This window comes from Amborella trichopoda, chromosome 1 (genome assembly GCF_054954075.1).
Source record: "Amborella trichopoda isolate Santa Cruz 75 chromosome 1, AtrichopodaSantaCruz75HAP2 v2.0, whole genome shotgun sequence".
Taxonomy (NCBI): domain Eukaryota; kingdom Viridiplantae; phylum Streptophyta; class Magnoliopsida; order Amborellales; family Amborellaceae; genus Amborella; species Amborella trichopoda.
This window is the reverse complement of record NC_142336.1, coordinates 33979937-34052025: the sequence shown is the minus strand read 5'-3', so window position 1 is coordinate 34052025 and position 72089 is coordinate 33979937. Positions and strand designations below refer to the sequence as shown.

Here is a 72089-nt window from a genome sequence, read left to right as displayed (position 1 = left end):
ACTGAGACGAGAAAAGATGTCATGCCGACAATCAACAGGAGGTATTTGAAGAAATACTATCCTTGACAGATCAAGGTATAGTCCGTGATGTACAACTCTAAACTACCTATCATATTGTCCGAGCTGCTGCAAGACTGTAAGCTATCCAGCACATAGAAGGTCTCTTTTAAAGACATCCACCACATAGTCCGTACTCATGACCATAAACTAAGTCAAGGTCCGAGATGCATGACCCTAAAAGGCCTATCCATAGGTCCACGGTGTATGACTCAAAACATCACCAGATAGTCCTTCTTGTATGACTCTAAACTATAGTACTCCTTGGAGTCTTAAGACTCTAAGTATTGGACACCCATGCCTTTTTAATAAAGGTTTAAGAAGGATTTTCCAGATAGTCCTCCCTATACGACTCTAAACTACAATACCCCTTGGAGTGTTAGGACTTTAGGTATTGGCCACCCATGCCCTTTTTTATAAGGGTTAGGAAGGTTTTTCTAGATAGTGCTTCCTGTATAACTCTAAACTACAGTACTCCTTGGAGTCTTTGAACTCTAAGTATAGGCCACCTATGCCCTTTTTATAGAGGGTTAGGAACGATTTTCCAGATAGTCCTCCCTTTATGACTCTAAACTAGGTTACTCCTTGGAGTCTTAGGACTCTAAGTACTGGCCACCCATACCCTTTTTATAAAGGGTTAGGAAGGCTTTTCCAGATTGTCCTTCCTGTATGATTCTAAGCTATAGTACCCCTTGGAGTCTTATGACTCTAAGCATTGGCCACCCATGCCCTTTCTATAAAGGATTATGAAGGCTTTTCATATGGTCTTCCTGAATGACATTAAACTACGGTGTTCCTCTGAAGGTTCCCAGAGTTGCAGGATACTAGGCCACCCTTATCTCTTCACAAAAATGGGATATGAGAAACTTGGGCACGCCTTCTCAAAGCCTATGTTTGAAGTATGCAAGAATGCGTGCTAGTTGACAGGATGTTGTGAAAATTCATTTGAAATATTAAAAGCATCAGATATGTTTGTTGAGTCTAAAAGTTAAAGAGAAAGGAAATAAGCACCATAAGAAGAGGCATAGTTCTTTTACAACATTCCTAAACAACCACAAAAAAGGTTCAAGAAAAGGAAAAGATCAAAGATGATTAAAAAGTTCTTGAAGTAGTGCATAAGTTTCTCCAGCCTGAGGTCTTCTCTTCCGTGCGTTATTTGGTTGTTTCCATGTTGGTCTTCATCGGTGCAAGGCCCTCTTGAGCTGCAAGGGCTACGAATGTCACCGCATCTGATCGACAAAACTGGTTGTCGAGCTCATGGAAGGAGACCACCCTTTCAGAAAGATGGCATGAATGGCCCACGACTCTCTTAAGTTCCCTTAGCAGGGTCTCGATCTTTTTGATGAAATTCAAAATTATGGTCTTACGAGCCTCCGCTCGATCATATTAGTCAGAGAGAACCTCCTCCAGGCCCTGAACAACCTCCAAGCCCTGCTTCGCTATCACAGCTGCTTTCTCGAGCTTAACATAGGGTTCTACCCCTTCACTTATCATGATGGGAAATGTATGAGCAAGACTCTCTTAGTTCGAAGCTATGACTTAGGCAACTTGAATGACTCGGTCGATTAGCTGCCATTGACCAAGCCCATGATATCATTTGGGAGATCGTCGATGAAATCCCTTGGAGGTCGGACAGAGAGTTGTTCCCAATCTCCCTAACGATCGTCCTTATCATATCAGTGCTCATCTGCCTCTAAATTTTACCAATAAAAGAAGGATATTTGAGCACCGACTCTATAAGGCCCTCGGGATCCTCTGCATGTGCAACCAAGTCCTATAGAGGATCATGCTCTAGCACCTTAGGGACTTTGGTAGTGTTTGATACCTTGAGAACCTCAGTCCCAACTCTTCCAAACCCAATATCCAAGAGGCAAGGTGCAGAGGCCACAACTGTAGTACTTGCCACAGTCACAACATCATCGTCCTTTTGATCTCCTTGCAGCACCATAATATCAGGAGAGGCTCGAGTAGCCCGAACGTTGATCATAGCTCCGTTTGTGTCCTGAGTAAAGACTAGACCTAAAATCACGTGGAAAATGAGGAAAAAAAACTAGACCCATTATGTCCCTCTCAAAGAACAAGAAGAGTTTCGAATACCTGAAAATTTGGTCCTGTAATCACGACTGGTGGAGGTGAAAGTCCGGACTCTGGCGGTTCAGCATAGGAGAACTTACCTCCATCTAATATATTGTGAACAATGGTAAGCCTTGTGTCCACCTCGGCCAAGGTGAGGGATGACTCAACTCATGAGCCCACTACCAACACAGCGACTACGGTAGATGAGTCAACCGCTTGAGGATCTTTCTCCATGATGCGGGCTTTGCCTTTTGCTTTCCTTAACTTATTCACTGTAGGTTCAACCTCTGGAGCAAAAATTTTTGTTCTCCGATGATTAGAAGAAGAGTCTTCACTTGGCCTTAGGGAAGGGTCCAGTCCCTTCAAGGCATCGATGAGCCCCTATTCTCGATCGACTGAAGTCTCCATTCTCCCACCAACTGGAGAGTTTTCTTCAGGCACTTCTGAGTCAAGAGCCGAAACGTCTGGAGAGGAGAAAGAGTCTATCTCAATAACCTATGGTTTTATGGATTTCCTGGCCATCACCTTTTAATGAAGCCCCGGCCTAGAAGGAGCCGCTTTAGCCACAGAACTCTGCTTGATTCTACTGGGAATGGTCAAGGTCAAAGCAGTCAATGGTAGAGGAGTAGTGGATGTTTCCCTAACTTCTTCATGAAGGCCAGAACTTTTTTCCTTCTTGGAAGACCTCTTCAAAGGAGAAGAATCATTTGGTTTCCTGTTCCCTTGAGAGTCTAGATTAGCAGACAACAGTGACTCCCACATGATTATATCCGATATAGAGGCCTTTTTGGTTGAAAGGGCAATATCACGAGCCATAATCGACCCATGATCTTTTGTTTTTCGGATCGCATCACAAGCCCAACTGGTTGTTTTCAAACTGGTGAGAGAGGGAGAATGTGCTTTCCCCACTTTTCTTGCCACCAAGTTTCCCTTTCCAAGTGTCACCCCCCTTGTGGCCAATCACCCCCTTTTACTTGCCACTTGGAGGGGGCTTATTGCCACCTCTCCTTCCATCCTCTCACTAGCAATTTAACCCCCAACCCTCATCTCTCTCTCCTCTCCCTCTCATTCTCATGCCATATCTCTCTCTCACAAATCCTCCCCCTTAGAACTTCTATGAAACACTTTGTGGCTTGAGGAATTGGTTAGAGCTTGGAGAAGGAGATTGTGTAAGGAAAGATTCGAGGGCAATTTGTTTGTTAAGGTAAGTGGATTACTACCCCTTTTCCATTAAGTTATATGAGTATGAACGGAAAGTATGGAATTGAAGTATGAATTTCCATGAGCAAAGTTTGAAGTGAAGCATGTATGTTTGTGTTATGTTTTCCAGCAATTAGGTCTTATTTGTATGATATGTTGGGCACTGTTACCACTTTTGTGGATCTTGAAATTATGTGGAATGATTCTTGTGTGAAACTAGTTTAGGATAGAAAATGGTCCATTTCGTTAGTTTGTATGGATTTGAAGTTATGGAATATTCCTTGGAATGTGTCATGCTTGTATTGTGATTTTCTAGGAAATTTACCTGCTTTTGTGATGAGGTTTTGACTGAGTAAATAATATCCGATTGGCATCAAATTACCACAATTGGAAAGGTAGATAAGTCTATTTTGAGTTTGGTGTTCATGAATAGTTTAGATTCTCGATAATTTGGAAGATATGCTTTGCTATATGCATATATATCACTATTAGCAGACTATGATTATTTTTAGGAATATTACTTATATTTTACTACGAGTTTGACTAAGAAATTGATGTCCAAATGACTCAAATCCACCACCATTGGAAATATTCATGAGTCTATTTTAATTTTCATAGTTACATCTTTCTCTGATTCTTTATGTTTGTAAAGTTATATCTCGAAAAATGCTAGTAGGTCATAGTGGACAGTTTTAGTAAAAACACAGATTTGATGTTTCAGTTGCCACATATTTTTGACTGACCAAATGGGATCTATTTTCTTTTAAACTACCATCATTTGAAGGATTTATGTGTTTTTTTAAAATCACATGTTAACCATATTTCTAAATTACTTCTTGATTGTGAGTTATGGAGTAAATTTTAAAGACATGTCACTTCCTCCACTGCGCAGCAGATTTCAGGTTAAATGTGTCCATTCTTTTTTACTTTAGAGGGGACAAACAAAGTCCAATTACTTTGAAACCACACATATTTGAAATATAGTTGTGTCTATCATAAAATGGATTTTGGAACCATCTTTAAATTCCAAATGAATTGAAAGTTATCACTACCTGAAATTTCAGAAAATATGACATCGACAATGAGATTATGTGACTCTGATAATGTATGATGCTTATACTATTACTCTTCGATATAGATACAGATAATATGTGATATTAATAAAGTTATCATGTACTAGTGATACTGTCACTCTGTGATTGTGATATTGGGATTCTGTTATATGAATAGTGAGTACTGTAAAATGTGATATGAACACTACGCAATGGGTCCTCCATTGGTAGTGGATACTGTAATTTATGTTATACTGACACTGTTATGCATGCCATGACCGTTACGTAATGGTTCCTCTATTGGTAGTGGATACTATAATTTCTGTTATACTGATACTATTATTCATGTCATGACCGCTACGTAATGGGTCCTCCATTTGTAGTGGATACTGTAATTTCTGTTATACTGATACTGTTATGCATGTTATGACCACTACACGATAGGTCCTCCATTAGTAGATGGATATATCATACCTCGACTCCTATGTTAGGACTTTAGTCAAGATGTGACTGTAAAGAACTGTGAGGGTCGCACCCCCCAAATTGTCATGGGCACCACGCATTCAAACCCCCAATGGTAGTGTAACACTCTCTCATCTAAGAGCACAAGAGAGAGTCATGTCTTGCAAGGCCTCTGCCTATCGAAAACCCCAAAGCATGTTGGGAATATGTGCGCGAGTGACGATATTATGAAGTGGGACCTCTACTTGTCATTATCCTCCCTCTTGAATGAGGGTAGAAGTCCCAAGTTTCTGGATTGGCTTAGCTTGATCGATGTGGCTTCTACTTCGGGAGTAACTTAATTTTCTGCTTGTCTAAATTTTGTATTCTGTAAGAACATCTGACTGTAACTGTAATATGCGTAAAGGTTGATGTCATCTTGAGAACAAGTAATGCTCTATTAACTGAGTCATACCCTCTTTATACTGCATTCTTATGTACTAAGATATGTAATCATACTCTTTGAGACAAATGCGATTTATGATGAACTATGGGCATGTTATTATGCATATACTGACAGTCAGGAATGCAAGGGCAGTTATCTACTTACTGGGCTTATTTCTCACTCCGCTTATTTCATCTATGTAGAGTGATGGTGCTTGATAGTGTGTGACGAGCAGCTGACTGGTGATAGCAGGCGTTCATAGTTCAAACCGGTACAGGATTCTTTTTTTTTGTCATTGTAGGTGTCTGGTGGCGTTGCCACGTGTTGCTTTGTTTGATGTAATGTTTTGAGATGAATGTTAAGCTCGTAAGCCTTAAAATTTATTGTAAAGACTCTTGGAATTGAATGAAAATTAGTTGGTCTAATTTATTCAGTTTTTTGTGTTTGGTGGATGAGTTTTTATTTTCTCGTGGCTTGCTTTCCGTGCTTTTAACATGCGTTGATGCCACTCCCAACTGACTGACATACGCGATCTCTAGTCACGATCCTGCACTCTGTCACCCTTCGGTATGGACGGTAGGGGTCAGGGGGCAGGGTCATAACAATTATGGTATTAGAGCAGCCAAGATATGATTCTTGGCTTAGAAAATTTAGAAGTGTCTTTAGAATAGTGTTGGATAGATTAGTAACTAAGTACTTGTGTCATAAGATAAAGATGCCAATGACACGAGCCAATAATGCAAGCTCTAGTAACGAAAGCACTGAGGCCCTCGGAGAGTTTGTCAGGACTTTAGGGGCCATGACACAGATACCCCTGCCCCTGACTCAAACGATAGTAGCTTAATAGAGAAGTTTAGGAGGTTGGCTCCTCCGGCCTTCTTAGGGCTTGGGAAAGCAGAGAAAGTTGAGAGATGGAGAAGATAGGTGGAGAAGATATTCAGAGTTTTAAACTGTACTGATGAGCAGAAAGTGAGGCTAGGCACCTACATGCTTGAAGGGGACACTGAGCACTGTTGGGGCTCAGTGAAGCAGTCCTGGGAGGAGTCTAAGATAGAAGCAAGCTGGGAAAAGTTTCTAGAAGCCTTCAATGAGAAGTGCTTTCCTGATTTAGTAAGGGAAAGAAAAGAAGTAGTCATCGAGCTACAACAGGGAAATCTAACTGTGGAGCAGTATGCAGCCAAAATTATGGAACTGTCAAGGTATGCGCCACACATCATCAATATTGAGGAGCAAAAAGCGAATAAGAGTGAGAGGGGCCTTAGGTCAGAAATAAGGGGGAAGGTGATATCAGCGAATCTGAAGGTTTTTTCCCTTTTAGTGGACTTAGCCATGAAAATCGAGAGGGACTGCGAATAGTCCCGAGTTGGGGGAAACTGGAAGATGAGACCAGCCCAGTTTGGAGACTTGGGGAGAAAAGATCAACCACCACCGAAGAGGAACCTCAGGGGAAGAAATAGCCAGAGGTACGAAGATTCAAAAGACATTGTCGGGCGACATAAGAGAGAACCGACGTCCGAAATGCCCACATTGCGGGAAAGATAATCACTCAATGGTTGATTGCCAAAGACAGGGGCGTGCTTCAAATGTGGCAAGCGGGGCCACCAGATTAGAGATTGCCTAGTAAGGGGACCTGAGAACCGACCAAAGACTCAAGGTCAGGTGCTTGCTCTTATCGAGCAGGAAGCTAAGGTATCGACTTCAGTTATCCGAGGTACACTCTCCGTATGTGGCATTAAAGCAAAATTCTGGTTGATCCTGGATCTTCACACTCTTTTGTGTCACCTCACTTTGCATGCCATATGAATGCTAGACCTTCACTTCTTGACTGAACATTGGTAATATGCACACCTATGGGGGAATCCATAGAAACTGATACTGTTTATAAACACTATGGCGTTTCACTTGAAGGGTGTGTGTTACTTATTGATTTAATATTGTTAGACATCCAAGACTTTGATGTTATTGTAGGCATGGACTGGTTGTCCACACATCATGCTACAGTAAATTGTCGGGATAAAATTGTAACCCTTAAACGCATAAACCAATCTGAGTTGAACTTTATTTGTGTTAAGGATGTCTCCCCTCTGAAATTCATTTCGACTCTTCGGGCTTCCCGGTTGCTGGCTAAAATATGTTGTGGGTGCCTAGCTTATGTAGTTGAAAATCGGGATGTCTGGTACAAGTTAGAAGATATACCAGTGGTGAGAGAGTATCCGAAGGTCTTTCCTGAAGAGTAAACATCTCTACCTCCAGTCAAGGATATATAATTTGAGATAAATGTGATTTTTGGTACTGTCCCCATCTCCAAAGTCCCTTATAGGATGGCCCCAACTAAACTGAAGGAGTTAAAAGAACAATTATAAGAGTTACTGAAGAAGGGTTTCATTCGACCTAGTGTGTCACCCTGGGGTGCACCTGTCTTATTTGTGAAAAATAAAGAGGGAACTTTGAGGCTATGTATAGACTAGCAACAACTAAACTAGGTCACTATAAAGAATAAGTACACCTTGCTAAGAATTGATGATCTCATTGACGAACTCCAAGGGGCCCAAGTATTTTCCAAGATTGACCTTCGGTCGGGGTATCATCAACTGCGAGTCAAGGAAGAAGATATCTCTAAGACCGCATTCAGGACTCGTTATGGCCATTACAAGTTTTTAGTAATGTCGTTAAGGTTAACTAATGCCCCGGCCTTTTTTATGGATCTGATGAATAATTTTTTTAAGCCCTTTCTGGATGATTTTGTAGTGGTCTTTATAAATGATATTCTAGTATACTCAAGGAATCTAGCAGAACATGAACGGCATTTAAGAATGGTCCTCCAGACTCTAAAGATAGAGAAGTTATATGCTAAGTTGGGGAAGAGCGAGTTTTGGCTTCCAAACATGGCCTTCCTTGGACACAGTATTTTTAAGGATGGGGTCGCAGTTGACCCTTGTATGATTGAGGCCATGCTTAAATGGGGAAGACTGACAAATGTGACAGAAGTCTGTAGTTTTCTAGGTCTGGCAGGATACTATAGGTGTTTTGCAGAAGGTTTTTCAAAGATAGCACTTCTCTTGACTCGCCTGACCCAGAAAGAAGTAAAATTTATATGGTTAGACAATTGTGAGAAAAGTTTCAAGAATTAAAGAAGAGATTGACTACAACCACAATATTAAATTTGCCCAAAGGAAATGAAGGCTTTGTAATCTACATTGATGCTTCCCATAAGGGACTAGGGTGTGTATTAATGCAGCAAGTGAAAGTTATAGCTTATGCCTCCAAACAGTTAAGCCGCATGAGCAAAATTACCCAATTCATGACTTAGAGCTCGCGGTTGTGGTTTTTGCCGTGAAGGTTTGGAGACATTATCTCTATGGGGCCCAGTTCAAGATATTTACAGATCATAAGAGCCTCAAGTATTTATTTTCTCAAAAGGAGTTGATCATGAGGCAAAAAAGATGGATAGATCTATTGAACGAGTATGATTGCACCATCAATTACCAACCGGGCAAGACCACTATAGTAGCTGACGCTTTCAAAAACCCTTAATATCAGTTGAACATCTGATGACCCGAGAAATGAAACAAATAGAAGATGCGGTAGAATGGCGCCCGACACTACCCCCTAGTTATGAGGTAGGGATAACTGCGAGTATAAGGGTGGAACCTCAACTCTTTCAGCAGATCCGGGCAGCACAAAAGGTAGACCCCCAGCTTATGAAAATTGTAGAAGACTTAAAGTTGGAAAGAAAAGATGATTTCTCCATCAGTAATGATGGTTTGTTGCGATTTAAATATCGAACATGTGTTCCGAGAGATGAGGATGTAAAAAGAACTATTTTAAAAGAGGCACACCACTCCCATTATAATGTACACCCAGGAAGCACAAAGATGTATCAGGATTTGAAGAAAACTTTCTGGTGGAATAACATGAAGAGGGATGTGGCACAATTTTTTTCCAAATATCTAACCTGTCAGCAAGTAATGGCTGAACGTTAGAGACCTGCCAGGTTGTATTGGAAGTGGGAATACATCACTATGGACTTTGTGTCCGGTTTGCCAAGATCAGGCACGGGACATGACAATGTTTGGGTCATTGTGGACCGATTAACTAAGGCTGCACATTTCTTACCGGTTCACAGTACCGATAACCTAGATAAACAGGCCCAACTGTATGTCAAGGAGATTGTAAGGTGGAATGGAGTTCCTGTTAGTGTTGTGTCTGACAGGTACTCTAGATTTACTTCAAGATTTTTTAATAGTCTACAATTAGCTTTGAGGACAAGACTCACCTTTAGTACTGCTTTTCACCCCTAGATCGAGGGACAATCAGAAAGGATCATTCAGACCTTAGAAGATATGTTGAGTGCCTGTGTTACAGACATTAAAGGAAACTGAGATGATCACCTACCTTTAATAGAATTTGCATATAACAATAGTTTTCAAGCTAATATTCAAATGGTACCTTTTGAGGCCCTGTATGAGAGGAAATGCAAAACGCCAGTGTTTTGGGAAGAAGTTAGCAAAAGGAGACTGTTAGGGCTGAAAAATATACAAGTAACATCATAAAAGATCGCCCTAATTCGAAAGAGGCTTAAAACGACTCAGAGTCGACATAAGAGTTATGTCGATAATCGCCGAAGGGACCTCGAATTCAAAGTCGGTGATCGGGTCTTTTTGAAGGTATCACCAACAGAGGGCACTATGAGGTTTGGCAAGAAAGGAAAACTAAGCCCATGATTCATCAGACCCTTTGAAATATTAGAAAGAATCAGGGTCGCAGCATATCGACAGGCTTTACCGCCCGAGTTGGCTAATATTCATGATGTCTTCCATGTTTCACTGTTGAGAAAGTATCAGCCTGATCCATCCCATGTCTTGAAGTATGAATCGATTCTGATCAGGGAAGAATTGACGTATGTAGAACAGCCAATTGAAATACTAAATAGGAGGGTTCAGGTATTGCGCAACAAAGAGATTCCTCTGGTCCAAGTTCTATGGCAGTATCATTCATGAGAAGAATCAACATGGGAGCGAGAGGATGAAATCCGGGATAAGTACCCCCATTTATTTGAGTAACTGGCGATTTTGGGGACAAAATATTTTTAAGAGGGGGACGATGTAAGGACCCATAAGATGCAGGCAGCAGTAGAAGTCAGATGGAAAAGGAATGCAAGAGGAGTGCGTAGGCACCATGGGTGTAGCCCTCGCGGGTGTAGCCACCGCGAGAGTAACCGCCGCGGGCATGGCCACCACCAGGATGGGTGGTGTAGGTTGGTCCTTGAGGGACTACCTCTTTTCCCTCTTTTTCCCCTTTTTCTTTCCCTCTCCAAGTGTCACCCCCCTTATTGCCACATCACCCCCTTTACTTGCCACTTGGAGGTGGCTTGTTGCCACCTCTCCTTCCATCCTCTCACTAACATTTAACCCCCAGCCCTCATCTCTCTCTCCTCTCCCTCTCATTCTCATGCCATCTCTCTCTCTCATAGAGCCTCCCCCTTAGAACTTCTATGAAACACTTTGTGGCTTGAGGAATTGGTTAGAGTTGGAGAAGGAGACTGTGAAAGGAAAGATTAGAAGGCACTTTTGTTGTTAAGGTAAGTGGATTACTACCCTTTTTGAATTATGTTGTATGAGAATGAAACTGAAAGTATGGAATTTAAGTATGAATTTCCATGAACAAAGTGTTAAGTAAAGCACGTATGTTTGTGTTCTATTTTTCAGAAATTAGGTCTTCTTTGTATGATAAGTTGGGCACTGTTACCACTTTTGTGGATCTTGAAATTATGTGGAATGATGCTTGTGTGAAACTAGTTTAGGATAAAAAAGGGTCTTTGGAATGTGCCATGCTTGTATGTTAATTTTTCAGGAAATTTACCTGCTTTTGTGATGAGGTTTTGACTAAGTAAATGATATCCGAGTGGCCTCAAATTACTACCATTGGAAAGGTATATGAGTCTATTTTTAGTTTGGTGTTTATGATCAGTTGTGATTCATGATAATTTGGAAGCTATGCTTTGTTTTATGCATATATATCATTGTTAGCAGACTGTGATAATTTCCAAGAACATTACTTATGTTGTACTGCAAGTTTGACTAAGAAATTTAAGTCCAAATGAAGCAAAAACACCTCCATTGGAAATATTTCTGATTTTATTTCAATTTTTATGTTTACATCTTGCTTTGATTCTTCTTGTATGTAAATTTATATCTAAAAAATGCTAGTAGGTCACAGTAGACAGTTTTAGTAAAAGCACAGTTCTGATGTCTCAGTTTTCATGGATTTTTTATTGACCAAAGGGATCCATTTCCTTTCAAACTACCACAATTTTAAGGATATCTATGTGTGATTTCAATCACATGTTAACCATATTTCAAAATTCCTTCTTGATTGTGAGTTGTGGAGTAAATTTTAAAGACATGACACTGCCTCCACTGCACATCAGATTTCAGGTTAAATGTCTCCATTGTTTTGTACTTTTGAGGGACTAAACAAGGTCCATATGCTTTCAGACCACCTCTATTTGAAATATTGATGTGTCTAACATAAAATTTATTTTGGAACCATCTCTAAATTCCAAATGAATTGAAAGTTATGACCATGTACTTGATCAAATGTCACTGCCTGAAATTTCAGAAAATGTGACATCGACACTGAGATTCTGTGACTTGATAATGTATGATGTTGATACTATTAGTTTATGATACTGATACAAATATTCTATGATATTAATAAGGTTATCATGTGTTACTGATACCGTCACCCTCTGATTGTGATACTGAAATTCTGATATATGAATAATGAACAATGTAAAATGTGATATGAACACTATACAATGGGTCCTCCATTGGTAGTGGATACTGTAATTTCAGTTATACTAATACTGTTATGCATGCCATGACCACTACGCAATGGGTCCTCCAATGGTAGTGGATACTGTAATTTCTGTTATACTGATATTGTTATGCATGCCATGACCGCTACACAATGGATCTTCCATTGGTAATGTCTGTTATATTGATACTGTTATGCATGTTATGACTACTACGCAATGGGTCCTCCATTGGTAGATGGATATACTTTAACTCAACTCCTACAATAGGAGTGGAGTCGAGATGTGACTGTAAAGAATTGGGAGGGTCGCACCCCCCAAATTGTCATGGGCACTTTGCATTGGGACCCCCAATGGTAGTGTAACACTCTCTCGCCTAAGGATACAAGAGAGAGTCGTGTCTTGCAAGGCCTCAGCTTATCGAAAATCCCAAAGCATGATGGGGATGTGTGCGTGAGTGAAGATATTACGAAGTGGGACATTCACTTGTCAGTATCCTCCCTCTTGAATGAGGGTAGAAGTCTCAAGTCTCAGGATTGGCTTAGCCTGATCGATGTGGCTTCTACTTCGGGAGTAACTTAATATGTTCTGCTTGTCTGAATTCTATAATCTGTAAGAATATCTGACTGTAGCTGTAATATGCATAAAGGTTGATGTCATCTTGAGAACAAGTAATGCTCTGTTAACTGAGTCATACTCTCTTTATACAACATTCATATGTACTTTGATATGTGACCATACTCTGTGAGACAAATATGATTTCTGATGAACTATGGGCATGTTATTATGTATATATTGATAGTCAGGAAGGCAAGGGCAGTGATCTACTTACTAGGCTTATTGCTTACTCCACTTATTTCATATGTGTAGAGTGATAGGCTTGACCGCGTATGATAATCAGCTAACCGGTGATAACAGGTGTTCAGAGTTCAGACCAGTTTAGGATTCCTTTTTTTGCCATTGTAGGTGTCTGGTGGCATTGCCACGTGTTTCTTTATTTAATGAAATGTTTTGAGATGAATGTTAGGCTTGTAAGCCTTAAACGTTTTTGTAAAGACTTTGTAATTGAATGAAAGTTAATGGTTTTAATTTATTCAGTTGTTTGTTCTTGGTGGATGAGTTTTTATTTTCTCATGGCTTGCTTTGATTCCACGATTTTAACACGTGTTGATGCCACTCCCACCTGAGTGACGTACGCGACCTTCGGTCGCGATTCCACACTCTGTCACCCTCCGATATGGAAAGGTAGGGGTCAGGGGGCGGGGTCGTGATAAGAGGTTCGCTTGATGAAGCTGCTTGACCTTTGCATGGTTCAACTATTAAAATAGGGGCTTGACGAGGCTTGCCAGATCCTCTTTTCTTCTCATAATCTGGGGATTGATGAGAATTCCCTGAGGTCTTTGACTTAGGAACCAGCAAATCATCAAGATGGTGATAGAATGAGGCTCGAGTCTCCCCAAGCACCCCTTCTGGGACAATCTCACCATGTGGATCGTTAACACCTATCACATTCCAGCCTTCAACGAAGAGCAACCGGGTGACCAACTTGGCGAAACTCTATCGAATCTCTTCTTGAAGGGAGTTCAAGAGGTTACGTCTTCTCAAAATTCAGGCATGTCGTCAATAGGGCCCTGAAAGAAGCCTCATTGATGTTCCTGATACCAAGCGCAGTAGCTGTGGGACATGAAGAGTTCTCGATGGCTGTTGAGGATGATAAACTTGCAAGACTGACCCAACAATGTGCAGGAGTCCCATGCCAACTACACATGAATATTTGATCAGGACCCATGCCTGGTAAAGTTGTCAAAGACATGACAACCTCGGTCCTTCTGATGCTGCCTTGCGAAGCGATGAGGGTTATAGAGCTCGATCATCCTATGGTTGCCCACCCTCAAAGGAAGTAGAAACCCTGCGATGTTCGTGAGGGGCATGATCTCCCAAGCAGTAGTTGGGATCCTCATATTAATCCCAAGAGGATATTCATTTGTAAAGAGCACCTCTTGGGTGCCCCCAATGGGAAAGGGTCTGAACCAAAAGAAGTTATCCTCCCAAAACAATCATCGTGCTTGGACATGCAAGTGAAAGAATGCCTTGGATCCCATTAAGCAGAGCAAGAAGGGGAAGGTTACATTGGAGGTCAAGGAATATTTATAGGTGCTCTAAAAATAGGCACCAAGCCACCCATAAAGGTAGTGGATGGGGAATGGAGTTCTAGAGGCCCCTAGAACTTTCTCAGGATTTGTTGCAGATGTTAGCCCATTGTAGGTGCAACACAGCACGGGCTGGGCTAGAGCACATTTATGGCCTTTGGCCATATTATAGGTAGCATATAAGCACTTTGACCGCCTTTGGAGTCCAGAAGTATAAAGTGGCACAAGAACAAAGAGATGTAGGATGCCAAATAGGTTGGTCGTTCCCAAACATCAAGACGACTGTGCATCGTCATAGTTAGAGGGGGAGGAGTTTTAGAGCCATTAAAGAGCACATTCTTTGGCTCCTCTTTAGCCTTCTCCATGTCGAAGAAATGGTTGATCCAAATTGGAAAAGGGATATCTTTGCTCTTGCTCACAGCAGTCAGTTTTATGTATTATTTGAATACGCTTCTTAAACAACTAGTCCTTCGAAGCCCAGAGTAAGAACCATTCCCAAAGATGATCTCATTTTCAGGGGTGAATTCCTCATAGAGCTCTCCTATGAGGGAAAGGCTACCAATGAACTGTAACTCCAAGAGGGACATGCCGCTCTCACCATAGCCAAAGAAATTGGTGTTAGTTTCGGCACACCAAGTCTCCTAAAAGCTCACATGACATTTGAACAACGCTCATATGGAAAGGCCCTGTGCGCACAGGCACTAAGAAGGCATGTTCTTTCAAGAGCAGCAGAAAATTGCTCGCATACATCCCGGGTCCAAGAATAGTAAGCCCAGATGAATCCGCTCTCACCTTCGCATCTGAAGCCCGATTCTGACCAGACATCTCTATAATCCCAGATTTCTGACCCCCAAGATTAGAAAGGCTTTGGGCTCAGCAATATTCACATCAGTGAAATGAAGAAGGATATTCTGTCGGGGGAGGCCATGTAAGGAGTTAGGTGTGAATTCCCTGCACTCAACCTGATTCACCAGAAAATTGATATCTTCAGGCCATAAAAGATGAGTTGGAAACTTGCCATCGAATCGGCATACGGGGGAGTTTTGTGATACTGAGATGTTGATGCATTTTTTCTTCCATCTTTCATCTTCCATTGGAAAAGGAATGGAGCGCATGATGCCTGAAGCAAGGAAGAAAGAAAAAAAAAAAAAAAAATGTAATATGACCAAAAGATTAAAACATATGACTCAAAAGTTTCAAGCCCGCAGTTGATTCCTTTAGGGCTCAGATCGAGGTTCGACCTTATCTTACACCGGGTTCGAGATTTTCAAACCTACGCTCAATGCCTTCATGGCTCAGAATGAGGACTGAACTCTTGAACTTAGAAGACAACCAACAATCCTATCAGACCAATGAGCAGAGGTAACCAAAATCATCACCGGCATATATCTAAGTCTTGATGGCTAGATGTGTTAAAACATTTGGCCTTAGTGCCAGAGTCTATCAAAGGGACTCAATGGAAGTCTTTGACTCCCAGATCAACACCTTAAGGAAGGTTCAGACCGACTCTGAAATAACACCGAATGGAGTTGAACAGAGTCTGGTGAAATATTTTTAAAGAAGTATTGTGAACCAAGGAGATAGTCCCCTGAGACCAGGATATCGAAGGCCAAATCATGCTCTTAGAAGCATCAAGCCCCAAATCATTAATCATGGAGATACTGAGTCTTCTTTTCGGCATAACCATGTGCTTAGGGAAAAGGATTACAGGCAGGATAGACGAAGAAAACAGGGGAGAAAAGGAAATGTAAAAGAAAGGAAGAATCACCGTAAATGATTTGAAGGTCGGAAGTTTGTTTAAAATAGAAGCTGAAAACTTCTCAAAATATTAGAGAGGAAAGCCTAGGAACTCTCTGGAAGTCGAAGAAGATGCATGAGGCTCTCTTCGAAGAAGATGTAGAAGGCTCTCTTCGAAGAAGATTCAAAGGAAGAAGCTTCTTGTTGAAGAAGGTGCAGGAGGTTTGTCTGATGAAGAAGATCTGTCGAAAAGGAAATAAGAAAGATGCCAGAAGTGGTTGCTTGAGGAAGAAGATTTCCAAAGCAGAGGTTGAAGATGAAATGATGCGAAGGAACGGTGTTTTAAAGAGCGATATGACACTTGGCCTCCTCATCTCAGAAACCCGAAAAGTCCTGGTGGAGGAATAATGATGGCCTATAAATATTTTACCAAAATACCCCTTGTGGAATACAAAAAATCATTTTATCGTATTATCATATTACCCAATTTCCCTTAGCATTATTTGAAAAGAAAGGGTAAAAATTTCTATTTTTGAAATCAAGCTTATCTTGTATGAAATAAGCAAGAGGTAGGGATGCAAATTGTCGGTGTATGGAATGATATGCATATCCGGGAAGTGCATAAATAATGCAGGATGTGAAATTATGCAGCACAAGGCACAAATTCAGATTGAAGAAGCTTCATTGATAGCAAAAAAGGTGGGACTTAGTCCTTACATATTGAAAAAACAAAATAAATAAAGAAAGAAAGAAGAAGAAGAAGCTCTACCTGCCTACACATTGGGGCATTATTCCCCAAAGCGAATCATCTTGCTAATCTTGGAAAGCTTCTGCCTCACTGTGGCCAGAACCTCCTTAAGTCATTCGAGCTCTCCCTGATAGAAGTCAAACATGTTTTGGTGGTGTTCCACCTCTCGGTAGAGATGAACCACTATTTGCCTCAGGCTTGCGATTTCCCTAGACTTTAGGTCCAGCATAAACTTGGCGTCGAGGACCTCCTCTGCAATCATGCAGATGATCTCAGCAGCAATGGCCTCCTCTGATGAAGATACCAAACCATCAACAACAAAGGCTGCTATGCACTTCTTCTCGGTCTCAGATAGACCAACAGTCATACGAGTGTTAGTGTGAGGCCCATCCTCACCCTCACTACCATGGATAGCGGCAGTAAGTTCTGGGTTTAGAGAGATGGAGAGACATTTGAGAAGAACAGGGGAAAAGACATTTTAAAGAAGAAGACGAAGAGTTGAAAATTGATGGGAAGATAGACTGACCACTTGGGTAGCCGAGGAATTTATAGAGCTCCGTGAAGAAGCCGAGGGGTCTTTTCCCTAGAAATGATGACGGTTGTATAGGTAAATGACTGATGAGATAGTTATTTTTTCCTGCATTTAATTAAAACTACTGGGAAAAGGTGCACATGCACCGTCTTAATGAAGAAGGTGTAAGATATATGATGTTAATGAGTCCAACCGAGATTGGTCGAACGCTACACCCTTTCGAGGTTCTCTCATGAGTGAGGTTTCGTTGGGTGTACTTTTTTCATAAACAAGGCCAGATAAATTGATCGAGTTGCGAATAACTCATACTTTGCCTTGACAAAGTATAAACACTTAGTTCCAATGAAAGACTAAGAACAACCATTTGAAGACATGAAACGAACATACAATTGATGATCATGAAGGAACAAGAGTAACTATGGTTCCTCGTTTGACCATGATCAGAGCATGGCTTAGTTATGGATTTTGAGATTAGACTAAGGACTCTCGAAACGGCATTCTAAAGCCGCCCAAATATGGCTTAACCCATCTCAGTCTCAACGGCAGTCTAAAGCTGCCTAGAGATGACGTAACCCATCTCATTCTCAACGACAGTCTAAATCTGCCCAGAGATGGCTTAACCCATCTCAGTCTTAGGGACAATCTCAAGGTGCATGAGATGGCTTAACCCATCTCATTCAACAAAAGTCTTGAATCACCCAACAATAACTTAACCCATTGTCAGTATCATTGTCCGACAGTTAAAGCCTTAAAAGCTTTATGGATTGTACGTCGGATCGGTTACCGAAAAAAGGGGAATTGTTTCTTTGAAACAAGGAATTCTCTCATCAAATCAGCACCGTTGAACTCTAGGCTCCTTGCTTTATCACCTTTAAAAGGTGTAGCATGGATTGAGTTGAACAACGAAAGTGGTTATAGCCCACTGTCAACAATGATAATGATAATAATGAATCTCTGATTCTGGTCGTGTGAGATCATGAGGTTCAAAAGTTTGAAATTCAAAAGACAAGCGTCAGTGATTGTGATATCAACAACATGAAATGATAAATACAAGAGGTAAACCGCATTATGGATCACACCTAGTAAGATCTGTGATTCAGATGAGTAGATAAACTCAAGATGAAGATGGAGTGTGAAGATTCTAATATGGGAAATGCATGGTTATCTCTTGAACAACCATAGTTTAGCACAATAAAAGTGGGTACTTCTCGATTAAAGGGAGGTTACACTTTTTTTATAGATACAGTCTAATAGCAATAAAAAGTTCTTCAGAGGTTTTACCTCGATAAGAACCAACAGTCGAAAAGAGAGTGATATTGAAGATACAAAGAGAGAGATAATCATTTCCTATGACTCATTTGAGAACCGTTCTTTTAAGAAGAACAGACTCGAAGGATAACAAGTCCCTGCTTGTATGTACAGGTATATTGGCCGATATGTCCTTGACGTTATCTTTTCCCTTTAACATGTCTATATTTTCTTCTTTAAAAACAAATGTATAGGTTTCAAAGCTAGAATCAAAGGTGTTTGGCTTATTTTAATTCTTCAAGTCAATGCAAAATGTAACAGAGTAGTAAACCTCTGGAATTGCTCAGTACCCAGTATAAATAATAAAGCCAATGTTTTTTATATGAAGTGCGAGGGGGAATTTGGCTACGAATATGATGTCCTCTAGTTTTCTATCTAGCGTCCAATGTTTGTTTAAACATTCCCATTTTCTTAACGCATCCACATTTCGGAGCAGCCAGTGAGTTAGTAGCAAGTAGAGTCTCGAAGTATCATGCCTTTAATGATGTCCTATCAATAAAGAGAAGTAGACGACATCCATTTTTGAACTCATGTATTGAGGCATTAAATGTTAAGAACGTGCGACAAAATCGATCATCTAGTAATACTTATCCCTATGCATAATGTTCAGGATTTGTCTCCACACACGATTTATGAATGTAGGAAACTAATTGTATGCCTCCTCTTATGAACTATGTATTTAGGTGATGCTAACTTCCTTTCCTCAGCAAGCTTTATGATACGGTAGCTCTAACTCGTAGTCTTCAACCAAAATCATTTTTGAGTTTTTTAGCTTTGTAATGTGCAATGTCACTTAATTTATCTCTAATTAGAAAAATAATAAATTTTCGTGACACTCTTCTCTAGATTAATACTGAACCCAATATTACATGAGCGCTCACTTTTCCATGTCTTGATTCTAAAAATATTTGTCCTACTAACCTTGGAAGTATATATCTCCCATTCCTAGCCATCACCCTTACACGATACCCCTCATTTTTCTAGGAGATGGTATACAAAATGGTTTGCTATAGCAAACTTGCTAAGGGCTTATTAGAAGACATTTAGTGCTTGAAACTCCGATCCCATCCCAATTAGTGCATCCTGCCATGAACTCAGCCGAGGCCCTTGAAATCACCCTAAGGGTGAGGTGAGTTTTTAGTGAGTATAATGTACCCCAAAGTATTATAGTTTATACAAATTACTATGTCAATATCAAGTCTTGAGTAGCAAGAATAGATTTTTGGATGGTACTCACGTATATTTTACGTCACAGCTGGGGTTCAAATCCCATTGATGTCAATATTTTTTTAAGAGTGCAGTAAACAATAAATATACAGGAGCTGAAAAAACAAAGGATTATGAGAATCGAGCCGAAGACCCCTATTATGGGAGGTGCCCAAAGGTAGCTAACCTAGCCACTATGCTATTCAATAATTAATGTTTAAAGGGGGAAGGTTATATTATATGTATAATTCCTTTTGCCTATTTTTTTTTTAAAAAAAAGAGGACTGAAAGACTCACCCGAGCAACTTGCCTCAGCCAATGTCCATGTACCTTAGCTGAGCCGTGTTTTAAACCACTGCTTCCACCCCTACGTTTACTTCCATCATATACATAAACGATTACAACATCGTCACCTTCATGTGTATTCAATGTCCTCTCAATATCACCGTCAATGAATAGGTCTCCAATAAACACCTTATTTCTTAAGATAAAACACCTCAATGATATCTTGTGTACATCAATTGATAAATGCTCTACTATGTAATTTCGCATGTCATCTAACTTGGTTCTACTTTACCAACAAAGCTACAAGCATCACCACCAATATGATCTAAAGTTCTCTCGATACTTGATCAGAGTTCTCCACCATAAATGCAATAAATCAATCAATTATCACCCATTTTCTTACTTCTTGCAAAAAATTCATTGAACTTCCACTCCACACATTGTATATATAACATTTTAACATGGGCCTTGAATGTGCCAGAAGCCAAGCATGAAAGTGCCTAGTCTTGGAAGGTGTGGTTTGTATTCAAGCCTTGTGGTCTAGTCAAACAAGCCAAGCTTTAACATGCTTGCTAGTCACTTTGGACCAAAAACAATTCGATAGTGAAACATGATTGGGCAAAGTGTGGGTGCATGCTGCTTGTGTGTGTACAGTGCACAATTTATGAGCGACCATGTAGTGGGTGCGCACCCGTTGGTCTTTGTGCTTCCATGGTGCGAGACCACCGTGGGTGCATGCTCTATGCCCACACACAAGGACAATGCGTATCCACATGCCCTGTGTGAATGCATAGTGGTTTGACACACATGAAAATTGGGGTCTGTGGTGAGCAGTGTGCTATTGGGTGTATGTAGCCACTAAAGGCCTTATGAGTGCTTGTAAATGAATCATATAGTGGAACATGAACTTAGTGGGAGTATGGTCTTGTGTGGACCATACTAAACAAACTTGATACTAGACTGTGATTAACGTGCTAGGTCGGTTTGGTTGGAGAAAACCCATGTTACCTAGGCATAGAGAAACAAACCGATAAAGGTTAGATGAGTTATCCCTTGATGAGGTCAGAGTATGCCTAGAAGAGTGAGCTGAGGGACTTTGTAACCTTTGTGTGCGATGGAGGCTTTCAATGATGGGGCCAAAGCCTCATCATATGTGTCATCACATAGCATGCACATTGATAGCCGTTTTGGAGAAAGTGAACCACCTTTCAAGGTGGAGTGTGTGCATGTACGAGAGATGCCCCCTATGCAGCATCGAGCAATGGATTGCCTCAGGTCAGGAAGATCTAGGTTTCCTCTACAGGGAAGGACATAAAATCCATAAACTGAGACGGCGACCCCTTGTCCATTGGCTAGACTTTGGTGACCCACTAATAATCTCCTGCATGGACTGTGGGTCATTGGCAACGCTGGGTTAGGTTGAGATAGCACGTGTGGTCTCTAGTCCATAGTTGGAGGTAGAGTGCCCCAGTGCATATTTATTTCTAGACCATATGGATCATTCCCATCAAAGTATTTAATTTTGTTCATTTTAATAATATATGATTTTTAAAATTGTTATTTGAATTTTTTTAAATCTCTAGATATTTTATTTTTTTAGATTTATTAAAATAGAAATATTAATTTTATATTGATTTAAACATTCAAATATAGTTTTATGAATTTTTAAAAATAAAATATTATTTTAAAATTGCATCAGAGTCCCAATAGGACTTGTGGGCCCACCATTGCAATTTAGGTGGGGCTCATTATGTGGAATAATGGGTGGCACGCCCCACCTAGGGAACTTTTTATTTTATGTGATCAGGCTCTAAAGCGTGAGAGATAATATATTGTAGTTTTAAGAAAGCTTAGGCCTTGAAAAAATTTTGAATAAAATTTTGTTATGTATGAGAAGGCTTATGCATAAAATAAGAAAAAATAATATTTTCATATACAAATTTCTTATTTGAATTAATTGATGGGAAAATGGTGTAGGAAGTGGGGGATAATGATTCTAGCACCTTCCATAGGATGTTGATGGCCCATTTATGTAATGGACAACTTATATCTCTCACCCCACAAGTCACCCAAGATCAATGGTGCATATTCAATCTCACATGAGTGACAAGCTAAGAAAAATCCTAAAAAACCCTAAATTTATTCAAGCACTATAAAAAGGGATTGTACCATATCCAAATCCCTACACCTTACACTTTCCATCTCCCTCTCATCCATTTAAGGGGGGCACACCCCACTCTAGCTAATTTCTCTCTCTCCCATCTAAGAAAATTTCTCTCTCCCTCAAGATAACCAAAAGGGACACACCTCACTCTCTCATCTTTGATATCTTTCTCATGTTGGTTGTCTCTTCTCACATTGGGGTTAAGTCTATAAGGTGTGGTAGAAAGAGAAGCATCTCTCTTAAACTAGGTTATCAAGGGGGTTCACTTAGTTGTTGAGTTTGTAATCAAAGGGATTCATGTTCCATTGGTGTGGTTTATCCAAAACTTGCTTTTCGGATTGAGATTAAAGGTTGACCATTAGATTTCGAACCATTGGAAGGTGATGACTCGATGTGGGGAGTAAGAAGCCCAGTTGAGGTAATCTCCAATACCCCCTTTTGTTTCTTGCTTATTTGTTTATTGTTTTCGTTATTCTCAAGCATAGGTTATGTCTTTTCTTTGTTAATGAAAAGTGAGGTTTTGAATGGCTTCAAGTTCTTGAGATCCTAGTTATATTTTTTCTGTATTTTATTCGAAGTTTCATGGTAAAAGACTACTTGTAAGTGATCTAAGCCATGAAGAAAAATAAAAATAATTTAAAAAGAAAGAAAGAAAAAGAATATATACTCTGGCTAGATCACACTAGTCCTTTCATTGGTATCAGAGCTATTGATACTTGCCACTAATTGTTTTTTCTTTTTTATCTGAGTTTAGATCTTGCTTAGGAATAAGATATCATTGCCGACGCCTTTTTTTTTTGGTAAGTAATACACTCCCAAAAGAATTATAAGAATATTCGAACACCAAAAAGGCACTCTGTAAAATGGGTATTCTATGCTATTTTGGAGCAATGATATGAAAAAGATAATGAGGTATTTTTCTATCACATGCTTCAGTTATATTATGTGTTTAGGATCTACCTTTAAAATTTCATTGGGAGATCTTTGGGGAATTGAGAGCTATAGACTCATTAATGAAGGGTATCAATTCTGACCTGGCAAAATCCAGGAACTGTCCATTGAGTTCTGTGAATTTTTCCACCAATCATATGTTGTTATTTTTATAGTAAATTTTAACTCATCAAATATATTCTACTTTCAAATAAAAATATTTTCATGAAGAAACTCCTCATGGTTTGAAATATTTGGTTATTTTATTAAAGGGAACATAAGTGTTGTTTTTTGCAATGAAAAGTATTTCAATGACTTGAAAGTCATGATTTTATTTCTATTCTTAACATAATGTTTTACGGCCTCACCAAGTTCCTAGACTTCCATTTTGAGTTTAGTTTCTAATAAAATTTATTTGAGACAAAAATATCTATGGGAAGAAAGGAATACAAATTTTGGATTAAAGAGAGGTTATCCTTAATTTTCTGCAGTTTAGTGTGTTTTTATTGAGATGTGAATGGCTATATTTATCAAGCCTACTTATCAGAGTGATATGAGGCTTGTAAAAGTATATTTGGTTTCATTTTGTGTCTAATTTCAAACAAAATAGGTTTAAAAAGAAAACTCCATGTGGATGGAGAGAAAATATAAATTAACTATATAGTGTTCATCATGGAATTATGCTGTATGATTATTTTGTGATGTAAATGTCACTGATTTATTTCTCTAAGGAAAAATATTATTCACACTATGATGTTATGCGTTAGCTTTGAGTCTAGGTTTCAACAAAAAAACTTTCAAGAAGAAATCTATTGTTGATTGAGAAAAACAATTATTTCATTGATAGGTGCGCAACCTGATTTTCTGCTAAGAAAATTATATTATGTAGTTATGTCGCTAAATCGTAGACCCACTAAATGGTGTGATTTAGAAATGTAACTGAGTACTATTTTTTATTTTCGAAATCTATTTTAATACTCAAAAGGATTCAGAGATAAACTCTTTATGAGTTGAGAGATATCATATTTTTATCATAAGATGCTCATGTCCTATTCTGTAGTAAACTAAAAGATGTGACATGATAAGGCACATCTTTGGATTCCTCATAATAGAGAGCTTTTTATGGATCATTTAAAAGTTTTATAGTGTGCCATGAGTATGGTTTACAATAGAATATAGAGTTGGCAAGATATGACACTCTATATGAAGAGTGCTCGATTTGGGAATAATAGAAAAAAGAAGAAACACAATACCTATAAAAGCATATTGGTTTTTTTAAAATAAAGTGATATATAGAGAAACTTGGTGGCAGCATAGAAACTCTAAAAATCAGTGGGAGAATTGAATATGTAATATTTGTAATGATGGGATGAAGAAGAGAATTTCTTCACGATGGGAGAAAGGGAGATCCAACTGCCAAAGAGATGGACACTGCGTGACTTGTGAAACCGATGACCAATAAATTGTCCATCAGTTGTGTGCTCTTCCAAGATCACAAAATCTTGTTAACAAGTAAAAGCAAAGAATCAAGAAAGCCCAGGTACCACACTATATGGTTTTGAGGTATGAAATCTATGCCACATTACATGGTAAGATCATAGAGGGAAAAAGGATTCGGTAACCTTTTATTTGGTGTTTCATATATTTCTTTGGTTATATTTTGGCTATTTGTTTTTTAATATGTATGGACATTAGGTGATAGGTGTTGTTAATAAATTAGAAAGAGCCGGTTTATGGGTACCCTGTGTTTTTGTGCCTCCTTGTGCTTGAGTATAAACTACTTAAGATAGTGGTACACATGGAGATGTGGTTTGATCAAGGACTATGATCTTAAACATGAAATACAAGAGATACGTTTGGCTCATTCAAATACGTAAGCACGAAAGGAGTGTGTTGATGGAATTCAGACTCAGTGACCATCCTCCCAATAATGTCCAGTAATATGATGTGTTGCATGTGACGATGATCTTATCATAAAGTCTCCATATTTGCCAATAAGAAGTATTTTGTCAAGTTTTGATTAACCATTCTTTAGTCATGCTTTATTTTGAAAATAATTGTAATATGGACTATATAATTTGTTTTTGTGGCTGTAAACATGACTTGGTGGGTAATTAAAGGTGAATACGGTAAAATGATTTTTGAAGACTAAGCATGTATTTTAAAATTAAATTGGATGATTTGAGAAAAACCTAAATCCATGAATATGGATTTGAGAAAACCTCTTAGTCTTGCTAAGTCTACTAAGTCTTTATGAAAAAACATTCTAAACTACCTTACTATTATCTAGCTATTGTTTATGAAAATATATATACCAAGTCAAAAACATTTATGATAAAAGGTAAAAATAATGAGTCTTGATGGTATTTGTAAACTTGAGAGGAAACTGCCATTTATTCATGCATTGGTTTTTAAATACCCATATGCCTTGACCCATATTTCTAATTATTTAGAATCCTCGATTACCTAAGACTTTGAACCATAGCGAATATTGTAGGAAGGTCATCTTGTTAAGCTTCCATGACACATGTTATGTTGATTAGATAAATTGGTTTGTATGGATTTACTACCAAGAAGACTAGTGTGGTTGAACCTTTGTGGTTTAGTAAATTTTTACATAATGTGAAACCAACGGGTATTGAATTACTTATTGCATAAGACTTGTGATACTACTTCATGATATAAGCATAAGAATGTTGAGAATGTATATGTTATAGGTGCAATAATTGAGTGGCACCTACTACAGGCCCACGTTTTTTTTGTTTTAGCTGCTTGAATATTCAGATATACAGGTAGTCTATTATAAAAGATCCAGATAATTAAATATTCAAGTGGGAGAACCTACTAGTGTTTGACAGGTCAGCTGAAACAACAAACTATAAAGTTGTTCACCCATGGAACTTGGATGTATGACACTGGTTGCATGGCTATAGAAGGGAGCAGCTTGATTGAACAACTCTTTTGAGCCCATGAAGATACGACCCCATACGATGAGGGTACATGATGATCTTCTGTGATAACCGATCCATGATTCGTGATGCGATATGAAAGATAGACTACGACCACTTTTGGGATGAGATTCGAGCAGCAAAGAGAAAGAGACACTGCCTCCATAAATCCTCTTGTAAAATGATTGATGGCGAAAGCCATGATTAACGTAATGAGAGAGAATAAGTAAAAAATGCTTGAGAGAGAGAGATTATAATTGGGAAAGATCAAGATTAGCCATGTACCTACAGAGTTAATAATAACAGACCCTCTTACAAAGGGGCTTGCACCTAATGATTCTGTGAGGCATGAGAAAGAGATGGGGATGAAAGAAAGTGAGGAAGAGAGAATGTAAGGCCTTCAAAGGCCAAGTGGGAGATGTTGGGTGTGTATCGTCATTAAAGGCCCTATGAGTGTATGTAAATGAATTTATTGATATAGTGGAACATGAACTCAGTGGGAGTGTGGTCATGTGTAGACCATACTAAGAAAATAATATTTGTTGATACTGGACTAAGCTTTATGAGCTAAGCTAGTCTGGTTGGGAAACACCCATGTTACTTGGGCATAGAGAATAAACTAATAAGCGTTATTAAGAGTCAACCCTTGATGAGGTCAGAGTAGGATTGAAAGAGTGAGCAGAGGGACTGTGTGACCCTTATGTGTGATCGAAGCCTTTAGATATGGGGCCAGAGCCTCATCTGTATACCATCACACAACATGCACAGTGATAGCCATTTTCAAGAAAGCAAACCACCTTTTAAGGTGAAGCATGTGTTGGGTATATAGACTTTTATGTCCTGAATACCAATAGTCTCTCATTCAGTGGGAGTGATTGAGAGATAGAATCTGGGTGCTTTATAAAACGGGGCCCAGATTCTTATACCCCGAGTACTTGAGGCTATGAGAGTTTTATGCTCGAGAAAGCAATTTCTCTAGGAGGTGTGAGGGTCACCTCCTAGTCAGAATCTTGTTTATGTTAGCTTCATGATTATTATGGTTAACCAAGGCTTGGAATATCCAATCAAGTACAATAGAACTGGAGTATTTTTATGTGTAACGGCCTTGTATGGGATAATCATGGCTTATGGGATATAAGTCTGTATCCTGACACGAGACCATTCCATGGCACGTGCACTAACGTTTGCATGGGAAGCCGATCTTCCAAATCCATTATCTGAGTTTGGTAATGTGTAAAGTCCATTGTAATTTAATTTAAATATTGAATCCAAAGTAAAATTAAAATTTGAATTTGAATTTGAAATTCAAAAATATTTTCATACATGTGTGAAGTGGACATTAAGCTCATTGTGCTGGGTTTGAAATATTAGATCTATAAGGTAATTGGCTTTCATAAAGGTGTACTTTTCCACATGTGTGAGTTTTACCATTTACTTTATTGTCCATTGCCCTTGATGGATCTCAATACTATTTCATGATTTAAAACTAAGGGCTTTTGTAGAAGGACAAATTGGATTCACTTAGAATAAAAATATAGACCTAAGGACAAAAGGGTAAAGTGACATTACTTAGGGTTTAATGTGAGTGATAAGGGTGCTAAATCCCATCCCTTCATCCTAGTGGTTGGATGAGATATGGGTGACTAGGGTATATTAGCATCTCATGTGCCTTTAGATAGGTGTAACAAAGGTGTTGATGATATCCAATCCTACACACTATGTATATATACTTCTTTATGTCTTAAACCCTAACCACTTAGAAAATTGGATCTTGCTTGCATTGAGTAGAGAGAGAGAGTGAAAGAGAGAGGGACCAACCTTGCGACCTCCACATGCCACACATTTCCCTTTGAGAGTTCACATCCTTCATTGATGATCATTGAAGCTTTATGGTGGTCCTTCACTCTATAAGATCAAGCTTATCTAATACCATGATTAAGGTATTTTCTCTCTCAACTGTTTTATGTCAAAGATCATTTTATCATTAATCAAAGGTTCTTATAAATTTCATTTACAGTCATGTTTTAGCTTCCTTAGACCTCCATTTTGATATTATCTCATTCCATCCTTATATAGTGTGATCCATCACTTGCTTATGTATTTTATGTATTGATAAACCTTAGATCATGCATAGTTTCCTTTGATCTACCTTGTACAAACTCTCTTGAGAATTTTAAGTCTTGTGATTCAAATTTCAGAGATATTTAGATCCTCTTAGAAGTGTATTTGATAATTTAGAGTGGGAAGTTTTGCATGAAAAGTTGTTGTGGTGGACCGGTGGACCACCATAAGTAGTTTTGCTCTATCTTGCTCTATATTGATCCAATTTGCTCCATTTTTCTTGCAAACATTTTTAAATCGATTTTGTGGACTCTAAGAATTGGTTTCAAAAGTTATAGAGCTTATTAATTGGATTAGACACCCTTGAGATTATAAATCACTTTTGTACTATTCATTGGGACCAAATTAAGTATCTAAAAGGCTTGAATTTATGGCCTGGGTACAAAAGGTTCGAACCATGGCTTCCCAAATCTTTGTTTATATGGTTATTTAAGGTATTTATTATTATTAAATGATTTATGGTTGAATAAATTATGTATATTAAGTAAAAAATAGAATTGTGCTTTAATGGTATGTTTTATTGTTTATGTGAATTAAAATCTCATTGGATTCTTATAATCAAGTATATGATGTGTAAGCGACATTGTGATATATGATGAGGATGAAGAATGAAGATGGATTTATCATAGAATTTTGATATAATGAGGAATTTGTTGTGCAAGTCATGTAATATGTCGTTTAGATGTATATTGTAAGTATTTGTACATTGTATTGAGTTTAATTATATTTTTTAGTAAGGGATTTGTAAGGGACCTATTAGGATTGAATTTTTATTCGTCAAATGTGTATAAACCAAGCTTGTATGTTGGATTATGGTTTTGTATTGAGATATTCATGTATTGAAACACTTGAGTTTTAATACAATGACATGTTTTTTAAATATTGTATAACTAGTCACTTTGTCTTATACCACCAACAAATGGTATCAGAGCGGGGCTCTAATGAGGTCCTTTGGTCCTTAAAATTGTTTATAATACGTTTTTTAACATGCATGAACACTTGACTACGATTTCTATAATGTATGTGTTTTAATGCTTGAGAAATTATAATGTCATTAGCATGAAAACTGTGACTGGAAATTTCCACAACGATTTGTATCAGAATGGTGGGACCTTCAATTCCTTTTTATTTTAGTTTAATTTCATATAGAAAAAGGTCCCATGACCATATCATGTATATTTTGGAAGCTATTAATTATTTGTTGACGTGTGCCAGATCCAAGAAATAAATTTCCTCGAGCTTTACAGATTTTTGCGTGGAAATTTTGAGTAACCAAAATGTATGGGATTGAGTTAAGACCACTTTGTAAATTTGAGGAATCGAGTCTAGTTTAAATGTGTTTTTGGGATCATGGAAAAATTCCTTATATTTTGAAATTTATAGTCATTTTACTAAAGGAAAATCTTACTGTAATTTCTGCTACAAAGAGCAAAAATTATCCCTCTGAATATCATGATGTTTGACCCACTTATGTCTTTTATTATGTATTAATTTCCAAATAAAAGTTATTGAATTTTGAGTCTAATTTATCTGGGAATAAGTTCCATTATTAAATGATGCATAAATTTAAAGTTATGTCCACATAAGTGGATTGTGCGCAACTTGAAAAACCATAACAATAGTAATTGCGATATCCAATGTGTAAGAAGGGTATGGGTACTTTACATTTTTTTGTAATCCCACTATGAAGTATAAGTTATTGAAAGTCTTTGTGAGTTCTTAAGGTGTTTTAGATCAGTGGGAGGGTTATATAACCCCTAATAATTTATGAGTATGAGCTTTTGAACCAGATACCCAAGTCTTGGTCTAGATCTGGGTTACTCCCAGATAATATTATAGTTGACAATAAGACCAAAGAGGCATGTGGATGGATGAGATAATGAGCACATTTACAAGAGAAGAAAGAAAGGGTGAAACCAAATCATGAATTGAAGGCAAAGGTATTGGCTCATTATGACTCTATCACTTTAAGACCATAAGGTATTTCTACACTTGAGAATAATTCTAATATATTGAGAATTCATTTCTTTGAGAGCAACCATTTTGATCTTATGATATCTTTTGAGTAATTGTTTGTAGAGTACCTTGGTTTAGTATAAGAGTATTATGATTCGAATACTTGAACTCATCACATAAGCTATAAACTTGAATTAGGCCAATTCTTTCATATTAAGATTTTTAAATGCCTGTGTTCACTCTTATATGAGCTTAAGACAAATGGGATATGCTTAAATAATTTGATTCTAGATCTATAATCTTTGGTTCAAAATACTGATCCAATGGATATCGCTATTTCAAGATATACGACATGTATAAGAATTGTTCTGGTGCTTGCTTAAGAACATTATGAAATGTGTGGAATGTTTATTATTTGTGAATTGCTTTATGACTTGAGAACCCATGAGATGTATCATCAATATGACATTGGCATTTACTAGTCCTTATGTTGCATCAAGATGCATGCTTCATTATTTTTAGCTTTCTTAAATGATGAGATAATGTGATGAATTATATTCTCATTATGTGAATGCTTAGATCTCGGCTTGATTACTGTACAAATAAGTGAGTATAGTATGAAAGGAATATGAGGATTGCCACATGGCACTTAAGGTGCCATTATCATGAAAAAGAGACTTTTCATATGTGAGATGACTGTTTCTTTAGAAGATTCATATTTTCATTGTTTTGAAAATTGAGATCAACCATACCAAAATGTATCTTACGTATGGATTGTAATATATGAGAAAAATATTATTGGAAGAGATTTTATACTAAACAAGGATCTTAAGATTCAAATGTTTTAATACGAGAAAATTTTAGAAACCATAAAAGGGTCTCCACCCAAATTTGTGTTTTACTACTTTGTGTGTGTTTTTCATCAAAGAGTTATGATTATGCTAAACTAATCTCCATGTTCCTTCCATTTTGGAAGATCGCCATTAAATAGACTCTTTTAGTAGTATTGTATGACCACATAACTGTGTGTTATAATATTTTTGAATGCCTCATAGTCACCAACCTTTGAATGAATTTTTTTATGAAACCTTTAAAGTTTCCTTAAAAGTAAACCGCTTTTTTGAGACATAAATTTAAGATTATTTTCAAAGACAACCTTGTTGGTTTCGGTGGGAGCATCTTTAGTAAGTTTAAGTAGTAAACCTCAAAGAGAGAACATTGATATTGATTTTGAAAAAAACTCATATCTCAAATCAATTTCACTTATGAAAAACATGGAAGTGACATGGAATAAGAATGATTTGTAAATAAAAGTCAAATGAGTGTTTGGCCTCTTATTTGAAATTGATCATTTTATAAACCCATGGGCCATTTACTTCCGCAACATTATAAGTATCATTATTTTCATTTAGTGCCATAGAGAGAAGTCTTAAGTCACTTAGAGATATGTCACATGTAAGAGTTTGTGAGACATCTCTTTGATAGACTTTTGAATTTTCAATGATTAATTGTGTGACACTATGGTAATGGATCCTCACTTGTCCATACATGCATTTCATGCCATCGTGATTATATGCATTCACTTTTACATGGATGATCCACTAAATAGCTTCTAGTAGTCTCTTAAAGGCTAGTAGGCCTTTTTGTGGAGTACACATAAGCCACTTGAGAATGTTTTTAATAGCATATGAGACCTTATGTAGAGCTGCATATTTATATATGGATTATGATATGATCATGTAATGATAAAGACACATCATTTTATGGGCTAACCACACTGATAGGGACTATCTATGTATGAACCATATGCATATGACTTAATGCAATTGGTTGTTTATCATGAGATAATTTGTGAGATTAAATATGAGAGAAATCCACTTTAATAAATCCCACATTACACGAGATATTGTCCTAATTGATTCGAACTTATAATGTGCTTGGTCATTCGGACATATAAAGCAATCGCTCTTGATCTTGGAATTGGATCTAATGAACATGTTCATGATGGTACCTGCTAGCCATCTAATTCGAGGGTAATATCAATAGAAAATTTAATTTATTGAATGGTGAAATGCTTGAAAGTCCAAGCACTACTCATACACCTTGTTTTAAATGGACTAGGTACCAGTCCATGACTAAGGAAGATTTGATAACAATGCGTGAAAATGTAATGTATTATAAGTAAAGTTTTGTGTGAGAGAAAATATGCACTACTTGCAAATTGCTATGAGTATAGTGTTGTGAACATTTGAATACATGAATGCGCATTGAGAGAGCATATAAGAAAATGAAAAATAGATATGAACATATGTGAGATATGAGATTGTTTTGCATGGGCATCTATTAAATATTTTATGAAACACTAGCATAAGTATAACATGTTATGGTGGTATATAGACAACATATAACTTGATTCCTTAGTTATCATGGGGTATGCATGACAGAGATCGAAAATGAAATTTAGATTATGGTTTATGATCTATGTACAATTAGTTTGCCATAAGTGTGACATGAGATTGATATAATGCATAGACCCACCAAAGTCATGCTAGACAAAATACTCAGTGCATAATTTGTTTATGTAACATGTTACGGACATGGATAGAGTACATGGTAATTTTCTCTTGCGTATGCATGTATTTGACTACATTTTGATTTTATTGGTTCATGACTATTGATTGTGCTATTGGACCTTGTTCATTGTGCTTATAGTTCATACATGTGCATGATGAGAGATTGAGAAAGTGAACTTGGTTATTTATACTTTCTCCTTACTTGATATGAGTATTACTTTGATGGATGAGAATGGATTTTTAAATTGTTTCATTATGAATGATAATGAGACTATGATTGGATTTACGTCTCAAAAGGGCAAGTGGAAGAATATTGGGTATATGGCATTTCAAGGCCTGAATGCGAATAATCTCGTATTCAGTGGGAGTGATTGAGAGATAGAATCTGGGTGCTTTGCGAAACATAGTCCAAATTCTTTTACCCCTAATACTTGAGGCTATGAGATTCGTTCGAGAAAGCAATTTATTAAGGAGGTGTGAGGGTCACCTCCTAGTCAAGATCTTGCTTATATTAGCCTCATGATTGTTGTGATTAGTCAAGGCTTGGAATATCCAAGCGAGTACAATAGAACCCGAGTATTTTTATGAGTAATGACCTTGTATAGGATGGTCATGATTTATGGGACATAAGTCTGTAGCTTGACACGAGACTATTCCATGGCATGTGCACTAACATTTGCATGGGAAGTCACTCTTCCAAATTCATTATTCGAGTTTGGAAGAGCCAGTGCACATATGCTTTGAGAGGACCCTTGTACCTATGTTGGAATATGTTTCACAAGAATGCACATGTAATCCATTGAGAACCAAATGATGGGAAGCTCTAAATCAATGACTTTGATGTGACCAATTATGTTTCCCTGCCATAGATCGTGGAGCATAGGTCCATCGGGTCAGATTGATACACCAGCAGAACATCATTTGGGATTAGCGCAATGGAGTACTCAGATACTTAGAGTGGAGACCATGAGCTCTCACTTACCCTTTGTTCAATTAATTATGATTAGAAATGATGAAAAAATGTTCATAATTATTTTAAATATTTTTTGTGAATTTTGGAGAATTTTTTAGAATTTTTTTATTAACCAAAACATACTTTTAATATTTGTTTAGACCTAATTCTATTTGACGACTCCCATGTGGAACACCTGAATGGCTATAGGGTGGCTACATGGCGCCCCTGACCCCACCATAAGATCAATGCCGAGTGGGCACTAATCCCAAGGTGGGGGACATGGATGGCATATGTTATTTTGTTATGTTGTTATATATTGTTATCTGACTTGTTATATTATGTTATAATTGAAGCTACATTTTTGTAACTTGTTTATTTGATTCACACAAGTGTTTTTGTTGATATGTGTGAGGGCCATTTTAATTTAATTTAAATATTGAATCCAAAGTAAAATTGAAATTGGAATTTGAATTCGAATTTCAAAATTATCTTCACATATGTGTAAATGAGATATTAAGCTCATTGTGGTTGGTTTAAAATATTAGATATATAAGGTAATTAGCTTTCATAAAAGTGTAGTTTTCCACTTGTGTAAGTTTTACTATTTACTTTATTTCCCTTTGCCCTTGATGGATCTCAACACTATTTCATTATTTAAGACTAAGGGGTTTTATGTAAGGGGCAAGTTGGATTCACTTGGAATAAAAATATGGACCAAAGGAAAAAAGGATAAAGTAACCTTACTTAGGGTATAATGTAAGTGATAAGGGTGCTAAATACCATCCCTTCATCCTAGTAGTTAGATGTGGATGGGTGACTAGGGTATATTTACCTTTGATGTGCATGTTGATAATATCCAATGTCATATACTATATATATGTACTTCTTTAAGTTCCAAATCCTACCCATTGAAAAATTCAATCTTGCTTGAATTAAGTAGAGAGAGAAAGAGAGAGCAAACCTTGAGACCTCCACATGCCACCCATTTCCCTTTGAGAGTTTACATTCTCCATTGATGATCTTTGAAGCTTGATGGTAGTCATACTCCATAAGATCAAGCTTATCTCATACCATAATTAAGGTATTATCTCTCTAACCTATTTTATGTAAAATATCATTTTATTATTGATTAAAGGTTCTTGGAAATTTTATTTACCGTCATAATTTAGCTTCTTTAGACCTCCATTTCGATATTATCTTCATGCAATTCGTACATAGTGTGATCCCTTGCTTGCTTATGTGTTTTATGCATTGATAAACCTTCGATCATGTATAGTTTCCTTTGATCTACCTTGTATGAATTCTCTTGAGCATTTCTAAGTCTTGTTATTCAAATTCCATAGATATTTAGATCATCATAGAAGTGTATTTGGTAATTTAGAGTGGGAACTTTTGTATGAAAAGTTGTTGTGGTGGACCGATGGACAACCACAAGTAGTTTTCTCTATCTTGCTCCATATTAAGCTGATTTTCTCCATTTTATTCTAGTAAACCTTTTAAATAGATTTTGTGGACCCTAAGAAGTGGTTTTAAAAGTGTAAGAGCTTTCTAATTAGATTCGACTCACTTGATATTATAAATCACTCTTGCACTATTCATTGTGACAAAATTAAGTACCTAAAAGGCTCGAATTTTTGGCCTGGGCACAAGGGGTTCGAATCATGACTTCCCGCATATTTGTATGAATGTTTATTTATTGTATTTACAGTTATTAAATGATTTATGGTTGAAGAAATTGTGTTTGTCAAGTGAAAAATAGAATTGTGATTTCAGTCTTATGGTATGAGCTTTAATGTTATGTTTTATTGTTTGTGTAAATTGAAATCTCATTCAAATATTATAATCAACTGTATGATGTGTATGAGACATTGTAATATATGGTGAGAATGGATAATGAATATAGATTTATCATGGAATTTTGATATAATGAGGAATTTTAAGTGCAGGTCATGTAATATGTCGCTTAGATGTATATTATGAGTATTTTGACATTATATTGAATTTAATTGTATTTTTGAGTTAGGGATTTGTAAGGGACCTATTTGGGTTGACTTTTTATTATTCAAATGTATATAAACCAAGCTAGTAGGCTGGATTATGGTTTTGTATTGAGAGATTCATGTATTTAAACCCTTAAGTTTTAATACAATGAATTTTTTTTTAACAGATTGTGCACCTAGCCACTTGATCTTATACCACCAACAGGTTGCACATGTATGAGAGATAGCCCTTATGCACTATAGAGTAATGGATTGTATCAAGTCTAGGTGACATTTGTTTCTTCTCTAGGGGAGAATCTGAAATCTATTGACTGAGACTATGACCCCTTGCCCATTGGCTAGACTTTAGTGACCCACTAATAAGCCCCTGCATTGACTGTGGGTCATGGGCAACACTGGGTTGGTTTGAGAAATCAAGTTTGGGCTGTGGTCCACAGTAGAAGGTAAAGTGCCCTGGTGTATATTTATTCCCAGACCGTATGATTTATTTTCCCATCAAAATATTTAATTATGTTTGTTTTAATGTTATATGATTTTTAGAATTGTTATTTGAATTTTTTTAATTCTTTGGATATTTTATTTATCAAATTTAGATTTGTAAAAATAGAGATATTGATTTTACAATGATTTAATTATTCAAATATGATTTTATGAATTTTTAAAATCATAATTATTTTTTAATATTTTTTTTATATTGCATGGGAGGCCCAATAAGATATATGGGCCACACATCAATTATGTAGGGCCTATAGAGTGCCACCTAAGGTGACACGCCCCATCTTGAGGAGTCTTCTATTTTTGTGAGTTCAAGCTCATAGCTTTAGGGAAAAGAAATATTGTGTTTTGGAAAGCTTGTGCTTTGAGAAAGTTTTGATTCAAATTTTGGTACGTGTGAGAAGGTTTGTACATAAAATAAGAAAGCACAATATTATCATATAGAATTTTCTTATTTAAATTAATTGATGGGAAAATAGTTTAGAAAATGGGGGATAATGGTTCTAGCACGTTCCATATGATCTTAATGTCTTATCTATAGAATGGACGAAGCATATTTCTTACCCCATAAGTCACCCAAAATCAATGGTGCATATTCAATCTCACTTGAAGAGGCAAGCCATGGAAAACTCTAAAAAACCTTAAAACCCCTTGATGCACTATAAAAAAAGATGGACCGTACCCAATATTCTCTACATCATTCTCTCTCTCATAAACCTATCATAAGGGGAACGGCCCACTCATAGGAAGTTTCTCTCTCTCTTGAAAGCCTTCTATCTCGCCTTATGTCAAACAAAGGGGCACGTCGCACTCATGGCCTCTCGGATCTCCCTTTCTCATCTTGTGGTATTATGTTAAGGGTATAGGGTGTAGTAAAAAAAATGTTATCTCTCTCAATTAGGTTATCAAGGGGATTCACCTATGTTTGAGATTTGTGATTGAAAGGAATCCAGATTCCAATGGAGTGATCTGACCTAAATTTGCTTTTTCGAGATTGAGATTAAAAGTTGACCATTGATCACGTGCCATCAGAAGGTGGTGACTCGGTGTGGGGTGTAAGACACCCGGTTGAAATAATCTTTAGCATTCTCTTTTTTGTTTATTGCCATATTTACTCATTGTATCTTTTATTATTATCGGACATAGTTTGTCTTTCTTTGGTTATTAAAAGAAAGGTTTATAGAGGCATCAAGTTTTGAGATCCTAGATTTACTTCTTTTATTTTATTTGAAATTGATCTAAAATGACTACTTGTGAGTGATCTAAGTCATGAAGAAAAAGAAAATAGAATAAAAAAAGAAGAAAAAATATATATATACTTCGCTAGATCACACAAGTCCTTCCACTTTATATAGATAGGTGGTGGCAATTATTCCATTGACCAAGCTCAAACTTCAAAAGAAATTTTCACAAACTTTGTGACACATCTAAGCTATCAAATTTCACATCGGGTGGTTGTACGTAATTGTGATCACCTTGTATTAAAAGTAAATAGTCTTGTATACAATCTCTAGATTTAAATACATTTCTCTTAGAATTAGGACTCCCATCTCAGTTCCTTATCCCCTGGAAGTTCTTCTACCCACAAGAGACGGTCGTACAAAACCTAATTAAGAATTGCAACACAATTTTAACTAAAAATGTCTAGAAATAAATGTTCCTTTAATATTTTGGCATCAAATTTTTATTTCTTTCTTTTTCTTTCTTTGTTTCCTAGATGTTTTCCTAGTGCTGCTTTTTAAGTGGCCGTTCGCTAGATGTGATTTGTTTTCTGCAGTAGTAATGCTGCGACAAAAGATATAGGCAGACTGTTTGTCGAAGGCGTCGTGAGGACCTTCACTAAGCCTCCTACTTCTTGAGTCTCAATGTTGATACTTCATCCTAGTTTAGATTGGTGTTCTAAAACGCGCAAAGTCCGGGCTTGGTGGAATGCTGAGTCTGGAAGGCCCCCAACTCATTGGGGACCTAACTTGTACAGTACCCACCCAAGTTGATACAGTTACTCGGCCGAGTCCACAAAAATTCACCTTGCGTATTTTTAAGCTAAGGGGAGGGGGGCACGAAAATTAAAACCCCTTTCTTCCATTTTCTTCATCATTCTTGTTCAATTCTCCCTCAATTCATCCTTTAAGGGTGGCAACAAGCCGATCTTGGGCCAGGCTAGCCTTGGCCTAGCCCTTGTCCCTATCTGGCTTGCCCACGCCCAAACGGACCATAACAGGCAGGCAGGGCACAAAACAAATGAAAAAAAAAAGAAAAAAGAAAAAAGAGGACCAAGCGGGGGCTTAATTGGGCCAATATAGGCTCTGGCCCTAATACCGCCCTAGGGCCATAAACTGTGGTCCAGGCCCTACTTTTATAAAGCCAAGCCGCCTGGGCCAAGCTGGGTGACCTGGCCCGTTGCCAACCTTATTCATCCCTATGTGTTAAATAGTTCCAAATCAATTAAAACACTTGATTCGACAACAAATATATCCAAAATATCGTATTTGTTTTATTTTTTATTGAACTAAGGTTTGGTCATAGTTGCTTTCTAACTTATTTTTCAACCTATCTCGATCCACCTTGAAATTTGTCCTTGAGCATATTTTTGTGCTCTATAAAATCCAAAGATTAAGATAAAAAAAAGAATAGAAGAAAAAACGAAAAAAACTAAAAATCTTGGATTTGTTAAATTCTTAATATCGATTGTTTAGACGCATCAATGCAACCCTATGTACATATAAAATAGAGTTTTTCATTTTTAGTACAGAGCGAGTCTTGGCTTGTGGAGACTAGTTTGGGTAACTGTACAAACATATCTATGGTTTTTCAACTTCATTTTTTTGAGCTTCCATGCATGCCCTGTGGTCATTGCAGTTGAAGGTATATGTTTTTTCTAACTGTAACGGATATTACTACCTGTGGATATCGTTGTAAACTGTGATTCGTCCATATGAAACATGAGGGTCATATTAAAATGGAATAATATCCATCTTTCCATTACAGAAAGAAATTGAGAGATCACTCGTAGGTGAGAACGCGCATAGAGAGGAGGGCATTGTTTAAAGTTTCATTCTCACTAGGTCACATCTCCACATTAAAAAGAAAAAAAATAAAAATATGAGTTCCATTTGCACTAGGTCACAATTCGAAAAGAGAATCTCTACTTCTTTTGGAATTGGCCCTTGGCTTGGGTTGTCATGATGGCGGAACCATGATGTGAAGTCAAGGATTCCATTCCTAACCATGCATTTCAAAAGATAGAGAGAGGGACCAATGACATAACCTATGGTGTAACTCGTAAATGAAAGATCAAATCTCAAGAATCCATCTCTGAGCCAAACAAAACTCACAAAAATGAATAGATATTTCAAGTTTTACAGCTGAAGCACATCTCAGCATTTCTCATATTTCTCATAATCTGAACCAAAAAGGAATAGCGATTATCATTCCCAAAACCAAGACTCCATGACTCTTTCCAAGTAAAACATGTCCAATGTACAATTTTGAGTTGAAGCTTAAAAATTTTTATCCCTTAAGTGATACTCGCCATCCCACAAAAAACTGTTTCAATGCTGAAGGATGCGAAAATGGCATTATGGGTTAAGAAATGGAACTACGTTATATAGGAAACGATCGCTTAATTGGTCGGCAATTGACGATGTGCAGCGCTTCGTCCTAGGCTCAATTCCTACCAAGGGTAGGGGCCCTCTCCCTAATCACCCACCAAAAAAAATACTCACCCACCATCCATACCTACAAATGGATGGTCGGAGATTAACTTGAGTTGTGTACATTTAATTGAACAGACGGATATAGCCTTTGAGTACCATATACCATTATCATAAACTAAATGGATTCCGGTTCTTCCCTCAGACCAGCTCTGGACCATCTAGAAGACGCTTGTATCCATGGTTTTCTTCAGGCTTCTTAATGGACTCAACAGGAATGCATTTTATGATGATTGCAACAAACATGCTCACAAATCCAATCACAATACTTGCTAACCATAATTTCCAGCTCAATGGAACAGTGCTTGCAAAAGTTCCCAGAAACTCGATAATGATCACCTGAAACACAATTGTGATTGACATAACAGCAACGAACATCCAGCTGCTCAGCAAGCCTTTGAATATGTTTATCTTCTCTATCTCTCTGCTGTTTAGTTCATTGAAGACCTGACCAAAAAGGAACATTGTTATAATAAGTGACTAGTCATCAAAGGCTTTTGGCATATAACAGAGAATGTTGGAATCTCTTTATATCATATATTGAGCTTCTGGAAACTGTAGGAACCATAATTCTCAAAAGAAGGCACTACAGTTTGGTTTTGTTATGTTTCAGTTAGATGTTATATTGCACTTTTTGAAATTCTTAAAAATGTGACATCAACTGATTTTTTAGGGGCAATTGGTGAATAACTCCTGAAATCTTCAACAAATTATGAGAAAAATCTCAGGCAAAGCCATTCATAAACAACAAGAATGTCTCTTGAATATCTACAAATGGGAGAACCACCCTATTGTGCACTATAGTGTGGTCATTCTATTAGAGGTCACCGGCCGCAATTAAGAATACAAAATAAAGAAATAATAATTTAACCGGGAAAAAGACGTATATCCCTCGCTAAAATTATTAACTCAAATAACCCACCAGGCCTATAAAAAGCCCATGAAACCCCACAAGTTAAAAGAAAAAGATATTTAACTCCCTCTTTACCTTTATTGTCCAAATTACTACATTTACCCTTCTTCTGTTTTCTAATTACCTCATCATATAAATGGAGTTTGTGATGCTTCTTTTAACTTACTTGTGAGGCTTCTTTTAACTTACTTGTGAGGTTAATGAGATGAGAGAGAGATATATAAGTACTCAGGAAAGGTTGCTAGAGAGACGAAGAGGTCCATGGGTGAGGAATCGAGAGAGAGAAGGAGAGCTTTTCCAGGATTTAAATACCAGGGTGAATAAGGAAAAAAAAAAGGATAAATTCTATAATTTCGTCAATGGAAAAGGTAAGAAGGGGGTTAAAGTCTTTTTTGTTTAACTTGAGGGGTTCCATCGGCTTTTATAGGAGCAGGGGGTTATTTAGAATTATAATTTTAGAGATTTAGGGAGGCGTTACATGTCATTTTCCCAACTTAGTTTTATCTGTTGAAGTGTTCCCTAAATCTAGATTCCATTAAGATTATTCGCCACCCAACCATTGGCATTCAAATGATAAAAAATAGTTTTTTCTCATCCTCAAGAGCTCAGAAGAGAATCAAAGAAATGAAGAAGTGCCACCGAAAAAAGGTGAATCACAAGGAGAATCTAAGTACAGGACTGATATACCTGGCCTGAAATTTATATGACCAAACAATAGGCAAGGAATCTTTCATGCATAAGCAATACTGAGCAGATCACTGAGGAACTAAGAGCTACTTTACCATAACCCAGAAATTAGGCACCTGGACCACTTTAGACAGGAATCCATAGCAGACATCAATAATTTTATGCTTGAGGACATGTGGGTCCATAACACACATGCTCAGTCCCTCGTAGAACCCACTGAGAGAGAGAGAGAGAGAAGAGAGAGAGACATCTGAAGTCAGGTTATAGGACATGGAGTTGTAGGTCCTCTAGTACTGGTTAAAGCAAGCTAGCATGAAGCATGACAAGGATGCAGGGGCCAAGACTGTAATGAAAAGAACATACACGACTTTTGGTTCCAGAAATAACATGTGAAATGGCTTTAAGGAAAAAGAAACACAAACTAATTCTACATCATCCCACTTTTCAAGATAATGAAGATTTCTATCATAAGCACTTCGGGAATTACAGACTACCATTTTAGACCAGTGGAAGACAAATTAAAAGAAGCTATTGGACACTTCCAATCATCCGCAGGCAACCAAGACCTGTAGGTTTTCCTTCCAGACCTCCATGCTGATGGTTTCTGGACAGCTAGTTCAAAATGACTTCTGATGGACGCAGCTACTTTGTGGAAAAGGTTTTGTGGTTAAGCTTATCCTAGCATTACCAATGGGACAATCTTTTTATAGCCTCCAAAAATAGAAAAAGAATTAATAAATAACTCATAGGTCGAGAACAGGTTTTGTGCTTTCAATTGTATTGCAGTGCTACACGTCAACATTTCTCAAAAAAAAGAATTGTATTGTAGTGCTACAATGATTTTAGTAAGGTTGGCAATGGGCCAGACCATGGCTAGGCCAGCTAGGATGAAGGGCCCTGGCCCAGTTACCCGGCCCAAGCATGGCCTTGCCCTCAAGCCATATTTATAGCCCAGGCCCGAGTTTTTTATGGCCTGTTCATCGGCCATTTGCCAGCCCTAGAATTTAGAAGGCACCACCACCATCATCATCATCCGATCCTTATCCCAACTATTTGGGGTCGTCACACAAATCCTGCTCTACCATTCTGTTTTATCAAAGGTGTTACCCTTAATCAGACCACAAGTCCACATATCTTTTCCTACTACTTCCATCCATATCCTTTGGGCCGTCTCCGTACCCTTTTAGAGCTTTCCACTTAAACCAAATCAACCTTCCTAACCGATACTGTTCTAAGTCGACGTTGTATATGACCGCACAACCAAAATGTACTTTCCCTCATTTTATTGCCCATTGGAGCTACCCTTAAATTCCCTCAAACATAGTCACTCAAAATTCTATTCTTCCTTGTCTTGCAACTAATCCATCTCAACATCCTCATCTCAGCTACACTCATTTTATAGATATATCGTTTCTTGATCGCCCAATATTTCGTCCCAGAAAACATGGCTGGTCTTGTAATCGTCCTATAAAACTTCACCTTCACTTTCATTGGTATGCAATAATCACATAAAACTCCAGAAGTACATCTCCACTTCATCAACCGAGATCTAATTCTATGAGCAACATCTTCTTTAATCTCTCCTTTCTCATGGATTATTGACAAAAGATATTGAAAATAATCTCTTTTAGCCACTTCGCCATGAATCTTAACTAATGTCCCTCTGCTCCTATTATTGCTAAACTTGAATTCCATATATTATGTCTTAGTCTGGCTAATTTTAAAACCTTTAGATTCTAAAGTATCCCTCACAATTCTAACTTTGCGTTTATAGCATCTCTAATCTCATCAATCAAAACTATGTTATCCGCAAATAACATACACCACGGGCCCTCATCTATAGATGCCTAGTTAACTCGTTCATAACCAAAGCAAAAGATGTGGGCTCAATGCTAACCCCTACTGTAAGCCTTCTGTTACTGAAAACTAACTTGTCTCTCCAATTGTTGTCCTAACATTAGCTAGTGCTCCCCCAACCATGTCAATATATTCTCTTGAAACTCCTTTCTTCTCTAACACCCACCGAATTCTCTCTCTAAGTATCCTATCGTATGCTTTCCTTAAATCAATAAAGACCTAAACTTCTTAATCACTAAGTAGGACAATAGCCTCAATGGTTGACCTCCTTGGCATAAATCTGAAGTGATTTTCTTATACACTAATTTCATGTCTCAGTCGTCGCTCAATCACTCTCTCCCACATTTCGATAGTCTCATAAATTTGATCCCTATTAATCCGTGTAGTTTTGTATGTCTCATTTGTACTTGTAAATAGGTACCACAATATTTTCTCTCCATTCATTTAATGCTTTCTTTATTCTCAAGATCTTGTTGAACATCTTGGTCAACCAAAATATGCCAATTCTCCCACGCATTTCCAAACCTCTATTGGCATATCATGTTGTCCTAAAGCTTTTTCAATCTTCATCTTTCTTAAAGCCTCTTTCACTTCAGATATCCTAATCCTATGGAAGTGCCTATGACCTTTGACCTCATTTATGTTTACGGATCCTCCTAATGTTGAGCTCCCAGAGTGGTCCATTATTTAACAATTTCTGAAAATAAGTTCTCCACCTTTCATTGACCTCATCATTCTTCACCAATATCCTCTAATCCTCACTCTTAATGAATTTAACATAGTCTAGGTACCTACACTTCCAATCTTATTTTTGCTAGTTTGAAGACATCTTCTTCACCTTCTCTTGTCTCTAAATTATTGTATAGTTCATCATATGAATTGAGTTTAGCCTTACCATTTTCCTAGCATTCCTCTTGGCATTTTTATATTCTTCTAAATTCTAATCATTTCTATTCCCTAACCAAGCTTTGTAACATGATAGTTTTTCACTAATAGCTTTTAAAACCTCATCATTCTACTACCAAGTTTCATTAACTTTGTCATCAGAATTTCATTTTCCTTCTTTCATCAATTTTATTCTTAAAAAGTCTGTTTCATCCTTTTTAAGTTCCACCACCTAGTGTTTGGACACCCATTAATATCACTCCTCTTCCATCTCTTAGTACAAATAACTATAACCATGAGCCTATGTTGCATGGTCTAACTCTCTCCTAGGATAACCTTATAATCTTTACATGATCGTCTTGTCTTCTTAACTAAAAGTCTATCTGGCTTTTATGTGGTCTACTTTTGTAAATTATTAAATGTCATTTCGCTCTTTAAAGTAGATGTTTGCTATTGTTAGATTGTAATCTATAGAAAAATCAAGAATAGCATCAACAATCTCATTTCTTTGCCCAAATATAGCCCCTATATACCCTTACATATCCTCTATTATCTTTTCGTACAAAGCCATTTAAGACCCCTCCTAAAAATGTCCTCTCTCTATTTGGTATTCCTTGGAGTAGTCCATCAATGTCCTCCTAGAATTGTCTTTTAAATTTATCCTTTAATCTATACGTGGCAAGTAAGTACTAACTATATTATCTCTTCACTTAACTCAAGTTTAATTAGTAAGAGCCTATTACCTACTCTCTTAACATCTAGTAATTTATCCTTAAAATATTTCTCTAGCATTATACTTATGCCATTCATATTAGCATCTCTTCATGTATACCAAAGTTTATCGACTAATTTCCTTAGCGTTTGCCCTTTTCTAATTAATTTCCTGTAAACAAGCTATGTTAACTCTCATTTGTCTCATTGTATCTATTAACTCCATACTCATACCTGATAGAGTTACTACATTCTATGTAGCCAGACAAATCCCATTCATTTGGACTAGCTTCTTTACCCATGCTCGTTCAAAATGGAAAACGAATCCTTGCCTACTTATCACCGCAATTGGGTGTTGTTGCAGTGCGTCCCTTCTAGGGAATGCCCTAGCTAACCCTTGCTCATTTCTCATTGCATCTGGGTTCCAATACAACATGTCGCTTATATGGAAGGCCCTAGCATGTGTAGAAAACATCAGATCAAGATTTATGATAGGGATGGGGCAAAAGTTTTATATAGACTACCCACCTAATACAACTCTCCTCCGAGCTTAGGACTGGCAATGATCTAATATACAAGCCTTTGGAGCGAAGGTTGTAGCCAGCAGGTACTTGAGTTTGCAAATTGCAAGTCTCTTCTCCACTAATGGAGCATGGCAATCAGTTGTGGCAGATATTACTATTATCTACATAGAAGCACATTATATTCAAAAGGGGTATCATGCAAGACCATTATACATTTTTCATGCTCTTCAAATTATTCATAGGAAAACTCAATTGTGCCCACATGATTTGTTGGGATGCTCAAACCCATATGATATCTATGTATTTGCTACAAAAAAGAATCACATCATCATCCTCAAAACCTTATCTCAACTAATTGGGTCGACTATGTGAATCTTGTTTTGCCATTTAGCTCTATCAAGAGCCATACCTTCAAAAAGTCTATAAGTCCTTATATCTTTTCTCACTACTTCTATCCATGTCCTTTTGGCCCCCTCTTGCCCTTTTAGAGCCTTCCACTTGAACAACATCGCACCTCCTAACTGACGCTATATTGAGTTTGCACTAGATGTGGCCAGCCCACCTAAATCTACTTTCCCTCATCGCATATTGAAGCCACACCTAAGTTCCCTCAAATATATTCATTTTAAATTTTACCATTTCTTGTTTTACTACTTATCCATCTACACATTCTCATCTTTAGCTACACTCATCCTCCGAGTATGTTTTTCTTTTTTCTTTTTTTTTTTAATGTTCACATTTGTATTAATAAAAGGAGATTATAGTGTAGATCATGTGCATATAAACACATATTCAAAGTTGGGCATGCCTGCTTGGCATGTGCCCATCACCTAAACCCAACAGAGGAAAAAATAAAACCCCAAAAAGCTCTACATAGACACAGATTAGAAGGGAGGAAAAATCTACTAAGCAACCAAAGAGTTGTTTATACAAGCACCATCCCTAGCTAAAGTGTAAGCAGCAGTATTTACTTCCCCAAAAACGTGTCTCCAAATAATTCTTAAAGAGCCACAGATGACAGCTACTTCATCAAAAATGGGCTCAAGTCTCCACAGGACAGGAGCAAGGCTAAAAGTCCAAGTAATAACATTTTTTGAATCTCCTTCAACAACAAAATCTAAATTCCAAATTGGGTCAAATCTCCGGATGCCTTCAAGCAAAGCTAGAGCCCCTGCGAGTGTAAATCTGAGATGCCAATAGGAGAAGAGTATAGGAGGAGTGTAGAACCTTGTGAGTTTCTGTAATGGCCTCCTATGCTGGATGGGCCGGGTTGCCAAGGGAACAACCATCGCAATTTAACTTAAGATAGCCATCTTCAGGAGGCCTCCACAGAGAAGAGCAAGATATCCTATGGTACAAGAGGTCTTGCCAATTGAAGAAGAGCTTGGAAGCGGAGTAGGTATAGAGGATACTGTGTTTCTTGCTCCAAAAAGATACAAGGGTGCAAAACTTGTCCTTCAAAGAAGGAATGGAAGCCTTTTTCCTCTAAGAATGTAACTATTTCTTTCAAGCCATATGGTCCACTGAGATTGAAGCACTGAAAAAAGCTGGAGTTTGACAAAGAGATATGGAGGCCGAAAGCAAAGAGATGACGAATGGACAGTGGGATAACCCAGTTCCAATCGAAAAGATGGAGGATGTGGGACCAGAGAGCAAAAGCAATGTCACAGTGAAATGAGTGAATAAATTAATGAACATTCGTCTCTTCAGCCCTGGAACACAACACACATCTATTGGGTAAGGAAATTCCTCTTTTTTGGAGATGATCTAAAGTAAGAGCTCTTTCATGTAAACTTACCCAATTAAAAAATTGGATCTTGGGTGGAATAGATGAGAACCATGCCTTGGCAGCAATGGAAGGTGAGGCAGCAGGAGGGTAAAGAGATGATTGGAGGATTTGGTAAAAGGAGGCTACATAAAAAATACCATAAACATTTGGGGTCCATATGATTTTGTCCTCCCCAAATACGAGAATGAAAGTTTGTGTCAGGCTTGAGGACAAAGCCGTGAAGGCAGTGATCTCATCCTCAGAGAGAAATCTTCTGAAATTTCGGTTCCAAGATCTTGAGGACCAAATAGTAGTGAAACTGTCGACAACTGTGGCCAGAGGTTCAACTGAGATTCTAAAAACGGACGGGAACTAGTACTTCAAAAGGTATTTTACCCAAATGTATAGCCAGAAGAGGACTCAATTGCCATTTCTTGGACAGAAGCGCAACCTCTCTGAAAAGAGATTGCTGCATCACAGGATACCAAAAACCAAATAACTGGTCACCGGGACTACAAGAAAGTAACCAAGCATGATCACCTCGACAATATTTATGGTAAGACCATTTCTCTTCAAAGATGAGTTGGCTAGGTGGAAAAGCACCGCCACCATTTACCAAGGAAAGCGAGATTTATAAATTTAAGATTTCAGATACCGAGGCCCCCTTAAACCTTAGGGGTGCAAACCTTTTCCCAAGAGATTAGGTGAAATTTGTGGCTCCCTCACCTGACCATAAAAACTTCCTCATGAGTCTCGCCAAGCTTGCTTGGACAGATTCGGGCATACAAAAAAGAGACATAAGGAAGAGGAAAATATTGAGTTAAAAAAATCTCCCTTGCCATCCAGTGAGTCTACTACCAAACTTGTCGATGATTGAGCTTCACTGATTTAACTTTGGAAGGCCAAGACCGAGGGGAAGGCCTAGGTGAGAGGATGGGATGTCATCGACAACGCAACCCTACTAATTGGTGAAACTTTGAACCATGGAACTATCAAGACAAACACCCATCATTTTAGTCTTGGCCCAGGTAAGAGGATGGGATGTACTTTGGGTATGTTGTTTCTTGACCACCCAACATTCCGTCTCATAAAGCAAAGCTGGTCTCACAACTATCTTATAGAACTTCTCCTTTAGGTTCATTAATATGCACGATCACATAAAACTCCCGTTGCACATCTCCATTTCGCCACCTAGCTATAATTCCGTGTGCAACATCTTCTTCAATCACTCCATTATTTTGGATTATCGACCCAAGGTATTGAAAGTCCTCTCTTATAGGTACTTCCTGGCCAACAATCTTAACTACTTCCTCATTTCTACTCTTCTTATTACTAAACTAGCATTTTATATATTTTGTCTTAATCCTACTGATTTTAAAATCTTTATATTCTAGAGCATCCCCCCAAAGTTCTAACTTTGGGTTGAAGCCGCTTCTAACCTCATTGATCAAAACTATGCCATCTGCAAATAACCTATATCAGAGTACCTCATCTTATAGGTGTCCAGTTAACTCGTCCATAACTAAAACTAGTGCTCCCTCATACATATCACTCACTTTGACAATATATCATCTGGAAACTCCTTTGTTTTCTAACACCCATCAAATTAAATCTCTAGGTACCCTATTGTAAGCTTTCTCTAAATTAATAAATATCATATGATGGTCTTTTCCCTTCTCCCTGAACTTCTCAATTACTTGCCTAAAAAGGAAAATGGCCTGAACTATTGACCTCCCTCGCAAAAAACCAAATTGATTTTTTGATACGCTTGTCTCACGCCTTAGTTATTGCTCAATCACTCTCTCCCACAGCTTTATAGTGTGGCTCATAAGTTTGATCTCTCAATAGTTCGCACAATCCTGCATCTCTCTTTTATTCTTGTAAATAGTCACCACAATACTTCTCTCCATTCGAGTGGCATTTTATTTGTTGTCAACACCTTATTGAACAACTTGGTCAACCAGCATATGCCAATCTCCCCCATGCACTTCCAAACCTCTATTGAGATACTATATGGTCCTAAACCCTTTCTTATATTCATCATCCTCAAAGCTTCTTTAACTTCAAATATCTTAATCCTATGAATATATATATCACATCCACCATCATTTATGCCAAAGGTTCCTCCTAGTATTGTGTTCCCATTGTGTTCGTCATTTAATAATTTTTTAAAATTAACTTTTTACCTTTTGTTGACCTCACCATCCTTCATCAAGACCCTCATATTCTCCCTCTTAATGCATTTAACATAGTCTAGATCCCTACACTTCCCCACTCTCATTTTTGCTAGTTTGAAGACATCTTTTTCATCTTCTCCTGTTCCCAGTTTATTGTTTAGATTATCATACAACTTAAGTTTAGCTTTACTTACTAGTTTCTTAGTGTTTAGTTTAGATTTTTATATTCTTTCAAGTTTTGATTATTTCTATTATATTATCAACATTTCTATTACAAATAAGAATCACATAAGATGGTTTATTAGAACCAAAACTTGGAAATGCATAAAAGCTGACAACCATGCACTTGGTTTTAGTTCAAGTGATAATAAGAAACAATCTTCAACAAAAAGAGTGATAAGTGAAAACTTGCACTCAGTTTTAGTTCAAGTGATAATAAGAAAACAATCTTCAACAAAAAGAGTGAGAAGTGAAAAGAATTTGAAATACATCGAAAAGTTAAAGAATGGAATCTGTAGAAATCAGTCAACAGGGAAGTGTACCTGGCAGAAAACAAAAGTATTGAAAATGAATGTATTCAGCACAGAATCTGCATTTGAACCACTTAGTCCGAGGAGCTTCTTTCCATAGAACTCGAGTACTCCGAGTACCACAAGCTGATAAACACTTTGTCCAATAATATTCCTCCACATGGACCTACTGATGAAGCTAACATTCCTCCCAACTGGTGGTCTTTTCATCATTTCATCATCTGGAGGCTCTGTAGCCAATGCTAAAGCACCAAGAGTGTCCATTATCATGTTGACCCACAACAACTGAACAGCAGTAAGAGGAGCACTACCTGAAAGTTACTTGGCAAAATCAATTCAACAGATTCATGCAACAGGAGAAAATAATGTGTACTTCCTTTGATGGGCCTTACCAGAGAGTTTTCAAACAAATAAATATTCTTACCTGTAATGCATGCTGAAAAAAAATTGATGATGAGAGCAACCACATTCACTGTTAACTGGAACTGCACAAACTTCTGAATATTTATGTACACTGCGCGCCCCCATTTTGTAACATTTACAATGGTGGAAAAGTTGTCATCTAGTATGATGACATCAGCATTTTCTTTTGCAACCTGAACATCAATCATCATACATTTCATCAATACAACAAAATGAAGAAAAACATCACGGTGAACAATACTGAAGGAAATCAGAGAAAAGGATAATGCCACCCATTGCAAGCCTAAAACATGTCAGAAAACAATCCCCATTGTTGAATATTACTTGAAACCTCAGTTTCAAACTGGAATCAAGTCCTGAACATGTAGAGCCTAGATATGTTGCATGCGAGAACAAAGAGAGTGTTAAGAACAAACATGCCCGGCATTAAGGCATACATAAAACTATTCATGGTGTTGATCCCAAAAAAGACCAGTTTTTATTTGCTCCTCCCATAATAATTCATGCATAGATAAAAACTGTTTGAGAAGTTCGCATCCAATCTGTTAAAGAATTTCTACATACCCATCTAACTAAAACAGATCCCATAGGGTAATTATAAACTTTATAAAACAGAAACAGAAGCTCATCACAAAAGTTTCATGTGTAGTTCTTACACGAAGGGACTCAGAAGAACAATGGGAAAATTTGCAGCAGTAAAGGTGGGCATACCGGAAAATTAATATGCTTTGAAATAACAAATTTTCTGAAATAATATCAAGAACAAATGCGGCACAAACCTCAGTTCCTGCTATACCCATTGCAAGTCCAATGTCTGCCTCATGCAGAGCAGGTGCATCATTGGTCCCATCACCAGTCACAGCTACAACTTCATGGAAAATATTCCTCAAGTTTGTCACCAATTTATGTTTGTCCAAAGGCAAGGATCTGGCCATCACCTGCACTCAAGATCACACTAAGGCTTGATGAAATACAACAATAAATACAAAATGCAAAGAACTTTAGAAAAGGAAATAAGGACCTGAATTTTTGGAATCAACTCCTCCATTTCCTCCTGCGTTTTCTTTTGGAACTCTGGCCCTTCAATGGCTATACCATCATCTGTCAATATGCCACATTCTCTAGCAATTGCTTTGGCTGTATTTATATTGTCACCTGTAACCATTCGCACTGTAATACCAGCATTTCTACATGTTTGAACAGCATCCTTAACACCAAGGCGAACTGGATCTTTGATGCCAACAATAGCCACTAATGTATAATCATCCATAGGAATAACATCCCCATCAAAACTCTCATCCATGTCCTTATAAGCAAGGCAAAGAGTTCTAAGAGCTTCACCAGCAAAACTGTTTATGATATCCATAACATGATGCCTATACATCTCATCCATACAGACAACCTGACCTTCTCTATCTACAATCATGTTACACATTTGCAAAACAATCTCTGAAGCGCCTTTACAAAAGGCACGGAATCCTCCTCCAGGAAGAGCCACAACTACTGACATTTTCTTCTTAACAGAATTGAAAGGCTCAACCTTTACCAATGTTGATTGTGCACGTTGGCTTGCAAAGTCACCCCCCACTAGTAATCCAAATTCCAGTATTGCCGTCTCTGTAGGGGTACCGAAGACTGTATTCCTTCCTTCTGTGCTTCTCACCACCTCTGCACCTGTGTTTTGAAATATCGATTGCAAAAGGGTGCTCAACACTCTCTCAGAGATAACTGACTTCAATTCCTCACCTCTTTCTCCAACCTTAAAATCCTTGACTTGATCACATATCCACAGCTTAGTTAAAACCATATGGTTAGTGGTTAATGTCCCTGTTTTATCAGTGCAAATACATGTTGCAGATCCCATTGTCTCACATGCAGCTAGATGCCTCACAAGCGCCTTATCATTCATTAATTTCTTCATGGCAAAAGCCAGACTCAGAGTCACGGCCAAAGGTAGTCCTTCAGGAACCGCGACCACGATTATGGTCACTGAGATAGCAAAATAATCTAATATCTTCAGTGCATCACTTGAAGACCAGTTTGAAAAATCACCATTGATCGCCTTCTCGACTGAGAATCTGATTATTAGAACCAGAAATGTAAGAACCGCGAATGTTAATCCAATTTTCCCAATGATTGTGGCAACCCCATTGAGCTTTACCTGCAACGGTGTCTCATCTTCTCCTCCCTCACTCAGAGTCTCCATTAACCTACCCCACTCTGTCCTCATTCCAACTGAAGTCACCAACATCTTACCAGACCCATCCTGCACTTTGCTTCCAGCTAAAAGGAATGGCCTCCCTTGATCTACATTCACTGGTTCACTCTCCCCAGACAAGCTCGACTCATCTATAAGGAGACTGTAGCCTGATATAAAGAGCCCATCTGCAGCCACCTGATCACCGATAGATAGATGAACAATATCTCCTACAACCACATCAAAGATTGATATCGTTTGCCTGCACCCATCCCTCGTAACCTGCACAAATATCTTCTTCTTCTCCTTATCCAAATCCTTGAATTGTAGAGATTGCCTATAGTCACTTATTGCAGTAACAATCACAACCAAGAACACACTCAGAATGATTCCTAATCCATCATATGTACCCTTTGGAAACCCCTCAGTGCTTACACCAACTGCAATCGATACCACTGCACATACCATGAGGATAATGAGAGTCATATCGTGTAAAGCTTCCCATACAAATGTCAAGAAACTCCTGGAGGGCTTCTCAACATAGCGATTGACACCATACACATTTTGCCTGAGCTCTATGCTTCGTGGGTTGAGACCATCATTGAGGGAGGAAGAGACCTTTCTTGCTATGCCTTCAACCCCACCATTGGATTTCAGCCTGTTGTGGTCATGGCCTCGTACGATTGATGACAACTCTTTTGCATCAATGCCAAAACCAGCTCTCCGAGCCTCTTCAGAGAGAGCGTAATCTTCATCACCACCTCCACTAACAGCTGGGTGATTGCAAAACACAAGATAGACAATTATCAGACAAGAAATAAATAGCAAACACAAGTTAAAAGACAAGTTCCTAGATGAAAGGATCCTTGGAGAAAGATGAGAGAATATACCTTCGATGAATTGCAGGGCAGCCTTTTGGACGTAAAGAGCAATCCGTATCTTTTCCTGCAATGCATAAAAACAAATGATAAGGAATAAGTACGGAAATCCAAAGACTTTGACCTCTTCGTATGAAACGAAGCGACTTTGATAACATTGAGCGTAAGCAATCACAACCTAGTCCAATAAATTAGAGTCCAATTCAAAAGAGCAAATGCCACTTTAATTGGTTTATCATGACGAAATACTAGCAAAGAAATTAAATTGAGAAGTGGGAAAATGGGTGATGCTCCTTATCTCAATAGTAAAAAATTCGAACTTATGATTCACAAACAAGCACTAGAAAGGCTCCCACTACAATTAAAAGGAGCACAAAAGGATGAATGATGGTTCCTCAAGATAATTGCTTTGGACAACAGCATCCATGGATGCATATGCTTTAACCCGGTATATTTGAAGAAGGAATGACAACCAAAGGTTACCAAATGTGTGTCCTTATCTATTCTGCCAACCAGAAGGGTCCAAATGTTTTGACCCTCAAACTAGAAAAATGAGAATTATGTGCTTTCACAAAATGTTACCCCCTTTCAATGTTAGAGCCTAATGTTTTAGTAAATGATGATTTGGACTCAGACTCGGCTAATAGAATCTATCTGGTATCAGGGAGCATTTGACACAAGTCGTTTGATTTTTTTTTTTTGACAATATCACAAAGCTTTAATATCATGGAGAAATATGAATGAGTTACCAATTAAATTGTTACCCCATTTCAATATTAGAGCCCAATGCTTTAGGAAATGATGATTTGGACTGAGACTCGTCTAAGTTAATAGGATCTGGCATCAGGGAACATTTGGCACAAAGTCGTTTGATTTTTTTTTTTAAAAATATCACAAAGCTTTTATTAATATCATGGAGAAATATGAATGAGTTACACAATTAAATTGTCACTAACAATCAAATCTATTAAATCCACTCCCCTATTTGCTCAACCTAATACTTGTCTACTTGAAATAATCCAAATCTTTCTCTTTTACTTCTTCTCTATATCCCCCACCAAAATCCAAATTGTCTAACTTTTCTCTCTATTACTGAACAGAAGCAATTTCCAAACTCTGGCCCTACATGTTTCCCAAGACTGAAAAGATAGGGTTCTATGGATGAAAGGAAGAATACATTGAGATTCAAGATAAAGCATGAAAATAGGTAGACAACAGAAAGGGAAAGATGCCTTTTGGAAATTTTAGTTACAACTCTTCCTATTTTTCTAAAAAATAAAGTTTATATTAAATTTGGTGGGTAAATTAGCTGCACCTCTTCCTTCCATTTTCTAAACAAAATTTGCATGAAATTAGGTAGGACACAAATTCTTATATTTATAAATTGAATATATTTCAGTCTCATCCAAACCAAAATAAAACATCAGATATGAAAATCTTCTACTGTTTAATATTCTAGAAAGCCATGTAGAAAGCAGACTTGTCAGCACCGAATATTCAATAATTGGCATTTATATAAAACAAATATCCTATTTTCCATATTCTAAGAAAATTCTAAATAGAAGTACTGAAGATAATTAATTTGTTCATCTAATTCGATGTTAAAAACTTCATGTCTTCAATCCATCACACCTTAACCATGTATACTAGTAGACAATGATGGCCTACTGCAAGGCTTCATCCTTGCACTTTCCTATGGTAACACCAATTTTATCCGTTTTTGCAATTTTTCTTAAAAGCTAAATCCTTATGCCACACAAATTCTCCATTAGTAAGGGCAACTATACAATTAATCAACATTACACATTTCGAATTCCATAAGCAACTCCCAAGGCATTTACACCATAACATCATTTCACATGTGTTGTGCAATTATTGTTGGGATTTTGAGGCCATTTAAAGCATGTAATGGGTTTTAGAATAGTGGAATAATCAATTCCAAAGGGAGTATGGTCCAAAGGGGCCAAAGTTGGCAACATTGATGCCAAGACAAGGACTAAGCTTGACGAGCTAAGCCACGTTGAGTTCTAAAACCCCATAGACCTGGGCATATAACACAACCGAGAAAGGTTTCCAGGGTTAGCCCTAATGAGGTCGGAAAGATGCTCAAGGTAATTGTTCAAGGGACTTAGTGACCTTGTATTCAATTAGTACACCTAAAGGGACAAGGGTCAAATCCTCATCATGACCATCACCCGGCATGTAGCCGTATTAGGAAGTGCACACAATTGAGAGTGTGATATATACATGTGTGAGAGATTGCCCTCTTACACTAAGGTGGTGTTTGATAACTGTGTAAAAGGGTGAAAGTCCAATTGCAAGTTTCATTACATACCATTGAGGGTGTGATATATACATGCACGAGAGATAGCCCCTGTACCCTAAGGTGGCGTTTGATAACTATATAAAAGGGTGAAAGTTTAGCTCTAAGTTTCAAACGTTTGATAACGGATACAAGTGGGAAAGTCGGAACACCAATTTTCCAAGTTTCACTATTCATCTTTGCAAAATTGTTGCGCATGAGGGAGGGTGCGCAGCAGCTTTCGCTAAAAGTTGGAGCACCCTTTCAATGAATAATCCTGCGTGAAGTCCCCCGTGAACCCGTGAGATTCTCTACAAAAGTGCTGCCCTCTACAACCCTAACCCATGAAGCCCTTTCTCAGCCACGCTGTGCTGCCCTCTGCCACCTTATAGAGACGGCGTGAAGATGCCCTTTCTCTACAAGGGCCACTCTGTGCTACCATCTGCAACCCTATAGAGACGACATGAACCCGTGAAGCACTTCCTCCACAAAAACTAGTCTCAAAGTGCTGCCCTCTGTAAACCCCGTAGAGAAGAATACCTTCAGAGAAGAATATCAACACAGAAGAATACCTCACAAAAGAATACCCTCAAAGAAGTATACCCCAAATCAGTGAGTTTTTTACTTTTTTTTTAAGTTAAATCTTCATATGATTCAGCTCTATCGATTTTTTTTTGTTATGATTTTTTATAATAAGGCCAAATCGGTGAGGTTTTTATTTTTCTTTTATTTTGGCTCATAAACCCCAAATCAATGAGTTATTTCACTGATAAACCTTAAATCAGTGAGTTAACACACTGATAAACCCCAAATCAATGACTTTCTTTTTTTCTTTTTCTTTTTTTCGTTTGTTGCTATTTGTGATGATAACCCCAAAATATTTAAGTAAACTCACTGATAAACCCAAATCAGTGTTTTAAATTTTTTTTTTACTATTTTTATGATGTTAAACCCCAAATGACTGCAAGAATGTTTATTTGTTTTATGTGCTGCAATTTTATATGATAAACCCCAAATCAGTGAGGCTTTTTTTTTTTTTTTTTTGCTTCTGTTTTGGCTCATAAATCCCAAATCAGTGAGTTTTTAATTTATTTTTACTGTTTTTTATGATGTTAAACCCCAAATGATTGCAATAACGCAATTTTTCTTTTTGCTATGATTTTATATGATAAACCCCAAATCAATGAGGCTTTTTTTTTTTGCTACTAGTTTAGCTGATAAACCCCAAATCATTGAATCTACTCACTGATAAACCAATGAGGTACTTATTAATAAACCCCAAATCAGTGAGTTTACTCACTGATAAACCCCAAATCAGTAAGTTTACTCACTGATAAACCCCAAATACTGGCAGTTTCCAGCTTTCCCATTGCTGAAACTTTCTCATTGCTAAAGGAGTGAAATTATCAGCACCAAATTTTATCAAACAGAGTTTCCAGCTTTCACCCTACCAATTTTCATCTGCTATTCCAGAATATCGAGGAAGTCAGCAGCAGGGGTGGTTCTTAGGATTCTCAGGACACTGCAGTGAAAGTTTATCAAATACCACCTAAGTGTTCCTAGGGGAAACCTGTAATCCATGGACTAGGGCTATATTCTCATCACCTCTTGGCTAGTTTTGGCAGTCCAATCATGAATCCCTATGATGGATCCCTATGATGGACTGTGGGTGATGATAACTATTGCTTCAGTTTGATAAAACAAGTATGGGACATGGAAACCAGAGGAGATGGAATGTCCCAGTATATTCGCATTTTCCTTAACAAAGTTGGATCCAATTCACATCAAATAATTTTAAAATGTTTAATTCTATGTTAAATGATTTTTATAATATTAATATGAATTTTTAGATAGCTCTAGATATTTTATTTTATCAAAATTGATTCTTAAAAGGACTAAAATTGATTTTTCACAAGTTAAAATATTCAGAGAGAAAAATAAAATACTTATATTTTTTAAAACTAATTTCATTATTTTAAAATTCATTTAAGTTTGTGGGCCCTAAAGTACATTGAGGCCCACCACATTAGGCCCAGGGGCATGGGACCCACTCGAGTCACACAGGTTGGATACCCCACTCTTTCCATTATCTCTCTTAGGTTATGAGATGGCTTGTTGAAGAAGCCATCTATAAGGTATGCAGTGATGTGGTCAACTGATTTCAAGATGAAAGTATGATATTTGAATTAGAATTATATGACATAAATTTAAATCATATGACAATTTCAATTAAAAGGATTTTGATGGAATTAGGTTAAGGGATAAAGTTCTAGTACTTTCATTAGATCATGATGGTAGATCTAAGTATTGTACAGTTAAGATATCTCATCCCACAAGTCATCAATGATCAACAGTCAAGATTGAGTCTTCATAAGGATGGCTAAACCCTAAATCCCAAAACCTGACCTCACTATTATAAATACATCTCTTTGGGAGGTCAAATCTCTCAACCCTAACCAAGAGCTCTCTTTCTTTCTCACCTTCTCATAGGTGGCACGCCACCCTCTCTCTCTACTCTTCTCTTCTCTCTCTTATAATCTCTAGGACTCCGAAAAATAAGAAAGGGGCCACACCTCTTGGTGGTTTGATAAGAAAGGGGGTATGCCCATATACTTAAAGAAAAAGGAACCCATCTCATGTTCACATGTGCTCTCATATTTTAACTGGAGGGTTTAACCAAGCTTCCCATTTGCTAAGATTCAAGAAAGACCACGATCCTATGCTCTATTGGTGGAGGAGATATGGTGTAAGGTGTATAAAGTCCACTACAAGTAATCTTTTGGCACACTTGTTTCCTACTTTCTTGTGCTTTTCTAGTTCCCAATCTCTATTGACGTAATTTTGCTTATGTAATTAGAAAAGTTTCAGGTGGCAGCCAGTGAGAATCCGAATATTATTTTTGCCTATTTACTTTAGTTATAATTAATTCTTGGACATATGTAAGTATTCTAGTCAATATTACAAAATAAAACCTTAAAGGTAAATTACATATATATTCGTTATATTTTACGTTATTACGGATGTACCAAATAGCATTCGTTATTACATCTATATTTTTTTTTACCTTTTATAACGTAATTTTTTAAAATAGACAGCTTTACCCTTTTTTGGATGTTGAACATCCGAAAATTACATACATACCTTTTTTCGGATGTTGAACATCTGAAAATTACATACATACATTTTTTACTTTTTCGGATGTTGAACATCTTAAAATAGGCCAAAAGTTCATATTCTCATTTTCGGATGTTGGACATCCGAAAATATCACACTATGAAATTTGAAAAATTATAATGGGAACATTTAACTTTCGGGCTATTTTCAAATGTTAAACATCCAAAAAACCCTTCAATTCGGATGTTCAACACCCAAAAATGAGAATGTGAACGTTAGACTTTCGGCTTATTTTCGGATGTTCAACATCTGAAAAGGATAAAATCATCTTTTTTAAAAAATTACGTTATAAATGGTAAAAAATGAACATACATGTAGTAACGAAAACTATTTGGTACTCCGTAAAAACGAGTATAACGGTTATGTATATAATTTTTTCAAACCTTAAACTATAATATTGTGCTAGTTCACATAGTCCACTTTCAATTGTTACCTTAAAACTTCAAATAACTTCATAAGAGGTGTATTCATTTCATAGATCACCCACTTGTACTCCTCCTAATACAAATCGGGTTGTTTATGCTTGAGATTTGTTGCAGGAGGGTATCCAACTCAAAACTGTCCTAAACGAAACCTATGGGTTGAAGACTGCCGCCACAGGAGAGAACTATCCAAACTAATCATGCAATCATCAATTCTACATGTTAATACCGTTAAGTACTCCACTACATTATTAAGGTCTTATAGTTGTACTGTGGCCTTAGCAGGAAACTGTAGGAATCAAAACAAATTCAAATGCCCACATGAGCTATTATTGCCCGTTCCTAAAAGAAGCTACCCTGCAGTGAAAAGGACAGAAAGATGACCATTTTTCCTGAAAAATGAGAGAACAACCGTTAGCAGGGTCCGAAAACCCTGCTTATTAACTTGGCCTCGGCACCTTGACAAGGCGAGATTTTTAACCTAGCCTCTCTTAAATATAACTTAAAAATCAAAATCTTTGCTAAATAAAAATCAATAAATGAATTAGAAATATATTCCTCTATGATTTTTATATTTTATGACGATTTGTGAAGTTTACTTATTAAATGTGCGTTCTTTTAATTTTTCTGAAATATTTCGAGCTCTAAATCAATTTTTTCAATAATTCATCTTCTATTTACTTCTTTTTTTTCTTCTTTTACACGCTTTTAATAACTTCTATTACTTTTTTTAGTTTTCTTCTAATTTTTAATAAATTTTAATTTTTTTGACCTTTTTGTTTTGGGGATGTTTTTGTTTTTGTTTTGGGAGGAAGGGATTTTTGGGTTCTTTAGCGTAAAATTCTAGCACCAGAACTAGGATAGAGCAGTTCGAGGCCCAACCCTAAACATAGAACACCGACCATTAGAAACTATAACCATGGAAGTGGAAGTTGTGGCTGTAATTGCAGTGGTCGTATGCCCCCAAAACTAGAATCGATCCCGATTTCCACCGAAAGTGAAAGTTAAACTTACCCGCGAGACTATGTTGTCACAAAAGTCAAAGAGCTTTTGCCGAAATAGTTTACTGTAAGGGCCCCACCAGCCCACACTTCCAAGACTAAAAGCCTGACATATTTATCAAGTGTGGCAGATGAGGCCCCAACCTGGCCCACTTATTTAGTAGGCCTTCAACTCGGGACAAGCGAAACCAATGGGAGCGTACATTATCCTCCCACGGTAGCATATGTACTCCTTAAACACCTATTTAGGAGATTTATTTGGTCAAAAGTTCTGAGAACCATATATTTAGGAGATTTATTTGGTCAAAAGTTGTGAAAACCACATAAGAATCATCAGATGACTATTTTCAAAAGAAAAAAATTTAAAATTTGAATTTCGTGATACTTAGATCTAGCCTTTTAAAAATTGGATGGTTTGTACGCAATGCGGAGACATTAGATATAGATAGAGAGTTTATTAAAAAAAAAGAAAAAAGTATTGGGCCGTAGAGTTTACTTCTCAAAATTTAAGATCTAAAAAGTATGGTTTGCTTAAGGGAGTAAATTCATTTACTCCCAGTAGATAATCTAATTATGCCCCTACTCCCACAGGAGTAGAACGTCTTCTCAAAATTTAAGATCTAAAAAGTATGGTTTGCTTAAGGGAGTAAATTCATTTACTCCCAGTAGATAATCTAATTATGCCCCTACTCCCACAGGAGTAGAACGTCTTTTGGGAAAAGAAGCTTACGGCCATTGTGATATCTAAGTATGCCCCAAAATTGAAGATCTAGATGGCAGTTTGCCTGAGGTAGTAAATGAATAATATACTCCCACGGTAGTAAAAAATCTTTTTGGGAAAAGAAGATTATTTCTAATGTGAAATCTAATCATGCAGTGAGGTACTAGAGCTGCTTATCCAACAATTTCCCATTTCGAATGTCCAAAAAGTCAAAGTCCCTAATCCTCAAAAAGAAAAAGTCGACTATTTCTAAAAGAAAAAGCCGATTATTTCGAAGAGATTAATAAGGACAACTAAAATATTCAAATAACCCTATCAACACTCCCATTGTTATAATATGTGTTATCAGAGATAAATGCTGATAATAGCAGCCCTAATAATGTATTTTATTACACCTTCCATTATAAAAGATAATATCAACCCTAATAAAAAGTTGGGTAAAAAGCTTGGGTAGCCAGCACAAAAGTACAGGTTCAAAAGTGGCCACTTTATACATAAACCAAAAGTTAAAATCAATTCAAGCCCATCTATGCTGAAAGCTGTTTAGACGGGGCCACTTTGTGCATAAACAAAAATTAAAATAGTTTCCAGCCCGCCCTTCCTAAAACCCCGCTTAGACGGAACGAGCACGGGGTTACGATGTGGCCGTAGAAGGAAAGGACCTAAAAAACAAAGATTCCGTACTCTAGTACGTCTGCTCTCCTTTCAAAAGGTCCTTATATTAGAATGCTGAGGTCCATTATATTATAGTGCTGACCATGAACGTGTAGACATCTAGAAAAGCCAAAGGACGCGCTTAAGAAGCTTCGCGGAAGCATCCCACAAGAGTTTAAGTGATTTTCCCAAAAGAGTTTCCATTGATTGGACAAACGTCACTTTCAAATGGACTTAACCACACCATCTCGATGAGTCAGCGCGCGAAAGAGGAAGCATCCATTTAATTCTATCTCCCACTGTTGTGGTTCTCTTTTTTTTCTTCTTTGTTTTTGTTTTTTCTGCTGTGGTTTATACTTTGTATTATTTCATATGAAATTACTTATCATTTAAAAACAAAAAAAAATTGTTTCATTCAGGACCGCATTTCTACAATACGTGGTCCCAAGGTATAAAGCATCCATCGGGATGCAAATTGGTGGTCCACCTAAAAACAATTAAAATAGGCAGTCCTGATATTTTCATCATAAAATTATTATTTTTATTTTTAAAATTTTTTTTATTTCATATTCATGATCTTAAATATTATATCTCCTTAAAATCTAGGTCCAAAAATCCATCTCAAAAATAAATTTTTAAGAGTCTATCTAATTCCCACATGTCCAAAAGATCAAAAAGCAGGCTCGTCAGAACATAGATGCCCCTCATCCATCAGATCAGCGGCCACGTCCCCTCATTAGCAACATGATATCCATCCATGAGATGTTTCCAGGAGAAATCGAGCTGCCATGTCTCAAAATAGATGGCAAAAAAACATCGATGTGGTTTGCATAAGATTGCCTTAAACAATCCAATTTAGGCGTACTTCTAAATTTTATAATTTTATTATAAATATAATTCTGATATTAAAAAGTCTTAAGATTGCTTGATAATCTATTTTCACTTTTAATTATAAAATTTTAAAATCAAGTAGATATATAAACACATGATAATTTTGAAAATAGACAGTCCACATAATGTGTTGCAAAATACACTATTTTGCGGACTCGAAATCTTCTTTTTTTTTTATATTCATACATCTCAATGACGAGTTGACCAATTAGAGAGTTTTCCAATATCCAAACAACCATTTATGATGGATTTTTGAGGTGCATCTTTTATTCTATATTTTAGGTTCCAACTTTATATAAACTTTTTCCAAAAAACATATTCAAACAGTATAATTTTTTAAATTAAATATTCTAAATTCATAATTATCATAATAATTGAGATTAACAAATCTCATGCATCGCTTTTCCTTGAGTTAACCACCATCTTCTGAACTACCAAGTGAGAAATGAAGGAAAGAGTGTCCACATTTTCCAACAAAAAATTTCTTCTTCTCTTTGTCTTTCTATATCTAGATGCCACGTGGCATATCGCCTCTGAAATTGACAAAAAAGGTTGCAAGCTTGAGATTCTGTTTCTCTCTCAAAAGTCTACAAATTGAAAGTCCCAACCAGAATATAAAAAAATAATTTTTAAAATAACTAAAATTGTGATATGATTCTAATACCATCAATTCTAAGTTTTGGTGGAGGCACTTTTTGTTAACATTCATCTACAAGATGGATATTTAATCTATCGAGAGACTTTGTAAAAAATAAAGCACACTGTACTTAGTGTAAAACAACATAGAAATTACATATTTTAAAAATTCAAATAATAAAATAAATAAATAATTTATATAAAACCAAGGCTCTAAACAAACAAATTAGAACCCACTTCAAAAATTTCACTAAAAGAAGTTATTTGATGCTCAAATATCCTCACAACATCAAGATGCATAGATATAAGAAAAAAAATGGATTTCAAATTTTGAAAATAGTGCATCTTGTAATCAATTTTTAGACCATTAATTTTTAAGATTTTCATAGATATGCTCGATTTACTCAATTTTTTAAGCTTTAAATTTTATAATTAAAAATAAAAATATACTTTAAGGCTATCACAAAGATTTCCAGTATTCAAACTGCCACTATTTGAAAGTGAGCTTTATTGTAAGATTGTTTTTTTAAATATCACACTCCAAGATAAGAAAATAATAGCCCGAGAGACGCAGTGGGACGGGAAAAAAATTGCTCACAATTTTTACATACCCACGGTCAATTACACCTATTTCCCTAACAATTAAAACACCTTGGAAAGTAAAACGATAGGGTGCGAAATCTTGAGTTGAAGATAAATTTGGGGCATAAATACTCAAGCTACAATCAGGAACTAGCCCGGGCAAACCGGTGCAGGCCAGACTCCCCAGCCCAGGCCCGGGAAAACCGGTCCAAGCCAGTCTGCCCAGCCCATTGCACCCTACTGGAGAATGGGAGAGGTTCAGTTCGTTGTATTTTCCGTCATCTTTGAACATCTTTGAACTTTGAATGAAGGCTTAATCCTTGAAAATTTCAGCAAAAAACCATTTTGGGACGAGAGCTAAGGGCATGTTTATATAGTGTCGAAAAATATTTTCACATTAAATAATTCCCTTGTGTGGGTAGTTGCGACACATTTACACTTAACCACATGAGTGAAAGTTGAAAATAGGCGACATCTAACCACATAAGAGAATTCTTTCATGAAAAATATTTTCCAAACAAAACAAACATGCCCTAAGAAACAAGCAAACGAAATCCATCTTTGGGAAGGCAGCTAAAATCAAGCAAAGGGTTTGAACACCTTGATTGAGTGTCCATTGTCCTGACATTCCAAAACTCCTTTGGTTTTTCAGGGATTTTTGTCCATTTCTTCTCACTATTACAATAATAATAATAAATAAATAAAACCTTATCACCGTCAAAATTCTGAACTGAAAACTCCTGAAGAAGAGATGAACATTCGGGGAACGTGGATATTACACTTCGGGTGGAAAAGAAAAAGTTATTTATTAGTTACGGTACGCATATCTACATGTGCAAGAATAAAAGGTGTGGTTTCTATAAAGTTGCAACTTTAAACAATCCGGTTAAAACGCATCTCTAAATTTCATCATAACATTTTGGGCCAGTTTAGATGTCAAATAAAAAAACCTTCACATTGAAAAAAATCATAATTTTCTTCATCCTTAATTAATAAAGGATTGCTTTCTTTTTTTTATTATTATGATGGACTGTTTAGATGGAGTTAACATAGTCGCATTCTACCCTTCCAAAATTTCAAAATTTGCTTTAAATTTTATAATTAAAGATGGAGTTAACATAGTGGCATTCTACCCTTCCAAAACTTCAAAATTCACTTTAAATTTTATAATTAAAAATAAAAATATACTTTAAGGCATTGGCATGGCAAAGAGAGAAAGGGAGGCAGCCTAGGGCTATGGATGGGGGGATGGGACTTGAGCTTCTCTGATTTTTTTTTGCAACCGAGCTTCTGCTTATTCATGGTTCTTATTCATAGTTTTTTTGTAACCCGAGCTTCTGCTTATTTATGAGAAGCATTCATGGGTTTTTTGTAACCATGAGCTTCTCCTTATTCATGAGAAGTCCATGGGTGTGATATGAGAAAAAAGAATTCGGTTTTTTTAGAGAGAGAAAACAAAAATGATATAGTGCTAGTTTGGATGTACCCAAAATTGTATTTTTGGATTGCAATACCCAAAATTGTGTTTTGGATTATAATTCAAAAAATTCTATTTTTGGATTGTAATTCAAACTGATTTTTTGCAAACCGTGCTTTTTATGATTTTTTTGTAACCCGAGCTTCTCCTTATTCATGGTTTTTTTGTAACCCAAGCTTCTCTTTGTTCATGGTTTTTTTGTAACCCGAGCTTCTCTTTATTCATGAGAAGTCTATGGGTGTAGTATGAGAGAAAAGACTTGGGCTTTTTTAGAGAGAGAAAATGAAAATGATATGGTGTCAGTTTGGATGTACCCAAAATTGTATTTTTGGATTGCAATTCAAAAAATTGTAGTTTTGGATAATTCAAAAATATTGTGAAATAAATTTAAACAGTTTGGATAACCTCAATATTTGAATTTTTTTTATGAAAGTGCAGCTCTCTCAATTGTATTTTTGTATTTTTGGATTATAATTCAAAAATATTGTGAAACAAATTGGAATCATTTGGACACCCTCAAGATTTTCTTAGACTTAGAATTTTTTTTATGAAAGTGCAGCTCTCTTCATGAGTAAAAAATCCCATTGAAAGCCCCTTCTCTTCATTTCTCTCATACATGAATAAGAAGAAGCTCGGGTTGCGAATAAGAAGAAGCTCATGTTGCAAAAAACTAGAAGCCCCATCCATGGGGGCTAGGCAGCCCAAGCTTGTAAATAGAGCCTCAAGGAGAAACTTGAGTTGCAAATAGTGCAACAAAAAAAACCAAAGAAGCTCAAGCCTCATCCATGAAGGCCTTAGGATACGTCTTTGTAAAGCCAACGCCCTTTATCTCTCTTTCTCTTTCTCTACCTCTACCTCTTTCTATAAAAAGGCAAACCCATGGGAAGCCCCTTTTCTTCATGAATGAGGAGATTCATGAAGAACCTCAAATTACAAAGGCATGTTTTTTCTCTCATACCACACCCATGCGAAACCCCTTCTCTTCATGAATGAGATTCTCTCATACCACACCCATGAAAAGCCCTTTCTCTTCATGAATGAGGAGATTCATGAAGAAGCTCGGGTTACAAAAAAAACCAGACAAGCTGAAGCCTCATCCATCCACCCATTGGAAGCCCCTTCTCTTCACACCTAAGAAACCCCCTTCTAAAAGGGAAACCCCTTCTCTTCATGAATGAGATTCTCTCATACCACACCCATGGGAAGCCCTTTCTCTTCATGAATGAGTAGATTCATGAAGAAGCTCCGGTTGCAAAAAAAATCAGACAAGCTCAAGCCTCATCCATCACACCCATGGGAAGCCCCTTCATTTGACACCTATGGAAACCCCTTTCTCTTCATGAATAACGAGAAGGGAAGCCCCTTCTCTTCACACCTACGGAACCCTACAAAAAAAACCAAGCTCAAGCCCCTTCGCTTCATTTACAGGTTGCAAAAAAAACCAGACAAGCTCAAGCCCCCTTCTCTTCATTCACAAGATCGCAAAAAAAACCAGACAAGCTCAAGCCCCCTTCTGTTCATTCACATGTTGCAAAAAGAACACGACAAGCTCAAGCCCCCTTCCCCTTCTCTTCATTCACAGGTTAAAAAAAAAAAAAGACCTTCTCTTCGTGAATACGGGTTGCAGCTTTGTTTATTGTATGGAACCCCTCTTCATGAGAATACAGGTTGCAGCTTTGTCACCCCTTCTCTTCAAAAGGCAAGCTCATACCACATCCCATCCATGAGAATGTGAACCCCTCCTCTTCATGAATACGGGGCTGGGGCTTTGCTTATTGTATAGAACCCATTGTACAGAACCCTTCTCTTCAAAAGACAAGCTCATACCACACCCATGGGAACCCCTTCTCGAACCCTTCTCTTCATGAATCTCAGGTTGCGGCCTATGAATACGGGTAAGCAAAGCACTCTTTCTCTTCATGAAGTTTCCCTTCTCAGCAGCACCCGTTCTCTTCATGAAGTTTTTGTAAGGCCAAGGCTTTTTCTCTCCTTACAAAGAGGGGACCTCATACCACACCCATGCGAGCCCCTTCGGGTTCATACCACACCTATGGAACCCCTTCTCCTTCTCCTCCTTCTCTTCATGAATACGGGGCTTTGCTTATTGAATGGAACAGGGTTCGCACCACACTTATGGGAACCCTTCTCTTCATGAATACGGGTTGGAGCTTTGCTTGATGTATGGAATCCCCTTCTCTTCATGAATATGGGTTGGAGCTTTGCTTATGGTATGGAATCCCCTTCTCTTCAGGAATACGGGTTGGAGCTTTGCTTATTGTATATTGTATAGAATCCCTTCGTGTTGCATTGGAGTGACTTTGACACTGATGTATTTTTTATTTCAATCTAAAAATTTAACAAAATATTTGTTTATGGTAACTTACATTTTTTTAAGGTAGCTTTAACACTGCTATATTTTTTATTTCAATCTAAAAATCTAACAAAATTTTGAGGTTATAATCTAAATTGAATTTTTTTTTTACAGTAACTTAAATTTTTTTTATTTTTTATATCAATTTAAAAATCTAACAAAATCTAGGTTGTCGGAACGGTTCAAATTTGTTTCACAATATTTTTGAATTGTGATCCAAAAATATTGGATTTTAAATTCAATCTAAAAATCTAACATTTTTTATATCAATTTAAAAATCTAACAAAATCTAGGCTGTCCGAATGGTTCATATTTGTTTCACAATATTTTTGAATTGTGATCCAAAAATATTGAATTTTAAATTCAATATAAAAATCTAACAAAATCTTGAAGTTGTCCAAATGGTTCAAATATGTTTCACAACATTTAGGATTTTTGAATTGCAATCCAAAAATATTAGAATTTTGGATATCCAAACTTAATCGCCGAGTACTCGACCATGCGCTAACTTCGTCAGGGTAGTGCCGAGTATTATAGCAGCAAAAAGTTGTTAAAAAATTTTAAAAATAAAATTAATCAAAATATATTAATGATGTTAAAAAAGTAGTAAAGAAATAGATTTAAAAAATCTATTTTGACCAAGGGTATTTTCAACTTAATCTAAAAAAGATGAAAAAAATTAAAAAAAAATAAGTATTCCCGACCAAAACAATTTAAGCAAAAATCACTTTTTTGTGCCAAAATCACTTTCCGCCACCAAAATGATAGAAAACACTATTAAAAAAAAAAAAACATCTCACATAAATTTCTTATATCTTTAGAATTTTTATTTTTTATTTTTTATTTTGTTTTAATTTCGGGTACACCCAACTCCGAGAACCTTGGGCTCGCCCTGGCCCGACTACTCTGAACATGGTTCCTTTACTTCTATGGTATGGATCTAGGGATCGCTGAGGGACAGATAAACTCTCAGATAGTCGGATGAATGAATCACCGTTGTCCTATCTCCACCAATAGGAGAGCCACTTCCGGTCTCCCGTCATGGAACTCTTGAATTTCTAGTTACTTCCGGTCTTCCTTCATGTAACTCTTGAATTTCTAGTTTTTTTCAGTAAAAAGTTAATAGCATAGAGCCAGAAATTTTCAGAAATACCAATCCATTTAGAACTATCAATTTTCCTTTCATTGTACTACATGACAAAATTAAAATCCAGATGTGAATTGAAGACGTCAAACGATGAGAGAACCCAGCGTCTTAAGTATCAAATTTTGGGTTTTGGATGGATCTTAGGGTGCAAAGAAATAAAGGAGTGAGACAGAGAGATACCTGGATCTTGCGTTTTTTGGCTTCGTTTTCAGCCCTTTTGGCAAGATCTGCAACCATCCTGAACCTCCTCCTCGGATTCTTGACCACTGAAACTGCTTTGCGCCATCTCCTCAGAGCTTCCTCTGATGAGTTCTTCGGCTGCAATTCGAAGTTGTCCTTCAGATACTTCTCCATCATCCAATGCACTTTTTCCCTCTCTGATTCTACTTAATCTTCTAAAAAAGGGCAAAAACACAGAGCAGGAGTAGCGCGCAGATATAGAGAATGAGACGAAGAGAGAGAGGCAGGAACAAATAGCAAGGGAGAGAGTCTAATCTAATTAGAGGGCTTGAATAGAAGCGTTAATGGCGGATGCGCCACTGGAACAAGGGAGAGAGTCTGATCTAATTAGAGGGCTTGAATAGAAGCGTTAATCGCGGATGCGCCACTGGAACTAGGTGGAATGATGTTTCCATAGAAGATTTCGGAAGAGAAAGGAGAGAGACCTAGGGACAGCGTATCCGATTTTGTGCATCCCATCCGTCCTTCAAAACGCAATAAAAGGATCTGTAACCGAAAGGCCAGGTCCTCCTTTACACCATCCCCTATAAAGATAGGCGAGGTTTATATAAGGTTGCCTACTTATACTATAGAAGTAAGGCTCATCTATAAAATTTATTTAAAGATATTATTTCGGAGTTTAAAACTTTACGATGGTTTCAAAATCTTTTTCTATCTTTATATATAAAATATAAAATTACCAAAATATATTAAAAAATTTAAAAAATAGACGGTCTAGATAATTTGTTACAACAAACACTATTTTTCAAACTTGAAATTCTTGTTTTCTTTATGTGCATTCATCTTCAGGTCGAGATGATCAATGGGAGGGCCTCCGAGATATTTCTCTACTATCGTATTTTTAAGTTGCACCTTACTTCAACAATGTAAAGTTGCATCCTTATCTTATTTATTATTTTTTTCCTCCCTCTATTTATGCCAACGAAATACCCGCCGAAGATGTACTGCCCTGCCGTGTTTAAAATTTTTAATGACCACGGATCCAAATTCGGTAAGTACAAGAAGGGTGGTGTTTGTATAGAGCCGAGGCTCTAAACAATCAACGTAAAAAGCACCTTCAAATAGTATGATTTTAATGCTGAATATATTTGTAATAGTTTTAAAATATATTTTTTATATTTAATTATAAAATTTAAAGCTTCAAAAATAGTCTAAATCGAATAGGACTATAAATACTTGAAAATCTTAAAAATTTACAATCTAAAAAAATGTTACAAGATGCCCATTTTTTAAAACTTGAAATCTATTTTTTTTCCCATGTCCATGCATCTTGATGTCGAGATGACCAATTTGAGAATATTTGAGTATCAAAACAATATCTTCAATTGAAATTTTTGAGGTGGGTTCTAATTTGATTGTTTAGAACCTCGGCTCTATACAAACGTTTTCCATATAAGGAATGGTGACTTATCGAACGGCTAAGATGAGAAAACGAGGACGGAGAGGAATTTTTATTTAAAAATTCCTCGAAAACGTTAAAGAAGGATAGGCAATTGTGCTTATTAGATAGGCAGTAACTTTTTTTATTAGCTTTGGAGGGCCCTCGTAATTAGAGATCCGTGGGACGGTTGCTACGGATAAAACAACCCTTGTACTTGTTTGTCTCTTGTGAATAATCAAGTTTGCTAAGAAGCAACCTCTTTGAAATCTATATGGCAGTGATCTACTGTTTTTGGTTGGATCTTGATTACAAAAGTTGCAATATTTTGAAAAAGGGATTATGTGTTACTTCAAGTTAAGTTAAACTTCCAATTTTACAGGTTTACCCAATAAAGATACAAAACTGTCCTAACTAAAATTTAGGATGCATTCAAGTACTAAAACATAATGTTGTGTTTATATTTTATAAAGTTCATGGTCATTATCATTTCCTCCAATATCACAGCTTTGTGCATATCTTATAGTATTTTATGTTCATCCCAAGACTGTAGGATATGACTTTACAAATAAAGAAAAAAAAGAAGAAGAAATATATATAAAAAAAAAGAGTGATAAAAATTTATGTGCGCACTCCTTATCTAGAGCAGTATGAACCAGATATTACTTGGGATTCTTTGTAAAATAATATGGTGAGATTCATGATTCACAATGCTTTAGGAGAATTCTTTGAAGGGCCTGGTAGTTTCTTCTCAAAGTATATCCCAACCAGAACAGAAAGGGGTTTATTGAATCTCTTATTGAAATCCCCAGTGGGCTTCCTCATCCAAAGAAATATATACTTCTTCTGTAAAAACATCATGAAAATACCAAATTAACTGCAGTGCTATCAAATCCAAGTTGGAGACTCCAGATATTGGGGGCTTTGATGCACTATGTGGCTGCAATGCGGATGCATCACTTCTGATGTCGATAATAACTAAAAATAAATAACATTAAAAGGTAAACATCAGATTCCTCAGTAGAATCCCATTTTATTGGATAAATAGACATACAAATTAAATACAGAAAAATAATTTGTTTTGTTTTGGGCCTATTAAACCTCAAATTTCCCATGGGTTCATTTGGTTAAATTTATCTTGATTGAGTTACTCTTTGCGCTAAGCTTGCATGGTATATTTAATTATTCATGGCCGTATGTATTGAAGTATTTGGGCTTCTTTTGTTTTGATGTTAAATACTGATGAAGACTGGACTCTAGTGTTTTCTCAAAATACTATTATTTCAAAGAATCATCAATTGTAATTGAGATATATATATGATATCATTTGTAAAGTATGCGTTTGATGATGATGATGAAAACATAGAAACATAACGACAAAAAATAAAAAAAAAATAGTGCTTAGCCTAATTATTTCTTCACATCAAAGTGTTTCTTTTGTGTGCTTGTAAAATTGAATGATCGTAAATACATGTCTATGAATTTTATTGGAGAGCTTTTTTTCCTATGGGAATGGAATCCCAACAATTTTCCTCTCCTCAACCTTCATCTAATGCCACAGAAGTTGAAGCTAGGAGAAAGGGCATCGTGAGAGCAAGCAAACAATGGGGATAATGCAGATATACCTTTTATCC

The 72089-nt window shown here is 36.9% G+C and overlaps 1 protein-coding gene across 1 annotated transcript; it reads right to left on the bottom strand.

Annotated features, from left to right (window-relative positions):
* Window positions 1–39512: 39512 nt before the first annotated feature.
* Window positions 39513–69572, bottom strand: LOC18433337 (calcium-transporting ATPase 4, plasma membrane-type). Its single transcript, XM_006843430.4, has 7 exons — window positions 69018–69572; window positions 53472–53526; window positions 51406–53354; window positions 51164–51322; window positions 50386–50557; window positions 49974–50272; window positions 39513–40356 (listed from the first exon to the last, which is right to left on the bottom strand). The coding sequence occupies exons 1-7, from the start codon at window positions 69192–69194 to the stop codon at window positions 40051–40053; spliced, it is 3117 nt and encodes a 1038-aa protein (XP_006843493.2). The 5' UTR covers window positions 69195–69572; the 3' UTR covers window positions 39513–40050.
* Window positions 69573–72089: the final 2517 nt, after the last annotated feature.

What these genes read in the sequence shown, in the direction of transcription:
- LOC18433337 (XM_006843430.4), bottom strand. Translation starts at nt 69,194, where the DNA reads ATGATGGAGAAGTATCTGAAGGACAACTTCGAATTGCAGCCGAAGAAC. An exon ending in AGTTGATTCCAAAAATTCAG is followed by an intron (nt 51,323 to 51,405) that starts GTCCTTATTTCC and finishes TCTTGAGTGCAG; the next exon opens with GTGATGGCCAGATCCTTGCC. An exon ending in TGGGTATAGCAGGAACTGAG is followed by an intron (nt 50,558 to 51,163) that starts GTTTGTGCCGCA and finishes ATTGATGTTCAG; the next exon opens with GTTGCAAAAGAAAATGCTGA.